The sequence below is a fragment of the Panthera uncia genome, chromosome B4 (genome assembly GCF_023721935.1).
Source record: "Panthera uncia isolate 11264 chromosome B4, Puncia_PCG_1.0, whole genome shotgun sequence".
Lineage (NCBI taxonomy): Eukaryota > Metazoa > Chordata > Mammalia > Carnivora > Felidae > Panthera > Panthera uncia.
In genome coordinates this window covers 26346159-26418247 of record NC_064809.1, presented here as the reverse complement: position 1 = coordinate 26418247, position 72089 = coordinate 26346159, and the positions used below count along the sequence as shown (strand labels likewise).

Genomic DNA, 72089 nt, shown 5'->3' with positions numbered 1-72089 from the left:
CCCGGGGAATCCCACAGCAGGGACAAGACAGCAGTTTACGCCCATGTTAGCTTTGGGGCATGGGGAATAGATAGGAACTATCTGTCTAGACTGATCAAGTTTCCTTTCTCCTGATACCAAGAGGCTGGATCCTGTCTCTAGTTGATGTCATGAGATGTGATCTACGTGGATGAGAATAGGTTCTGGGATAAAGGAGGCAGGGGAGAAAAGATTCCACGTCTAGAGACAGATTCAGGGTGATGGTAAAGGAGAAGCATTGACGGTATTTGGTACAGAAATTAAAGCCATGGGCTGCTCAATAACGAATGTCGATAACAAAGCGTGTTGCTAAGTGCCAGCTGTGAGCTCAAGATCTGGGGATGTAGCTGTGGTTATAGTCATATTCCAATGAACTAACTCTATGGGAATCAAACTCCTTCCCTGTAAACCATACCGTAATTTTGGCATTTAACCAAACCTAGTCACCAATTCCGATGTAGAAGGTGGTTTCCCCACAACACCAACAATTCTCAGATACCCTCTGGGCACCCTATAACTCAACTCAGTTCTGACACATCCTTCCTGGAGACAGTGTCAGATCCTACAGGGTAAGGGTTCAGTCCGACTAAACTGTCCCCCCACACACACACACACAGTTATAAGACGCCAGTTATAAGATGCCAGTTATAAGACCAGGTGGTTACCCAGCCTGCTGACTTACTGGCTATAAATCAGAGGTCCCCATGACCCACTCCGTGGGTTCGATTAACACAGCGGCTCAAAAAACTCAGAGAAACATTTTATTTGTTAAATTACCAGTGTATTACAAAGGATATTAAAGGTGATGAATCAACAGCCCGAGGAAGAGATACATAGGGTGAAATTCTGAACAAAGGAGCTTTTTTTTTTTGTCATCCTGGAGTTTAGGGCCTGGCATGGTGGTGCCTAAAAGCGTCTGACACAACTCGTGCCTGAGTGGCTCAGTCTGTGAAGCGTCTGACTCTTGATTTTGGCTCAGGTCATGGTCTCAAGTTTCGGAAGTTCGAACTCTGAGTCGGGCTCTGCGCTGATAGCACGAAGCCTGCTTGGGATTCTTTCTCTCTGTACTTCCTCCTCACAAAATTAAAAAAAATAAGCTTTAAAAGTGTTCTCGTACACCAAGCTGGAAGCTCTCAGTATCCTATCCTTTTTGGGTTTTATAGAGGTTTTATTACACAAGTTCAGTTGATTAAATCTTTGGCTATTGGTGATTGGTTCACCTTTGGCCCCTCTCCCCTCCTGGAGGTTAGGGAGGGAGGGACTGCAATTGACAACCCTCTAAACACACGGTTGAACCTCCCGGCATCTGGTTTCCATCCTTAGGTACTTTTCAAAAGTGACCTCATTAACATAAACTCAGGTGTGGTTGAAAAGGGTTTGTTGTGACTATCAAGACAACTTTATCACTCTCATAAATTCCAAGGGTTTTAGGATGGGAAATGGGGACAAAGACCAAATATATATTTCTTACTATAAATCCCAATACCGCAGCATTATTATTTCTGTTTAGAATCAGTAGAATCCCAGAATCAATAGTGAATTCAGCAAAGTGATGCCAAATGTCCTGGAAGCAAAGCTCCTCCAAACTCACTTTAAGCTTCGAGTTGGCAGGTATGTTGCGAGGGTGTTTCTTTTGTCAGGTGCCTGGGTGGCGGAGACTCAGAACGCAGAGCCCAGAGTGGATCGTGTTTGTTTCCTGGAAGCCGACCAGAGCCCTGGCCTGGGCAGGGGAAGGCTGTGCTCAGGATTTACAAAGTCTGTTCACTCCGAAGTGGCCCAAAAGTCACTGAACCACGGTTGTGTGAGGTTTCATATTGTCAAGTAAGGGAACAGCCTCACAAGAAATGTAGGCTGACATTTACTGAGTGCTGGCACTGTGAATGACATCTGGGTGATCACGTCTAGGCATGTTAGTAAATTAGGGAATTGAGACTGAGAGGTTGAGTGACCAATGTGAGGACATGCTGCTAGAACATGGCAGACCTGAGATCTGAACCCCGGTCCCTCGGGTTCCAAAGGCCATGCCCTTCTCACTAACCCCAACTGCTTCCCCATATGTCACTGGAGGGATGAGAAGCAAGAAATTCATCTACGAAACCTCATTACGGTGAGAATCCAAATCCTGTGACTCCTACATTATGGCTACCTCTAGAAATAAAGTCACTTGAATTATTATAATATTTGTTACTGGGGCACATCCGCTTCTCCAGCATGAGTAGAACTGTAGAGAATGTGGTCTTAGCTCATAAAAAACTTTACTCCGTATATTTGAGAACTTACCTGCGTGGCACGGAGTACTGCACGAGCCCACAGCGAATATAAAGTTAAAGTAACAAGAGCTGTAATGAGAGCAGGAAGGAGTCTGTATCAGCTAGGGTCTTTCTTGGGGACCAGGCTCCCTAGGAAACAGAGCATGAGGCAGAGTCTACGTGCCGATGTTTTATGGGACACACAATCCTAGAGCCGTGAGAGTGAGGGAAGAGGGAAGAGAAGGAAGAGGGCAGTAAAACAGGAAAGGCCGGGAAGCGATAAACTGTAGTATCACTGAACCGGCCACAACTTTAGGAAAAGACACAGCTGGTTGCTCACTCTCCTGGAGTATCTTCAGAGGGGCCCTCCTGAATGCCACCTCCCAGAACAGCCCTCTGAAGGGATGATGGGAAAGAGACTCATTCTCTCTCCCTCCTATCTCCCGTCTCATTGGCCAAGGTTGCTGCATGGGAGTCAGCTTCCCTGCATGTCTGGGTTGTGGCTCCAGACACCTTTGGGCAGTTGCCGGGAAGCCGGTTTCCCTGGGCTGCAATTGATCATTTCATCTAAACCCATAAGGGAGGGGAGGGACCGGAGCCTCTTGGGTCCTGTCCGGCGTGGACATCGGAGCTGCTTGTGGCTCCCACCGGAACAGGAGCAAGAGAGGCCATGTGGGAATTTGGTGGAGACTTGGAGAAGGTCAGGGCGGTGGTAGGGGGGAGTCTCCACGAGGAAGAAACCAAGGGCACTGGAGACAAGCAGGGTCAAGTGAATCTGAGGAGGTGTGTAAATTGTTATCTGATACTGAGTTCAAAGACAAAAGAGAGGGGATATTCTAAAGTATCCTATTCAAGAGATAAGGTAATCTCAGAAAAATTTATTCACAGTGACACTCTTCCAGAGATAGCAATGTAGGGGAACCACGGGGGATATTCCTTCACTCTGTTATCAACTCCAGGCTGGAAGGAATTAGGGGAGAGAGCAATGACTAAGCTCAGAAATATAGACATGTAGCAGAGGTCACCTTGAAGGGATCAGTGATCTTTGGTCAAAAGTCATGGCCAACCCCAGGGCGATATCACAAAGGAGTCAGAAAATATCAACTCCAATCAGAAGCCAGAGAATGAGAGTCTATGGAGGTAGTCCAAGCAGGTCACCCCTCACCCCTGCTCTGCCCTGGGGCTAAAAGCTGGGTGGAGAAGTGAGGACTTTGGGTCTGGAGGGACATTTGGCAAATCTATAGCATAGGGTTTCAGAGAGCACTGTCTAGGACTTTCTCACTCTTGCCTTTTTTTTTTTTTTTTTTTTTGTAATTAGATGAGAGATGATGTAGCTTGCTTGAGGTTCTAGCACTGGGAGAGACCTTTGCAGGGTGATGTGGCTGCGCGCAGGGAAGCTAGCCACAGGCAAGGCAAGCAGAGGAAACAAATGCCCAGGGGCAGGGATGGGCAAGGCAAGTTTGTGGAGCACCAATGGGGTCATCCTGACCCAACAGAAGTCGAAGGATTGTGAGAAATACTGGTAAATGGGTGGGATCATCCTTTGAAGGGCACCGAAAGCGGGCAGGGCTGTTTCCCCTTGGTGTGGCAGGAAAGAGGTTGCTATTGAAGGTTCTGAGATGAAAGCAGGACTCAGTAAGATCAGCCGAGGCAGAACAATGAATCCATTTTACAAGAAAGGGGAATTGGATCCAGGGTGTCTGGCTGGGAAACTGTTACATAAATACAGAATGGAGTGATGTGGATTCAAATATGGCGGGGGATATAATCATAAGACGTGCGTCAAAGGGAAAATTGGTAGGTGCTGCATATCGCTGGAGGAACGAACAGGTAAAACATAAATGGTTAAGTCTGGGTGACGGGAAAGGCATTGTGCTTCACCGAGAGAGGAAGGTGACGTGGATGGTCCTCTAGGGCAAGCATGGGGACAGAAGTGATGATGGCTGGGACATGTTGACTTTGGGATAACCCACTACTTTTTTTTTTTTTTTAATTTTTTTTTTTAACGTTTTATTTATTTTTGAGACAGAGAGAGACAGAGCATGAACAGGGGAGGGGCAGAGAGAGAGGGAGACACAGAATCGGAAGCAGGCTCCAGGCTCTGAGCCATCAGCCCAGAGCCTGACGCGAGGCTTGAACTCACGGACCGTGAGATCGTGACCTGAGCTGAAGTCGGACGCTCAACTGACTGAGCCACCCAGGCGCCCCAGGGATAACCCACTACTTAATCGCCTCTTCTTCTTGACTTGTGTGACCAAGGTCATCACCCATGAAAGAACAGAGCAATGGTGCACCAAAGCTGGGCCAGCGGTGGAGGGGGGGGCGGGGGGCTGGGGGGCTCCAGAGCACAGGGGACAATGGGGTGCATCTATAGACAACTGACAATCATGAAATCAACTAAAAGTCTATGTGCGTTTGATTACGATTATGCTCTGGTCAGTGATAAAATGCTCCTTCGTTGGTCTAAATTCTAAACAACTGCTGTGATTACTATTGACTCTTAGCAACACATATGAGCTTAATGTTAGCACATTTTAATCACCTATCCTTTTTTATTTTTTTAAAAATAATTAGTTATTTTTAGGGGTTCCTGGGTGGCTCAGTCCGTTAAGTGTCTGACTTCGGCTCGGGTCATGATCTCGCAGTTTGTGAGTTCGAGCCCTCCATTGGTCTCTGTGCTGACAGCTCAAAGTTTGGAGCCTGGTTCAGATTCCGTGTCTCCCTCTCTCTCTCTCTGCCCTTCCCCCGCTCATGCTCAGTCTTTCTGTTTCCAAGCAAGTGTTCAGCACAGAGCCCAACATGGGTCTTGAACTCACAAACCTTGAGATCATGACCTGAGCTGAAGTCGGTCACTCAACCGACTGAGCCACACAGGCACCCCTCACACAGCTCTGTGCTTAAACAGGAGAATCAAAATGAACAATGATTGACAGCCCAGCTGTTTTAGAGAAAAAGAAAGAGGACTTGAGACACTTTAATTCTGTCGTTCTTTGTGACCATTTGGAATTCTTATTTCTGTTTAAAATTTTTAAAGTAGTAAAATAGAGGGCCCACTGTGAGCTGAAATAGTTTTGTTTGGTAAGTGTAAACTTTGGCTCATACATGAAATATTTTAAATTTGAATAACATCTTTAAAATTGAAATCAGGGGCGCCTGGGTGGCTCAGTCGGTTGAGCGTCCGACTTCGGCTCAGGTCATGATCTCACGGTCTGTGAGCTCGAGCCCCGCGTCGGGCTCTGTGCTAACCGCTCAGAGCCTGGAGCCTGTTTCAGATTCTGTGTCTCCTCTCTCTGACCCTCCCCCATTCATGCTCTGTCTCTGTCTGTCTCAAAAATAAAATAAACGTTAAAAAAAAATTTTTTTTAATTGAAATCATTTTCTAGTTCCTAATTGTTAGTTTTATTTTTTTTTATGGAAGCACAATGGACACACAGTGTTACATTAGTAATTGTTGGTTTTAAAACTAAAAAAATAGATGGGGCACCTGGGTGGCTCAGTGGGTTAAGCATCCAACTATTGGTTTCTGCTCAAGTCATGATCTCACAGTCGGCAAGATGGAGTCGTGAGCTGAGCTCTACACTTGGGGTTCTCTCTCCTCTCTCTCTCTCCCCCTCCTCAGCTCATGTGTGCACGCACGTGTGTGTGCATGCCCATACTCTCTCACTCTCTTTCAAAATAAATAAATAAACTTAAAAAAAGAATAAAACTTGGGGCGCCTGGGTGGCTTAGTCGGTTGAACATCCGACTTCAGCTCAGGTCATGATCTCACGGTTTGTGGGTTCGAGCCCCGCGTCGGGCTCTGTGCTGACAGCTTGGAGCCTGCTTCGAGTTCTATTTCTCCCTCTCTCTCTGCCCCTCCCTCTCTCACACTCTGCCTCTCTCTCTCTGTCAGAAATAAAATAAAACATTAAAAAAATGTTTTTAAAAAAGAAAGAAAAACTTGTGAAAAATTTTATATCATCAGTTGAACCAAATTGTGTTTTTAGCCCAACCAAACTTTTTTTTCTCGTGGTTTAGAAGCAGATAGGTCATCCTGAATCAAAAGAAATTTGTTGGCTCCGGTGGGTATTTCCAGACTCAAACTGCAATCTGGTTTTGAAAGAACATTTTGTAAAAAGTAAGCACACTATTCTTTCAGAAGAGAGCTTTATTTCACGCACATTTCTGAAATATTCGAAATCAATTCACTTACCTTCTGGGAAATGACATCAAGTTGAAAATAGTGGCCAAGGTTAAGAAAAAAAGCAGAATATCCTGGCATTCTGATCCTTTTCACTTATTCAATATCTGAAGTGATCAGATGTGTCCTTATTGGAGATGGAAAATTACTTTACAGTAAAGTAACCAGTTTTTTTTTAATTTTTTAAAAATTTATTTATTTATTTATTTTTAACATTTATTTATTTTTGAGACAGAGAGAGACAGAGCATGAATGGGGGAGGGTCAGAGAGAGAGAGGGAGACACAGAATCTGAAACAGGCTCCAGGCTCTGAGCTGCCAGCACAGAGCCCGACATGGGGCTCGAACTCACATACTGCGACATCGTGACCTGAGCCCAAGTCGGACGCTCAACCGACTGAGCCACCCAGGCGCCCCTAAGGTAACCAGTTTTGAGCATCAGTTGTATTTCAGGGAAGATTGCTACTGAACACATCAAAGAAATCTTGGAACAATGGATCTGGGTGGACACACCCAATGTGGCATCGGTGTTCAGCAAAGACCTCAGAGACTGATCGGGTTCTTATTTGGGTCCTTCTGCACATCATCCTCTGCACCTTTGTAGTTTACACTTTGGGACATGTTTTTTTCACATGTGATCCTTTTTGGAATTATGGGAAATTTCATTCATTCTTAGTAATCTCACCCATCGATTAAAAACTTTGCAGACAGTAGGTAACAAATCCCCAAAGCCCTTCCCAGATAAATAAAGTGCTCGGTATGAAGCTGTGCATATCACAAAGACTAATTTTGAAAAATTAATCCCAACTTTGACGCTGGGAGGATCAGTTTAGATTGTATGAAGAAGGCCTTTAACCCTGCAGCAACAAAATATGACCAAGTCTTGTTGCCCTAACAAACAGAATTAGGGGCGCCTGGGTGGCTCAGTCGGTTAAGCGTCAAGACTCTTGATTTCGGCTCAGATCATGATCTCACGGTTCCGTGAGTCTGAGCCCTGCATCAGGCTCTGTGCTCACAGTGCAGAGCTTGCTTGGGATTCTCTCTCCCTCTCTCTCCGCCCCTCCACATCTTGCGCCCACATGCACAGGTGCCCTCTCTCTCTCTCTCAAAATAAATACATAAACTTAAAAAAAAGAAAATAGAATTAAATTTTGAAGAAGATGTGGAGAAATGACAAAAGATGCTGGCCTTCCATTGCCAGAAGAAACCCAAAGAGCAGTGTCTGAATGTCCCAACTGTTTGCCCCAAGAACTAGACACTTGTTCTAAAGGAGTAGATCAGATCATGTCAATGTTCACGCTCTGATTTTTGTAGAAGAAGGAAAACTTTGAAAGTTTTTGGCACATGTAGAAAAAATCTATGATGAATTTTCGGGAGAAGATATTTGCAAGAGAATGGAAATTTTTTTAATGCGAAGACTTTTGAAAGTCACGGGGACCAACTCCCAAGGGAAAAAAAAAAATGGACAGTATTCTAATTTCTGAAATTTATCGTGAAATGCCATTTATATGAATCTCTGTTAAACTATATTTTTGTAACTGGGTGTATATCTGTTATCTCATGCAAAGAAACTTTCCAGAGTTAAATTAATAAGTTTTGTTCTTCAATGAACTATGAGTGAAGAAAGATGTATAAATCTGACCATAACATAGAATATATTGCATATAAATATGCAAAGAAGATCGATCAAAGGTCGATCTGTCATTGGATGATTTGCATGAGTTACAGCTGGAAAACAGAGACTGTAATTTATTATTCTTTACTGAAACAGAAAAGAATATAGTTTTTTCTTCTTTCAAAGATACATTCATATAATTAAAGACATTTATGTTTTACATTTTTCTTTCTTAAATGTAATATTTATTTTTATTGATTTTTACTGGCATGGTTACATAGTTGAAGTTTAATAAGAAACTCTTTTCATTGTCTAGGCTTCTTTTCTGGTCACAACTACAGTTTACTTCATTTTATGATCATGACTGAAGATGATTCTGTCCTAGAGAGGAAGTAAGTGTTAAAAAGTGATCTGCTCTGGGGGTGATGTTAGGTCTGCCATTGTGATAGACTCCTCTTTGCAAGTTGTACTAAGAGGTCCTTTTCTGCCAAGGTATTCATGGAATAACATAGAATAGCTTCTTAACTCTTTAAAGTATTTTTTTAAATGTTTATTTGTTTTTGAGGGAGAGAGAGAGAGAGAGAGAGAGACAGAGCACGAGCAGGGGAGGGGCAGAGAGAGAGGGAAACACAGAATCCAGAAGCAGGCTCCAGGTGCCGAGCTGTCAGCACAGAGCCCGATGTGGGGCTTGAACCCGCTCACGAACTGTGAGACCATGACCTGAGCTGAAATCGGACACTTAACCGACTGAGCCACCCAGGAGCCCCATCTCTTGATCAGATTTTAAGACTAAGGCTGGGACTTGAATCTTGTTTTGCTTTAGCTAGATTATGGTAGAGGAGAGGGTGTATCACAAAGCTCACGCATAGTAGGTGCTTTAATAAACATTTCTTGAACAAATGAGTGAACGAATAAGTGAATGAGGGACTCTTCTATCTGGCAATCCCCCTCTGCACAAAGGAGCATGTGGAATCTTAATAGGACTTCGAAGGGTTTTAAAAATATACTAATAATCTACCAAGGATGAGATAGTCTATCAGCGTAAGGTTTCCAGAAGATTTATAAACGTTGGTGTGGCTTTTAATATCTTGGTTGTACACAGCCTACTTAGCAAAAAATTATGAACTATAAAAACAGCCTGTTTCCTTAATTTGAGAGGAAGCTAAGTGGTCAAGAAAGAGAGGCAAATAGCAAAAAAAGTTTGCAATGAGTAGGAAACAACATGGCAAAGAGGGATACCTTACCTAAAGAGTTATAGCCAACACGTGTTTTGGGCTCTTTGACACCCAAACTGGAGAAATGAGGTTTAGTAATTTATGACGCTAGTGTAAAGCTTCATAAAACTTTTAGTTCAAAGCTTCAATTGTGGATCCATCACATCTGACCTAAAACAGCTGAACTACTCAAGAAGGGTGGTATTTGCTTCCTTCCCCTTCTACACTCACTGATGGTAATTAAGAACGAAGCTGGGATAACTAAAAAAAGGTCCAAAAAAAAAAAAAAAAAAAAAAGAGGAAGTGTGTGAAAATGGTTAGTGTGAATTTTCAGTACATTTTTGGACAGTGTCTATGCTGGCAACTTATATCACTGTGCTTTCTCCCCACTAGGACTCCCAGCTCACTTCAGAAACACATGCAATCTGGCCCATGGGGCTTTCTTTTTGATGTGAAATGCACCGTCTCTCCTGTGATAGGGAGTGCTCCGTTGGAAGTTTGGTAGTGGACGTGGGTAGGTAGGCATCGATGGTCATGAGCCAGGTGGGACGGCCTATCTAGCTGCTATTCCTAATAGGCCCTGCTAAATTTGTAGACCAGGGCAGGGCTCGAATTGGACGCATAACATATGAACTGAAATTGGAAAAAAGAAAAGATAGATAGGGCTGATTACATAGAAGAGGTTATTCGGTTAGGCATCCAAAAAGAGTTTTAGTTTACGTAGGAGAGAGGCAAAGAGAAATATGTTCACTGCAACGTAATTGTAAAATGTTAATAACAGCAGGGAAACGATTAAGTAAATATGGGATGTTTACTTATGAGTCTTGTATTATCAGTAGAAATATGTATTAGGAAGAGTTAGTAATTATACAAAAGAGTTGATCTATGCTCCATTACTGTAGCTAGCGATGTCTGATCAGAAAGGCTGATTATGCTCAAAAGGAAGTTTTCATTGATCTTAGGATAAAATTCAAACTCAGTAACCTAGTTTATATGGTCTGTTATCTCTAGAATCAACCTTCAAACCTTCTGTCCCGCTTCCCTTCTGTCTTGCATGCATGCTATTCTCTTTGCCTAGAAGGGTCTTTCCTATTGCCCAGGCAACTCCTGCTAATTCTTCAGATCCTGGCTTGGGCCTCACTTCACTCAGAAAGCCTTCCCCGACCACCTTCTCTGAGACTAGACCGGGGCCATGGCACTTGCTTTCTGCACAGTGTCATAACTGTCCCCTTACTTCTGACAGGAGACAGTAGGCTGGTGAGGGTCAGGAGACTTGTATCCCTAGAACCTGCACAATCCCTCACAGATAAAAAATGCTTAATGAATATTTGATGAGTCAGTTTTCATCCTGAGTAAAAATAGAAGGACCCACACTGTATGCGTGATATAAAGTATTTTTTTTAAACTATACCTTTTAAACAACAGGAAAGACATACCTTACAACAAAGCGCTAATATTTTAATTACTAAATTTCTATTGCAACCATGTATTATTTTTACAAAGACAAAGAATCACTTTGTTATTTTTAAAATGTAACATAAAAGAGGAAACTCTTTGAATTCAACCATGCAGTTGAGAGTTAGTGTTTCAAGCATAGCGCCAGTAACTGTGACTTGAATTAAGAAGAAAAAAAGCTGGGGTAACCTTTGGGTGGAGGGAAGTGACATTTATATAAACTACCCGTGTGCAAGCCACAGGAGAGGTAGGCACGGAGTGAGATGGGAAATGAAAGCCAGAGCCTGATAGCACCTGCCTACAGGGCAGGCAGGAGACCACTTGGTGAGAGGGCAAAGCCTGCAAGAGAGGTTTTCGGCAGAAATGGGGATATACCAGTGGATGCTGACGAAATGTGAAGGGATGCTAGGGGTAATGTGGAGAAGTCACAGGAGCAGCCTGGAGCCGATCATCCCCACGGGGACAAGGATGGCCTTGCTTGGTTTAGATCCACAGAGAGAAGGAGGGAGGCGGGATGAAGGGGAATCTGAAGAAATTGAGGTTGTCGTCTTGGTGGTGGTGGTGATGTGTGGTGGGGAGTGTGTGGGTGTGTGGATCACAACACAGGCAATGAGGCCCTCCAAAAAGAGCCCCAGGGAAATTCAAAGAAAGGTACACGCAAGTTGACAAAAGGGACCATCCAGTTTTATCAAAAAAAAAAAAAAAAAAAAAAAAAAGAGCAAGGTGCCAGAAGAAAAGGTGTCAAAGGTGAAGAAAACTTGGGACTTCATCAAAGATGAATAAATCACCATGAGGTGACACTCAGTTGACTAGCCCAGCATGTGAGGGGCACAGTCCCGCCCAAGGAGGCAGGAACTGGAGAAGCCGGCAAGGGCGTGGAAGTGAGAAGTTGTTTGTTGTGCTGGAAGAAACTGGGTGGAGGTGAGTGTCAGGGACAACTTCTGGCTTGTTTGGTGCTAGGCTGGGGCAATCCTGTAATGACAGCTTGTAAGGACCTTCCTAAAATAACAACCTCGCAGCAGCTGACGATAACAAACGAAATAAAACACCAGCACCAAAGGAAGCTGGTGGGAGTTCTACTGACAGCAAGCTTCGTGCTGGGCTGGAGAAAGCACCCCCTAGGCGGTGGGGCGTGAGACGTGGGGCTGCTGGAAGGGGTCCCCCAGCTGAGGTGGCTGGCTCCCCAGGGGTCCAGAACACTCAGCGTCCAAGGAGCCTCGGGGCCCTCTCAGTCTGGCAAATCCGCCTTCCTGGAAACCGCCCCTGTGCTTCTCCTCCAGCTCTGGCTGGTGTGTTTAGTTATGTAAAGTCAGAGCCAAGCTCTGCCTGGATCTTTGGGCTGGAGACCCACCGCCATGAAGTTAGTTCCCTCGGGGTCAAAAGCATTAAGGTGTGCCGGACACTCAGCAAGCACGTCAGCTAAACAAAATAAGTTCTAAGAATCTGAGAAGGAGCTGAAATCACCAGGGTACCAGTGTAGAAAACCTATTTCTCGCAGAAGCCTTAAGTAACCAAGGCAGGAAATGTCTTGGAGAGATCTCTCCCCTGTATCCAAGCAGAGATCTCACCAATACTCTTAAGAGGGGATATGCCTACACCTCCTGTGTCCTCCTAGCCCTGTGTGACCTCAAGGGCTCCAACTTGCCATGCCCCGACTTCATGCGGAATTGATGGAAATATACCTGTGGCTGTCTGCACACGTGTGTGTGCATACACACACACACACACACACACACACACACACCACTAAGGAATAACACTTGAAAGCTCAGAAACCACATTTCCTGCCAAATGGTAATGCTTGCCATCATGGACACTGAAGCTGGTGTCCCCAAATAGGACAAGAGACACAGACAGAGTCCGGGTGCCACTCGAGATCTCTGGTTCTGGTCTTCCCTCAGGCTCCGCTGCATCCCTGACCTTCCTACTGTCAAAAATTTACTTAGGTCCTTGAATCAATGAATTCCCCTTTGGAGCTAAACTGGCTTGACTTGGGCGTCTATCCCCTACCCCTGAAACAGTACGCAGAGGCCGGTGGAGGCGGGTGGCACTTGCCAGAAAGGATCTAGCTGCCGAGGAAGAGGGACGGTCCGGGGATTCATGACCCACAAGTTCTTGCATGTGACTTTGGGAGTGTCCTGGTGTCCTGGTGGATGTTGCTGCAGGTGCCTGGAAAGTTGGGGGGAGGGTGGGTAAGGGAAGCAGCGAAGAAACCTGGGGAGGGGGAAGGGAGAGAAGGCGAGGAGGCACGTGCTGCTGTCGCTTAGCTGAGGAATTTGTCATTTAGACGGGGACAGTCTGAGACATGCAATCCATGTAACTCAAGAAACCATACCGTCAAGAACAGCGATCAAATCTGCAGGATTAGGACATAAATGCATCTCATAAAAGAAAATTACATGAAGTCTGCGTGAGCTGGTAGGTCGCATGTCTGCAAACACCGGGGTGACCATAAGACCCCATTTGGGACAGTCCTGGTTTACACCTAGTGTTTTGGCATGATGACTGACGGCACCCTCTTTCTGACTCAAAAGTATCCTGGTTTGAATGGTAGCTTCTGTGGTGGCCTTAGTGAATAGCTCACTTACCACCGTGTCACAGCTGAAGGGAGGGTTGGGTTTAAGGTCCCAACGTGGCCGTTGTTGGTAACTTCTGCAGAAAGGGAGCAGCGAGAGGCAGAGGAGGAGGAAAGTGGCAGCTTTGGGAAGAGAGGGGGGAAGAAATGAAGCTGCTGCCCACTGTTGGCAGGGAAAAGAAGAGGAAGCTGTAAAGAAAAAGCGAAATGATACGGGAAAAAGCCAGCAGCCAGCAGAACACTGTTGAGGACAGGACAGGTGGAGCTGCTGAGGAGGTCTGATGAGCTCAGAACCACAAGGACATGTGATCCTGGGCACCTCGAGGATGACCTTGGAGGACACTGAAGTGTCACAGATGGAGCCGAGTGAGTCATGGAGGTAGAACCAGACCGGGCAGAATCCGAGGCTGAGTAATTTGCTGCAAACAGTCGGATCAGCATGCATCGCTGCCAAGGACCAGAGCTGTGCAGAGCTGATGACAAACAAGTTCAGGACTCACCAAGGTCAAGGGGAGAAGACAGACACCCAAGGGGGCTGTTGCTCTGAGGTTCTCTGAAGGATTCATGCTTTGTACTCTGAGAAATCCAGGGGTGCCGGTCAACTCGGCTCGGGGATAGACATTGAATCCTGAAAAGATGACCATCTAGGAGCCACTCCTTAACTTGGGCAGACGGTGCGAAGGAGATCCGAGGGAGTTAAGCAGCTGGCCGTGTCCACGAGGGGTTGAGTTCAAGAGCTAGAACTGCAGTGGCCCGATTCTCAAGGCGGTGCTCAGGTGTATTTTAAAGAACACACTGCTCCAGGGGCGCCTGGGTGGCTCAGTCGGTTGGGCGTCTCACTTCGGCTCAGGTCGTGATCTCGCGGTTCATGGGTTCAAGCTCCGCGTTGGCCTCTCCACTCTCAGTGAGGACCCCATTTTGGATCCTCCGTCTCCCTCTCTCTGCCCCCTCTCCAGCTTCCTCTCTCTCAAAAATAGACATTAAAACAAAACAAAACAAAACACTGGCCCATGCAAGACTGCTGAGAAGCCCTCTATTTTGGAAATTAACCATGTACACTAGGATAGTAAAGGGCTTCACAGACCTTGAAGTGAAAAATGAATGTCACCCAGGACTTTCTGAACTTACTTGACTACGGTACCCGTTTTCTAGGCGACGCAGAACTTTTTGTGATGTACATCTAAGAAAATGCAATCTATCTAGTCCTTGGCTGCTTAGAACACACCCACTTTCTCTGGGGTTGAGGGTGCCTCTTTGCCTTTGCTTCTAGAAGCCTGTGCAATAGGGGTGTGAACATACGGCCATGCTCTTTTGGTTAATAAGAGTCTCTAGTAGGGAATCCCAGGGTGTGTGTGTGTGTGTGTGTTTGGGTCCTATGGTCCTTATACCATGCATTCTCCAGGTGCCGCTCCAGTGAGTGCCCTCTACTGAGAGGACCGACCTGTACAACCACATTAGCGTGTGTGGCCTCCCTTGTCACCCTCCTTCCTGGCTCCTAGTTGCATTTGGATGAAGAGGGCCAGTGGGAGACGAGGAAAAGAATAAGCTCAGGCTCTTAGTTCCTTGGTTCTGCTCGTACTAAGATCCCAGGTGCTGCCATATGGCCCTTTTCTCCTAGCTTGCTCTCTCTCCAGGCTCTGGTGACCACTTCCTCCGCGTCCCTTGGGCCTTCAGACGGTAATGGAGCACCCACTTCTCCTCCCCCGACAGACTGCACTACACCGTTTGGTTTCTCTACCCTCTTTCCACGTCTTGAAAAGCGGTGACTTCGTTAAACTTCCCTTCATGTCAGTTTGTCATTGTTTCCAGCGGGGGCCTCGCGACTGCAGTCCTCTTTCGTGGAGACTTTGGGTTCATTATTCGTTCGTTTCTTTGGCATGGGGCAGTTGAGGCCTGCAGTGTGCCAGGCGCTGTGCTAGGCGCAGGGATACACTGGTGAGCAAGACAGAGCGGATCCCTGCCCGCATGAAGCGAAATGAGGGAGAGAAAACCGAGAAGTCAGTCAGTGACTAAACCGCATATCGTCCTGAGTACGAGGAAGGAAACAGGCAGGGGGCTGGCACCGAGAATAACAGCTACCCCTATCTTGTCAGGAAGGGCGGGGAAGTCCTCTCTGCAAAGACCAGAAGAATGAAGTAGGTGGCCAAGCCGGAGAATTTTCCAGGCGGACGGAATAGCGATCAGCGGGGCCTCGGGTGGGACAGAGCTTGGTGTGTTTGACATGTTGTTTTGTTTTGTTTTCGCTAAGCAGATGCTTGCATGGTGGATCTGTCCAGCGTGTGAGGCCCAGAGGGAAGGGGAGCGAGTGTCCACACGTGTCACGTGGCCGTCAGGAACAGGTTGCGAGTGACGGAGCCTTCGCGTGGCTTCCGTGCTTTACCGGGTACCAGGAGGCTCCAGGCCACCTCCTCCCCGGCCTCCTCCGCACGCTCTCCCTCCTCCGCGGGGAGTCCTGTCCTACTGGGAGTCGGCCACCAGAGGCCCGTGCGGCTCTTGGACTCGGGAAGTCCATGTGGTCCACGCCCCTGCCCACGTGCCAGTGCTCCAGATGCACGGGAACGGCTCCTGGATGCCCGCGCTATTGCTCATGAAGGTGGGGGACATTTTTAGCCCCCAGGGGCAGGATGTCACAGACAGTTGTTTTCATTTTACTGGGGACTCACTCAGCAAAATAGCTGCTGTTCCCGTTTTGGACGTTAAGCATCTGCTCATCTACCTCCCTCACGGCCATGTGGCCCCTGCCACAAAGGCCACGGTCAGGCGGCAGCCAGGGGGCCGGGGTCATAGGCGGCCATCACGCTCCTGGTGGCAAACATGTGCTGGGTGAGTTGGGGCGCGTCAGGGCCTGGTACTGTTGGCCACCCTGGGCTGGTGAGAAGTGGCAGCGGCTCCTGGGGCGGTCCTGCTCGGGGGAGTTAGGGTGGGTGGGGGCCATGTCACAGAGGGCCGCCAGCTCTGGGGAGAAGAGCCCTTGGTTTACCTTCTCTGCACCCACCTGCCACCACCCCATCTCGGAGACCTAACTGGGTCCCTGCAGCCCAGACTCCCTTCCAAGCTCTGTTCACCCCCACCCGGATCATCGTGTGTGAGTCACGGATGGATCAGAAGGGAACTTTTCTTCTTTTCTCCTTGGCCACAACTCCTCCCACAAATGCCGTATCTCCTGTGTCTGACTTGTGTCACCCACCCCTGCACTGCCGCCTTTGAACCTGTATCAGACTCCCCTCTGCTTCCCTCCTCCCGCCTGGGGACTCCTGGCAGGCCTTGCCGGCCATGGTCCTTCTCAGCGAGCCTCTCTGTACTTAAGCATGACGGCTCTCCATCCTTTCCACATAAAATTAAAATTCCTTAACCCTGCACGTAGTGCACAATGACCTTGCCTTGGCACTTCTCCAGGCTTGTTTCCTAACACCCTCCCCCTCGTGCCCTTCCCATTCCAGCGAGACTCATGGCAACCAGCTCTGTGCATGCTTTCTCTTGTGTCCTGCCTTGACCAAGACTCATTTCTCTGCGCTGAATGTCCTTCCCACCAGCCAGCCCCTCCTCTGCCTGGTTAACCGCCACGCATTTGGGTTCTTAGGAAACCGCTCAAGCGTCAACTTCTCTAGGAAGGGTCCCTGCCACCGTCTGTCTCTCCTCTGTGGCTTGTGTTCTTTGTGCTGTGTGACAAAGAGTGGTCCACCCATCCGTTACCCTGAACTGTGAGTCCCTTAGAGGAAAGCTGCGCCTTTCATTTCTGTTTCCCCTGAATGTACTACTGTGTGTTCTGGGAATTCATTAAGAAATGAATGTCTCTGTACTAAGGGAGAAAAGCAAGGGTAAGGAGTAGAAACACAGGAAGTGGCATGAAAGCGGGGAAAAGAGAGAACAGAAAAATCAAGCAAGGGCCTAAAAAAAATTAACTGCCAAGAAATGGTGAAAGAGGAAAGAGGGCTGTAAATGCACTGTGAAGGCTAGAGGCACAGGCTGCAGGGATGAAGATGTGAGACGGGAAAGACTGAGCATGGTCACGTATTCGGTCACGGGAATTGGAATGAATCAGTTGGAGAAGACCTTCGCGGGGTTAGTGAAGATGGGATCTCCATTCCACACGCATGAAAGGAAACAAGAAAGATCTGTTTCCTTTAAATGTACCAACTACTATGGAAAGCCGAGGAGCTAGGATCACATTGAGTTATGTAATCAGCCTTGTATGGTGAGAGCGCTTATAAATGGAAGGGCAATAGAGATATCTGCAGGAATAAATAATGTAGAGAGGAGCGAGCTTCATCGCAGTGCCTTCCCCGTGACTCGAGAATGTTTTGACCTCCTTGTTTTGCTGGCTTTCACTCCCACCTCCAGTGAAACTGGAAGCTGGAAGCAGCCAAGCCTACGTTGAACAGGTGTGAGTTCCTGATTTTCATGGCGACGGTTCCTTCCCAAAGATCAATTTCTTATGAGCCTTATTTGGAATTTCTGGTCATTTCCGACATGAAAGCTACACTCAGAAGGAATCTAACTCTGTGAGAAGGAATTAATACAGCAGAGACACTGAAGCACCAAAGAAAGAAGGAAGGAACATGTAGTCACTGAACGCCCGTGAAGCCACAGGTACCACGCGAGATGCTCCTCTGTTTTTCTACTTGGTGTCTTTCCTTTGCCAGATTGTTTCCAAATCGAGGCCATCTTTGGGAGATGCCTTAATGATTCAAGAAAACACACCCACGATCTCAGGCTTTCCTTCGCAGTGGGAGTAAAGTGTGCGGCATAGGGATGGGGCTGGTTCCGGACAAATCTGTGATGTGGGCAGAAGGCTTGCTCCTAGTGAGACACTGCCTGCCCCTTCTATCTGATCTGTGTCCCCACAGCCTTCCCTGCTTTTTGGTACCACGTGGTAGACTTATTCATAGTAAAGTACCAGGGAGTGAGTGTGATCTATCTTCCAAGAGTATTTATAATTCGAATGAAAATTGGAGAGAGGGCAATGCTTGACGAAGGAGAACAAATGACAGGTAGCAAAATTGCAGGCATTGTAAGGAAGACTGTCCTGCAGGAAGGACAGAGGAGTAATTATCCTTCTCAAGCCCTTCGCAGCACACTAGGTTGGCAACCGTATCCCCACGCATCTGCAAGTTCGGTCCACGCTGAAGGAGGTGTTGGGGGGGGGGGGTCTCAGATCTCCACCGGGCACCTATAGGATTCTAGGCAACTCTAGGCTTCCATCGGGGTCCAGGACTCTGCTGGGTCCGTGCCGCTGCCCAGAGTTCTGTGGATTTCCCCTGTCTTCGTCTTCCTCACTGGTCTGTCTTCAAGTTTCCCTAAAATGTTAAATATTGAGCTTGGGTGTACCTTGGAAATAGTTTGTTTGATTAGCCAAGCACATAAAAAGGTCCCTGAAGCAGCTGAACTCTGAGTGGCTCTGCTACGCCAAGACTTGCAAGCACATCGATGCCCTGTTGCTCTGGACGACTGATCTGTTTGCATTTTTATGAAGTTGCAGGTTTGTAAGTACACGAGCTTCTGGATTTGTACCAAATTTCGTTCAAAGCCTTACTGCTCGCAAAGCTGAAATTCCATTTCAAAAGGAGAGTAGGGGAGAAAGAGTGAGAGCCGCTCCCCCTGCCACTTGATGGGAACCAGTTGGTCAGTCAAGGCCCACAGCCGGGTCTCAGTGGAGGGCACCGGGGACACTTCTGGAAGAGGTGTCTAGGGGAATCACTCTAGCGTGCTGTCCTGTTTGCAGGGCCCGAGAGAGAAATTCCCCTGGACTTCACTGACCACTGTTTACCTTGTTGAGTATACTACCGGTAACTTGCCCTCACCACTTCCTTCCCACGCCTTTTCTTTCTTTCCCTGCCCATCTAGAAACCTGATAGCATTGGCATCTAAGTCTTTGGAGAAATGAGTTTTCCTAGTCTGAAAAACAGTGTTGATTCTAAACTGCTGCATTTAGAATTAGCTAGTCAGGACTAATATCGGGATTCAGAACTAAAGAGAACGCTTTAGCACCATTTTGAAAAAAGTCTAAGGCTATAAAACCCTTGAAAAGCAAATAAGGGGGAAAAGATCACTGACTTTCAAAGCAAAAAAGAGACCTTAGGAAGGATTTAGTAGAATTCTGTTAATTCAGAGCTGCTGGGACAATCTTCCAAGATGGTCTAAAAGACCATCAGCTTCCAGGAGTCAAAACCAGAATGAAGGCTTAGGTTTTTCTGACTGGTTCTGTCCTATTTGTACAGCAACATGGTCCAAAAGACACTGAAGAGAAGCCTCTTATGTCATAGTTTACAATGGGAGGATGAGGCCGGATGGATTCAAATTATAGATATTTTTGAAAGTGAGATATAAGAAATGTAATTGGATCAGTGATAGGAAAACCACAAAGCCTTCAGCCTGGTGAGTTTTTCTTAAAAAATTTAATAGAATCTTCAAGGGAAGCCCATTTGGCTGGAGAGATTCTTAGGGGACAAACCCTGTCATCCAAGGGTGTTGCGTGCAGCATCCACCATCAGAACTTGGACTTGTGAGCTCTGGAAGAGAAGTAGGCGTTTGCTTCTCAGCCTTTTGGCTAAGATCAAGTAAGGTGTGGTGTCCCCACCTCAGACACTCCGATGTCCAAATACAGACTTTTTGAAAGACAGTACTCTGGTTGAATCTGAATAAAATGATGCAATCGGAAGACAATGTTGTATACAGCAAAGGATTGTGAACTTTGGAATCGGACAAACACGGATCCGTAACTTACACCAGTGTGAACCCGAATGGTCTGACTCCCCAGGTCCTTACCTGAAAAGGTGATGTTAAGAGTATTTACCCCATGCATGTGAAGATCAGGCAAGATGATGCATACAAAGTAACTGAGACACAGTACATGTCAAGGTGAGATCATTCGCCACCCTTTTAACATCTTAAGGCGTAGAAGCCATCAAGGGAGAGACTGAATGAAGGAGACAATTGAAAACACCTTCTTTCTGGAATGCAAGCCAATACTGAGTGCTGAAAGGAGTTGAAATAAGACAAGCACGAACAGAGTCCGGGGAGATAACACAATTTTTAGGGTAGTTTCCCTTAATTTGTTATTGCCTTTGATAGAGACCAGTCTTGGCTATGTTCTAATTGAGACCACGTTAGATTTGATTCGATACGGTGGGTGCGACCAGGCTTGCTTTCAAGATGGGAAAAAAAAGTTGGCCTTTCTACTCTTTATTGGTAGAAGCTATAATTCTGCTCGTAATGATAAGAGAATGCTAATGATGAGAAGTTTGACAAAGCTTTCAAAGCCAGGTGTCCAATAGTGATCCTTATGCACGTGAAATCCATTGAGTGAGTTCATGAAAGTGCTCCCAACAGATATTGTAGCTTAAGGAAGTGTTGAGATCTTAAAGGATCTGTTCATCAAAGGAAGCAAAGGAGGAGGAGGGAGTAAAGAAAGGAAAGGAAGAAGGAAAAGAAATAAGCAAACAAGGAAAGAAGGAAGATCTGTGTAATTTGCGCATATAGAGAGTTAACGAAGGGGTCAAATGGGAACCAAATGGAAGAAAAGACCCAGAGGGAGAGAAAAGGGACATGGGAGTGCAGAATAGGAAGGCTTTCTTCTGGAACAACTGCAGCCTGGACTTATCAAGGAGTCTTTGAAGCTAGAAATGGACTGCTAAGGGAGTCTGCGTGTTTCTGATACATCGCCCTAAGTACTGCGTAATGTCGTGTTTTTCATACTGCGGGGTTGTCTTAGTCGGCCAGGGCAACTGTAGCAAAATACCATAGACGGGCTGGTTTAAACAGCAGAAATTTATTTTCTCACTGTTTTGGAGGTTGGAGGTGAGGTCAGGGTGCCGGCAGGGGTTGGTAGCTGGTGAGAGTTTTCTTCCTGACTTGCAGAAGTGTGCCTTCTCACCTTCTAGCTGTATGGTCACATGGCCTTTCCTATGTGTGTGTCTGTTGGGTGAGAGGTGGGGGAGAGATCTCTTCTTCTTGTAAGGCCACCAGTCCTATTGAATTCAGGCCCCACTCTGATGACCTCATTTAACCTTAATTACCACCCAAGTACCCTATGTCTGAATACAGTCGCATTGGGGGTTAGGGCTTCGACATCTGAATTCTGGTGGTGGTGGTGGGGGACACAATTCAGTTCATTGCGTGAGTTATGAAGTCCATTTAGTGGTTTGCGATTCGTATTTGCAAAAATTTAAATTAAAAAAAGACAATAAGGTGCACTGTAGATAAGGCAGCTAGGTACGGTTTTGTAGGTCGTGCACTGCACATTTTAAGAATGTCATTTGCATTTTAGTTCATGTGGATGACACCCCCTGTGTTTTTTGTGTATCACCCAAAGGTCATAAGGTGGTGGTCTGATGAAGAATGATAAATGTCATATGAAACTTTCATTTATATGCATGGGTATGAGTGTGTGTGTGAGTGCTGATGTGTGCTATAAATGTGTTTCTTCTTAGGAATCATGGTCAGAAAACTTTGAAACATGTTATGGTGATCACGTCATTTTTTGGTCGCCCAACGTTGGAAAACCCTTTCTGGTGTTGAGGAACAATTAGAATCCAAAACTACAAAATCCAAAATGGAAGAGAATATTCTATAGCCTCTCTTCCTGGAGTCCAGGGTATGATCTCATTAGCAAGGTTAGCACAAGTGGGTGTTCTTACCTGAAACTTGAGATCTTGAGGGGTTGAAGCGGAGACTCAGGGCAGTTGGAGATTACTAGAGTGGCAGGATGCGGTTGAGTGGTAGGAGGATGGCCAGTCAAAGGTGGAAAGTGACCAGGATCTGGTAGCAAAGGCCAATGGCAGAATTCTAAGCAGCCTGACCCTGTGGTTTGCTCAGCTGCCTGGCCTCCTTTGGCTGCTAGCTGTTTTCTGATGCCGAGAGCCATTCGCTATGTTTCCAATAAGTTTTGCATAAATTTACCGGAATCACTTTTCATCGTTTGCCACCAAGAACTGTGATCAAAACACACAGTTCTTTCCAGGGAGCTGAACTTTGGATGTGATTCACCCATTCCCTCAGCCTACATTTTCAAGCCATGGAAATAATGAAATGCAAATGAAGAAGCCAAGAAATCGATGAGAAGAGAACAATATATATTGCTTTCTTTTTTTTCCCCAAAGCGTTATTTAACAAGCATTGTTTTGGGAAGGAAAAAGAAAAGAAGGAAGCATTTCCTTTGAATTGCAGCACACGACCATAGAAATTGTGGCCAATGTGGTCAAAACCACTGTTCTCTGATTTTTCTGATACCCTATTTTTACTTCTACGAGTTAGCATACGAGTTAGTATGAAGCAGCCTTCCCCTGAGGCATTTACTCTTCATTTACGATCCACAACAATCAAGACAATATGCAGAATATATCCCTACAGTCCTTCCAGAGAGCAGAAGTTTGTGCGCACTGAGCTGTGCTGATTTTTTTTTTTTCCTAAAGGAAAATATTATCATACCTTCCAATCAGGTTTTTTGATGTTGTTTTATTAAGACAGTGTGTAGAAAAAACAGCAGTTGATCAGACTTTTTCAACAAAGAGCTTATTATTTTCACACTTTTCAAGTAGGTATTCCAATGGGGCATAATATTATTCGGTTACCCTTTCAAGAGGGCTTGTGTTTATGTTTTTACCTGAGTAGAAAAACATGTCATTTCTCAGCCTTAGGAAGTGGTGTCAGCAGTTGGAAAGACCTCAGTCACCGAGTGTGATAAGGCACACGGGGGGCAGAACCGGAGGCTCTGACAATACTTACGCCAGGCCACCCACTGGTGGGAGGAACTCTCCAGAAATGACACACGTCAGTGGCAAGGGTAAAGCAATGTGAGAATTTGCATCACTCTGACCAAATGAATGACAAAGAGCCAAAGAACTCACACACAAATTAGTTTCTGTGCATCAAACCGTTTCTTATAAACCCGTTGGCTACCACAGTTTTTCACCTATGAAGTTGGGTGTCGAAACGCTCAGAAGTTGAGTGAGTTTCTAGTTGGTCACAACCTCTTTTTTTTTTCTCTCTCTCTCGTTCTTTGCATTTTTCTGCATCATTTGAACCTTCTTCTTGTGCCCCAGCCTTTGTGACCAGTATGACGCTTTTGGGACACACACCTGGTGGGGGACTCTGTCCTCCCGCCATTTTTTTTTTTTCAATGTTTGTCTACTCCTGAGGCTGTTCTCTCTCCGTGGCTGAACTCCAGCCCCGAGAGTTCCATCTGGATGTCTGAATTGTGTGTGTGGTGGACCCAGAGGATCTTCCCATGCTTCCAGCGAACCCTCCAATGGTTCCCTTCTTCCCGGCCAGTTGTTCTTTCTCTGTCTCCTTTGGCAGCTCCTCCAGCACTCAACCTTTCTATCACGGCACAACACAGGGCTCCACTCAGGGTTTCACTCCCAGCTTTCTTCCTTAAGCATTTCCCCTCTCCCACGGATTTTAATCACCACCACTCTGTAGGTCGATGACCTTCAAATCTGCATGTGTAGATTTGCAGATCTTTCCTTAAGCCCATGACCTGTGATTCCAATTGCTTACTTGACCTCTTGACTTAGATTCAGATACCTTCAACCCATCGTAACTAAAACTGAATTTATCTTTGGTCCCACATCTGCTGCTCCTCAGCATAGGCCTCGTGTGCTTTACCAGTAATTCACCGCCAATCCCCCCAGGGCCTCAAGGAAGACGACCGGCCATCATTTGGGACAGCCCCCTCTTCCTCACCCTCCCGGAATGTCCCTCCAACACATTCTCAGCACCCTTGACAGTGATGTTTTTTTTTTTAATGTTTAGGTTTTTTTTTTTTTTTTTTTTTTTTTGAGAGAGAGAGAGCGAGTAGGGGAGAGGCAGAGAGAGGGAGACACAGAGTCTGAGGCAGGCTCCAGGCTCTTAGCTATCAGCACAGAGCCAGACTTAGTAGGCTTAAACCCACTAACCATGAGATCATGACCTGAGCCGAAGTCGGACGCTTAACCAAGAACCCACCCAGGCGCCCCCCTCATTGGTGATCTTAAACAGTAATGTGAGACAGCCTCCCACAGAAATCTTTTCAAAAGTCTTCCCGTGGCTCCTAAGATAAGGTCCTGTGATAATGTGGCTGACAAGGCCCTGTGTGTCCCCACCTGTGTGTCCAGGGTCATCGTGTGCTGTTCTCCTCACTGCTCACCACACTCCAGCCACGCCGACCTATTGTTCGCTCTATTTCGGACACAGCATAAGCTGTTGGTTCTAGATCCCAGGCCTCTCTCACCCACCTCGTCATGGCTGATCCTTCCCTCTCTTTCACGGTCTGCTTAGGGCCTTCCTCTTACTTCACACTGAGCTTCTCTGCAATGCATTCTTTTGTTTTGCAATGTATTATTTCTTTAATATTTATTTATTTATTTTTTTGAAGAGAGAGAGAGAGAGAGAGAGAGAGAGAGAGAGAGAGAATCCCAAGAATCCCAGGCTGTGAGCCCCAAGTTAGTGGGGTTAACACAGGGCTCAATCTCATGAGCTATGAGATCATGATCTGAGCCAAAATCAAGAGCCGGATGGTCAACTGACTGAGCCACCCAGGTGCCCCAGCAATGCATTTTTTTCATGAAAGTTATAGTTGGGCAGAGTTTAAGAGTTAAATTGTTCTTTATGCTTTTTACTGCAAAAAAAAAAAACAAAAAAAAAAACCCAGTCTCCTAAACTGCCCCCTTTCATTATCCGTTTTCCAGGGGCAACTACCTCCAACAATTCTGATTCTTTTGGTACCGTTCACCTCATTTCATTGTGTAACATACTTGTTGCTTCTTCATTTTCCTGTTGTAGGCATTAGCTATTGATTTCTTAATATTCAAGCTGAAGGTTTAGTTCTCTTTCACAACTAATCCCTACCGCATTTTTGGAAATTTCCTGTCGCTCTGTTTTTCCAACGTAAGTTGTAACTTCAGGTAGATTACTGTGTGGTGCTTACATTCTTATTCTGTTCTGAGCTGTGTCATGCAGCCAACTAGGCTTTTACTCAGTGGAGGTAACTACTGCTTTTTGTTGGGTGGGAAAGAGGCTCATCGTCGATGTACTTATCATTGATTATTCCCAGATCTCTGTTTGTATTAACGTTGTTCACTGAAATCAAATATATTGGGTATTCTAATACTTTGATCTCTTTTTTTGAGAGAGAGAGAGAGAGTGAGCGTGAGAGAGAGTGAGCCGGGTGGGGGAGAGAGGGAGAGAGAGAATCCTAAGCAGGCTCCATACCCAGTGCAGAGTCCAACTCGGGCCTCCAACTCAGGACCCTGAGATCATGACCTGAGCCTAAATCAAGAGTCTGGTGCTTAACTAACAGAGTCGCCCCGGCGCCCCAATTGTGTCTTCTTTAAGGCTCTTTTCCAGGAGTTTCTAACCTGTGTTCTGGATTTGGGTTGGTTTGGGTCCTCCAGGAAGTAGACATGAAAATGATATCTGAAGGGTGAGAGAATTTGGGGGGGAAAGGCCTGTGGAAAGATAGAGGGTGAAGGCAGGAGAGGCAGGGAGAGCCTTCAGACCAGGATGCGGGCTGATACGGGAAGGGGGAAGAGAGAGCCTCAACTGCAGTACAGCTCTGAGGAATTCTCCGCATGGCTGGCTGAGAGCCTCACCGGAGGAATCGCATGTTGGACAGAAGTGCTGGGGTGTTGGCCAGGAACAGCCTGGTGACAGCATGGCCAGGCACGGTAGCTGGAGGCTGTCCCTGACAGCTCCCTTTTCCAACAGGTGCTCTGCTGAAGGAATTGCTAAGGGGCTCGCCCTTGTCATCCCAGACTGTTGATCTCGAGGTCCTCTGCTCAACTTGGAACCTTCTGCTCCACGGAGCCATGACATGAGGCTGGAGATCTTGGGAGTTCCTTTCACCATCAAGAGGCTTCCATGCCGCTTGCTGACCCACTGACTTTTTCATTTCATTAGAGTACTTTCATCATTGCTTCTTGAGAGACAGTGCACGGGAAGCAAAGTTACAAGAACCTGTATTTTGGAAAATGTCTTTATTCCATTCTTGTGCTTCATTGATAGTTGGCTGAGTACACAAGCCTAGATAAGAGGTAATTTCCATTCAACGTGTTGCAAGTATTTTGTTCTATTTTATTCTACCTTCTGGTGTGCTTCTTGACAATGTTAAAGTCATTCAGATTCCTGATCCTTGACTGCAGTATTCTGAAACTTCAGGGCAATGACACTTAGCACATTATTCTGGAGTTCTAGACTCTTAATTTGGAAACTAATGTTCAGATTTAGGAAATTTATACACATAATTTCTTTAATGTTATTCTCGTATTCATTTTTTTCAGTTAGCTTTTTCTGGACTCTTAATTAGATCTTATAATTTGTGTGTGTGTGTGTGTGTGTGTGTGTGTGTGTGTATTTCCTTCTATTTTTCCTTTTTCATTTCTGGGATATTTCCTCAATTTTAACTTCAAAAATTTCCAGAGATTAAATTTTTTTCTCTGATTATCTTTTAATTTTACTTAATTTTATTTTTCAATGTTTATTTATTTTGAGAGAGAGACAAACAGAGAGAGAGTGTAAGCAGGGGAGGAGCAGAGAGAGAGAGAGAGACAGAGACAGAGACAGAGACAGAGAGAATCCCAAGCAGGCTCCATGCTGTCAGCTCAGAGCCTGATGGGGGTCTTGATCTCATGAACCATGAGATCATCACCTAAGCCGAAATCCAGAGTCGGATACTTAATTGGCTAAGCCACCCAGGCATCCCGATATTTTAACTTTAAAGCACATTGTTGTTCTCAGGAAAACCTCTTTGAAAACATTGTTCTTATTTCATGGAAAGAATATCTTGTCTTATTTTATTCTCAAGAAATTGATGATCGTTTCTTTTTAAAGTTTTCTTCTCTTTTTTTCTTACTTTTTTCCCCCCCAACATTTTTATTGTTGATTAATTTTGCTTTGACTTTTCTTCTTCCTATGCAAAGGTTTCTCCAAATGTCTGTTGCTCCTTGGCTATCCATTCATAGTTAACAATCCAGAGCTCAGAGCTGATTAATGGTGGTGGACATAGGGGCCTGATTTCTACCCGTGGGGTGCACTTTAGCATGATCTGGACATGCTGTTTCATCGGGAAAAAGTCACTATTAGTATCAGTATTTGTGTCTCTAGATCTTTCCTTTTGAAGTGGATTCTGCATTGTCTGGTCTGCTGGTGGGTGATTTAAGTCTGGCTGTCAGCCTCTGGGAGCCGAGTGTGGAGGGTGCTCAGGGTCTCAATTTTCAGTATGTCTTCACTTAATCCTTCTTTTCTTGAAACCTAAGCATCACCTTAAATTATGCTTGGTCTCCCCCAGCCCAGATGCCCTCTGTTCTACTCTGTCCAGAGAATAAACCTTGCACCAGGGAAAAGAGGGACAGTCTCAAGAGTAAGGGAGGAGATATGGAGACTTTACTGCTACTGAAACAGACTTTTTTTTTTTTTTAATTTTTTTTTCAATGTTTTTTATTTATTTTTGGGACAGAGAGAGACAGAGCATGAACGGGGGAGGGGCAGAGAGAAAGGGAGACACAGAATCGGAAACAGGCTCCAGGCTCCGAGCCATCAGCCCAGAGCCTGACGCGGGGCTCGAACTCACGGACCGCGAGATTGTGACCTGGCTGAAGTCGGACGCTTAACCGACTGCGCCACCCAGGCGCCCCTGAAACAGACTTTTAACCAAGTCTCTGGTTAGTTTTTCTGGAAGTATCCGATGATGCCATTTCTTCAGCATTTTGGAGGTCTGCAATTTATGTTGGGTTCTTTCTTAACTTTCCCCCAATACTGGGTTAGTGTTCAATTGCTTGGTTCTACAAAGTCTGTTACATATAATTTTCCAGTCCCCCTACTTTTTGTTGTTGTTGTTGTTCTCTATGGCTTATGCCTTTAAAAAACCCTTTGCTGTTACAATAGTGGTACTTCAGGAGAGCATGGGGACGACGACATGTGCTCAACTCACCATCTTTAACTGGAAGTCATCAAGGCCCTCCTCCAGCACAGTTAATCTCTCCATTGTAATAACATTAAAACTCTATTTATAACTTCTCGTAAGTCCCCCCCAATCTTTCTACATTAAATATATATATATATATATATATATATATATATACATATATATATATATGTATATATATATATATACATAAATGTTTATTTATTTTTTGAGAGAGACAGAGACAGAATGCAAGTGGGTTAGGGGCAGAGAGAGAGGGAGACACAGAATCCAAAGCATGTTCCAGGCTCCTATCTGTCAGCACAGAGCCCGACAGTGGGGCTCGACCTCATGAGCTATGAGATCATGACCGGAGCCGAAGTCGGGCGCTCAACCGACTGAGCCACCCAGACGCCCCTCTACATTAAATTTTTTTTTTTTTTTAATGCGTGTAGGTTTTATTTTCTATCAGGTTCACTTCTTAACAGTAAAGGAGGCATTTGGTGGAAGGTGGAGAACTACTGAATTATAGTAAGTAGAACGTGCTATATTTACTATCTGTGCTCTGCCACTGAATGATTACTCCTCATGATAAGCGTTGCTGAACACACAGGTAATTCAGCAGATAATTCTTCATGACAGTTTAATCCGCAGCCTGGAATCCTTCTTAATGGCTGTGAAAAAGCAAAAGTTCCATATTCCTTCTTCATCGTATGCTGTCTGTTCTTGTTTTTATTTGTAAGTGTATATGGGACAAATGTCAGTATCAGATTCTATGTGCATGATGTTAAGTTACCCAAATGCATAAAGTACACAAACTCAGTGTAAGTGTGTAGCCATCTACATTTTGGTTAAGAGCCAGGTTTTATAAAGGGATAGATGTGGCTTCAGAAATTGACTGAACTCTCTGAGCCAACTTGGATCATCAGACTCTTACATGGAAAGAAAATGAAGATACCAGGTCATCCACTCATTCCCTTGTTTGGAGATTTAAGGAGATGTGGTTGGAAAATTCATTCTGGTTCCTTTGGAACAGAGAAGCGCATCTGGTATATGTATTTTTGTTTAGTCACTAGAGCTCTGTTCTTCAAAACAAACAAGATCTAGATTATTACTGAAGAGTGCATTTAAAAAATAAATTTGTGGTCAGCAGCATTTAAACTTCAGGATACCTTTCACAAAGATGACGCCGAAGGCAAAGAAGGAAGCCCCTACCCCTCCCAAAGCCGAAGCCAAAGCAAAGGCTTTGAAGGCCAAGAAAGTGGTGCTGAAAGGCATCCACAGTCACAAAAAAGGAAGAGCAGCCTATCACCTACATTCTGATGGCCATTCTGATGGCCATTCTGATGGCGTCTCCAAAGGCAGCCCAAATATCCTTAAAAGAGCGCCTCCAGAGAAACAAGTTGCCCTGTGCCATCGTCGAGTTCTCTGTGACCACCGAGTCAGCCCTGAAGAAAATAGAAGACAACAACACACTTGTATCCATTGCCAATGCCAAGGCCAGCAAACACCTGATCAGACAGGCTGTGCAGAAGCTCTATGACATTGACGTGGCCAAGGTCAACACCCGGGTTGGGCCCAACGGAGAGAAGAAGGCATACGTTCTGCTGAGTCCCGACTATGACACTTTGGATTCCGCCAACAAAATTGGCTTCATTGAGATGGAGTCCAGCTGGCTAAATCTAAATATACATTTTTTTTCCACCATAAAAAAAAAAATCAACTTCAGGATAGAGCCTAAACTCCAAATACTCATTAAATGTTTATTGGTCCTTCATGTATCCGTGAGGCAAGAGGTCCCCAGATGGTTCCACAGCTCAGGAATGAGCAAGTTTGCTAAGCTCAGGTGAGGGGGAAAAAACGTCTGATTAGAACCTATGGGATAACAGTAACCACAAAACTGAATTGAGGCTGTTAGTTTTTGGGGGGCAGGAATGAGGTTGGGATGGTTTGGTCATTTCATTTTAAGAAACCAGCAGGAAATGACCACTAAGGACTGGAAGCAAAAATCAATGATGCAAACAAGGTCATGCCACTCATAAACAAGATTCATTATCAGTGTAGACTTTCCGGCAATGTCTTTTGCTTTGATCACCCCGTCCACCTCATGGTCTCTTCCTGGAAGATACATATCATAACTTAGACCCTTCTCGTAGGAGACACGATGTCCTATCTGCCTCATTGGAATTGGTAATTTTACTGTCACCTTAAAACTATCTTCATGTAAGCAGATTTTTCTGGCTTGTATCTGGGGGAAAATTAGGTCAAAATAAAAAAAAAAAATTAAAAATCACAGCCAAAGATACTTACCAAGTGGACTGACTATTTAGCTCTTATTTGAAAAAATAACTAAGACTTTTCAAAGGGCTCTTTTTGCTTAAATCTGCAAGATAGGAATTCATTCACTAGAACATACTAAACCCTAAATTGCTTGAAAATGTGCGCATGGTTGACATTTGACCGTTTGGAAATATATTTTAAGTATTCCATGCAAAAATAATTCAAGGCAACACGTCTCAAGTACATCAGTGAAGCAAACATTTTTTTCCTTTGGGTCCACTGAACAACTAATGCACGCATTGTTTTTTGGTGTGCAGAAAGAGCACTCTGTTGAAAGAGTAGCTTGAATGTTTGGGTCAAGAGGCCTCATGGTAGAAGATTCTGATGGGTGGTTTTGTGAGCTCGCAGGAGTGGAGGAGGCAGGAAACACCGGCAGGCTTCTCCTCGTATTCCCTGCCCGCAAGCAGAATAGTGGATGAGGTTTCACAGAATGACGACAGTGCATGTTTCCCTGAAACTACAGGAAATGCCATTTCAGTGCTCGTATTTTTTTTTTTTTTCCTGTGGCCTCTTGAGTTTCCTTTATCTAATGCATTTTTTTCTTCCCTCTTGAGGCTGCTTCTCAGACAGGATTTGTCCGTGTGGCTTGGTGTAATGTCTAACTTCCCAATCAACCCATTCCTCCCAGGGGAGGGACCAGGCCGTGGGGCTTGGGGTGGGGGGCAGAGCCACGCTGGAGATGAGTGGTTTTCAGTAATGCAGAATTTCCTGTGGGGGCTCTCATTTTCGCTAGAGCACATCTCGTCTTTTCAGACTTCAGCGTGTTACCACAGTCTGAATTGCTGGTGTAGTCAGCCACAAGATGAGGCCTTCAGATAGATATTCACAAATAATTTGTAGTGAGATCAGGAGTTGATACTCTGTTTGCCCTCCTTTGGGAAACACTGCTCGCTGTTCACGTATTCTGTTCAGTAGATCGCTCGCTGTTCACGTATTCTGTTCAGTAGATCGTTGTTGGTAGCGAAGGAGGCACGTCACTTACATTTGTACAATGCTTTTTGCTTTTCCAGGCTTTACTTTTGCTGACAGCAACACATGACCTATATATTGGAAGGGGAGTTGCCCTTGAAGTCAGAGTTTGAGACCGCTTACCAGCAAAACTTAGAGAGCTTGAGCTGGCTGTTCAGAACTTTATTACCTCATAAGATACACACTGTAATAGTTCTCAGGGGCCATCTGGAAGTTTGAAGGGCTTTTAACGGGGGCGCCGGGATGGCTTAGTCGGTTAAGCGTCCAGCTTTGGCTCAGGTCATGATCTCATGGGTCATGAGTTCGAGCCCCGGATTGGATTCTGTGCTGATGGCTAGGAGCCTGGAGCCTGCTTCAGATCCTGTGTCTCCCTCTCTCTCTGCCCCTCCCCCACTCATGCATCCGCTCTGTCTCTCTGTCTCTCTCTCTCTCAAAAATAAACATTAAAAAAATAAATGGCTTTGTACATTGCAAAACACTATTTATGTATAAGTGTTTATTGTGAACATAGTAGGTGCTTAGAAATATTGGTTGACTGTATTATGCAAGCTAGCAGCTACTCTCCACATTCACTATTTGTTTTTTTAAATGTTTTATTTATTTTTGAGAGAGAGAGAGAGCGGGGCAGGGGCAGAGAGAGAGGGAGACACAGAATCCGAAGGAGGTTCAGGGCTCCGAGCTGTCGGCACAGAGCTCCACGCGGGGCTTGAACTCATGAACTGCGAGATCATGACACGAGCCGTCGTCAGAAGCTCGACCGACTGAGCCACCCAGGCGCCCCTCAGTATTTTTTATTAAAGAGTCGCTTGTAATTAGATGAGGGCTCTGAGTTTAAATAATTTATCTGCTGGTCTGAGCTGGAGCTTCCCGGGTTTAACCTCTGGCTCTGTCACTTACTATCCCTGTGACCTGGGACAGGTTGCAGCCAGGTCTGTAAGAGGGTGTGGTAACAGATGGGGGATAAGTTTTGGTAGAGCTTTTTCAACCTGCGAAGCACAAGTATAAAAACCCCACTGAATTTACTGATAAAATGATATATGCTGGATTTACTTCGAAAGAACCCAGAGGATGGGGTGGGCAGCAGGTGGGGGAAGAGATAAAGCCAGACCGTCCATGGACTCAAAACGGCCAAAGCTGAGGGATCAGTATAGGCAGTTTGTGTTCTTATTCCTTCTGATTCCATAGCACTTAAAACTGTCCCGTAACAAGATGTTAATACCAAGAAACCAAAGATTCCCTCAAAGTAATGTGGAATGGAGCAAATTGGAAATTAGCTTCTGAAATCCCAGTTGGGGTGTTGGCAACTTTTCTTGTTTTGTTTTGTTTTAAAGGAAAAAGCCCCTCGGTTCCTTGAGATAAGTGGGTGAATTATCAGCATGAAGGTTCTCAAGAGTAGCTGTGGTCTGACTCACCCCACACCCCCCACCCCCCCGTGCCGCAGTGACTTTTCTTTCTAGTGGACAGGGTATTCCCCTGCCCCACACTGGCCTATGGTGACTCATATACCAAATCAGAGTTTCACATCGAACTGTTATGGGCATTGATTATCAAAGCTGGAACCCAGAGGCCCCGGTTGAAATGAGGATCGGCTATCGAATACCCCTGGTTAAAGGTCAGAAGTTTCCTCCAGAAAAGATTCCTCTTCATCTGGAAGCCTCGGCATGACATCACCTTAGATAGGAACTCTCTAAAAAGGGGCCGTTTCCTAAAAGTACACTCAGCTTTTTTGTGACACTCATTTTGGGGATGAAATCAGCCTACACCATAAATTGACTTGTTTACTTAGATTCGAGAAATGCCGGGGGAACAGGGAATTCATCATAACCTTTATCACTCGGACTGTCTGGCCAGCCGACTAGTGGTTTCGCTTTGCGTCTGACTCCACAGCAATTTAGAAGGAGGGCAGACTTGCTGTCCTTCTTGCTCAAGGCCCGTTGATTAGATGTGAATTGGCCGCGACTTTCTCTTTCACAGAAGCTAAAGGCAGATTCAGAAGCCTTCCTCGCTCAGACCAGAGAGCCACCGCCTACCGATGGCAAGTGAGACGTGATCGCTTTATCTACCCCTGAGTGGGATGAAATCGATTTATCTACCCCTGGTTCAGTTTTCCTCCTGCTTTTCAAGGAAGGAGACCGAGGCTCAGGGAGGTCAAATAAACTCTCCTCCGGTGCTATACGTCATGGCTGGGTGGGCTTTGAGGCCACCTTCTCTCTGAGGTCAGGGAAACAATGTCTGTTCTGCATAGAATTGAAAGATAAAATTCAGCTAATGATAGAAATCAAGCTGCTGACAGAAATGTGTCTTGAGAATAGGAGCCAACCTTTCCTTACGTTTTTCATCCCTCGAGATAACTCTTTGGTAACTATGATGTCTCCATTTTGCACAGGAGAACGGGGGAGCGTCCAAGAGTTGGTGAATGGTGGGAAGGTAATTCAAACCACCTTTCTCTGTGCTCAAAGTTGTGCTTTTTCTGTTTCACTGGAGAAAATGAGTACACCCTGGGGGTTGTAGAAGTTATTCTAAGGGGTGAAGGTGGAAGGAATAGCAAATAGATGGAAACGTGGACCATGTCCCTCATTTCCCAGCATTCTCTGCAGGTTATCCTCATATGCTCATACCTCGGAGAGAACTTTCTTCTCTCCCTCTACTCCTTAGAAATGTACTCAAAGCTTACCTCAAATGCCGCCAGTTTCTCCTGATCTTCCCAGTTATAATTAGTTACTTTTTTTCCCTGATGCAATTTTCTTCTATATTTTGTATTAGGGTTTGTTTTTATAAGTCTGACTTCTCTTCCGAGACTGTGAGCAGCTTGAGGCAAAGGATTGTGTCTAATAAGTCTTATTTTTTATTTCAAAATTATGAACTAATATATATGTAGAAAAAATCTAATACACATGTTATTAATGAGGTTGATATTATTATTTAAATATTTTTTTTAACATTTAATTATTTTTGAGAGACAGAGAGAGGCAGAGTATGAGCGGGGGCGGGACAGAGAGAAGGGGAGACACAGAATTCCAAGCAGGCTGCAGGCTCTGAGCCGTCAGCACAGAGCCGGATGCGGGACTCGAACTCACAAACCGCGAGATCATGACCCGAACCGAAGTCAGATGCTCAACCTATTGAGCCACCCAGGTGCCCCTAATGAGGTTGATATTATTAATGAGGCTCCTCTCTGACCCCATGTCCTTCCCTCTACCAGCGCTATCTTCCTGAATTTCCTTGCTTCCTTCTAGATTTTATCATGTTTACATCAAACTGTAAGCATTGTTTCTTTTGCTTGATTTTGAACTTTATAAAAACAAGGTCATACTGTATGTATTCTTCAGCGATTTGCTTTTAAAGCTTTGAGGATTCATTCATACTGACATATCTGCACTTCGTTCATTTTCTTTTTTTTTTTTTTTTAATGTTTATTTATTTTTTTTGAGACAGAGAGAGACAGAGCATGAACGGGGGAGGGGCAGAGAGAGAGGGAGACACAGAATTGGAAGCAGGCTCCGGGCTCTGAGCCATCAGCCCAGAGCCCGACGCGGGGCTCGAATTCATGGACCGCGAGATTGTGACCTGGGCCGAAGTCGGACACCTAACCGACTGAGCCACCCAGGCGCCCCCGTTCATTTTCCTTATTGGTCTTGGTAATGGGTAAGCAGTTCATTATAAGAAAATACTGTCTTTAAAAAAAAAAGAAAAAGAAAAGACTGTCATTTCATTATCTATTCCCCCATTCAGGGACAGTTGGGTTGCCTCTGGTCTTTTTGCTTTTATGTCTTTTCATGTTTCTCGGTGCACCTGTGGAAGAGTTCTTGAGGGTGCAGGGTCAAGGTGGATCAGTGTAAGACTGGAAAAGGGAGTGTTTGCCAATATGAAGACACTCTCCTGTTATATAGGAGTGAAAACACTGCTGAGGGCCCAAAAGCAAAGACTTGCCTGGATGACTTTGCTCAGGAAAAGTGTTGGGTCATGATAACTGAAATAGAGACTATGAAGGAAGGGGACCAAAAGGCCTGGAGAGATGGGCCCTCCTGCTGAGATTTGCTAAGACAGGGAAACCACCAGCTGATGCTGTTTCTTGAGGGGCCCTGTAGGAGACCCTGTTTACCAAGATAATAAGGAATGTGCTGGTTAGGGGAGCACAGACATGGCTGAGAAGCTCAGTGGAGGTTATCTTCTTGGGCCAGGGCTGATGGGAGGAGATGTTGTTCTAGAATAGGGGTCCCTAGGAGCCAAAGTGATGCCAGCTGACAACATTTAACTCTCCAAAGCCAGGTGAATGTAATGACCAGAAGGGAGCAGAGTTGGAATGGCCTTCATCCACAGAGGTCTATAAAGATGTTTAATAGAGGATGTTGGTCCTAGGACAAGAGAGATAGATGTTATTCAATATATAAAATCAAAGGACCTCAACAATAAGTGAAAAGAAGGCTGAGGTCAGTCGCCACAATGGAAAGTCAGAGCCCCTTTCTCTGTTTCTGGACTTGAAATGCCCTTAGACTTAAAAAAATATCAGCTGACAGGGAGGCCACGTTTCCTTAAAGGATCCCGAAACATCATGGTATCTGAATAAAGTAATGATTTGCCTAGTCCTTCCCTTAAAGCATTTGCTTGGGTAATCGTATGCTGAGGAAAGTGGCACACTCACCTCTTTGGGAGACTATTGGAGACAAGACCGAGTTGAGTTGTTTCCTGCCTTCCTGGACCTGTGTTAGAGTAGGGGCACATTGAGATTAGGTGATAAATGGAGTCCCAGTTTAGGTCCATCTCACAGTGGGTCCACAAAGTGCACAGACTCACCTAGCGGTTACTTCCTGGATTCCTGAATGTATGATAGGAACGAAGCACCTGCTAGTATTTGGAACTCACACTTGTCTCTTGAATTTTAGAGGAAGAGTTATTGTAGCCGAAAAAGCTAATTAGTATCCCCTAAAATCATGAGGGGAATGACGATCCCTGCCATCCTCAGATACAGAGAATGCAGGAATAGTGATCCTCATCATATCCTCTCCTTTGCCACTCTAGTCCCTACAAAAATAGTTGGGTTAGCACGGATGACAGTGACCTAATGCAAACGTCACCAAGTTTAAATCCCAGCTGCAGTTGTTGGGCCAGATGTGGAATCTATTAAACCAGATGGACAGATTCTGGTATACCAGCTATTGATCTGGCAAATGCATCCTTCCTGATATTTGTTGGAAAATAGGATCAGAAATACTTTGGATCCACTTAACAATGGACAACAGGATACATTCATTCATGGTCTTGCCTTAGGGCTACATCAATTTCTCTGCTTTCTGTCCCAAGGAAACCGGACCATTTGGACATTGCACAGAAAACCTCACTGGTTCATTGCTTCGATGACATCATGCTAATCAGATGAGCAAGGAGTGGTAGATAATCAGGGTGCTTTGGTAAGGCATATGGGCTCCAGAGGGTGGAAGAAAAATCCTACAAAAAATTCAAGGACCGGCCACATTGGTGCAGTTTTCAGTGGTTCTGTGGTCCAGAACATGACAGGACAGGCTATTGTGCCTTGTGCTTCCTACCACTGAGACGAAGCACGGTGCTTGGTAGTTCTCTTCAATTTTAGAGTCAGCATCTTCCACGTTTGAGAAAACTGTTCTGACCCACATGATGTGGGATGTTGCTGGTTTTGAATAGAGTCCAGATTCAAAAAGCAATCCGTAGCGGGTCTAGGATGCATTAGAAGCAGCCCTGAAATTTAGGACATATGACTCAGAAGATCTTCAGTATGCCAGAAGTCTTTGTCACTGATAAAGATATCTTTTGGAGCCTTTAACAAGTCTTAGAAGGAGGTTAGAGATTCCTAAGATTCTGCAGCAAGCACGCGCTATCTAGAGCAGAGGACATTTCTACTTATTTGAAAAGGGGCTCCCTGATGTGCTTCTGGGTCCTGGTAAAGACAGAGTCCAACAATGTGACCCCAAATGATCGTGAAGCCAAAACTTTCCATCCCGAGTTGGGCATAGTTAGACCCACCAAGTCTTAACGTCAGATAGGCCAGCAGGAATCCTTTGTATTGAGGTGGAGAAAGTCCAGAGGCACATGTAAGTTTCATGTCATCTACCACTCAAAAATTTTTTTATAGGAAACATGTTTATTATTAATCATTGCAATTGAAAGATACTCATTCTTTCTAAGGGCTGGTCCAAACACTGTCTTCTCAGCTCACACCTGGGGCATTCACTGGGAGTGGTCCACAGGGTGGACGTTCCCTGTGCTCAACTTATAGTAAAAGGCTTAGGTTCAGTTCATAGATGGATTGGCACAGTAGGATGGGGCACTCGGAGAGTGGGCCGCTGCTGTTCTGGAGTAGCACTCAGGAGTGGAGCTGAAGAATGGTGAGGAAAAATCCTCTGAATAGACAGAGCTTCAAGCAGTCCACCCGGGCATCTATTCTGTGAGGAGAGCAAAACGAAGAGGAAACGATGTACATGAACTGAAGCGCTTTGCCGATTGGTCAGGGGCTTTGGAGAAGCATGGTTACAAGACTGAAGATGTGCAGGTCTGGAGAGGAGGAATGTGGATGAATGTGTGGTCAGGGGCACTAAATGTGAGAATCTTTGCATCATTTGTTAATGGTCTCAAAAGAGCATTCACCATAGAAGAGGCACTAAATTACCAAGTGAACAGAATTGCCTGGCCAGTAAATGCCAACTAGTTCCTGTCCTCAATATAATGATGTGGTGAAATAGGCTCAGAGTACAGCTTGTAGACAGATGCAGGCTACACGTTAGTACAGCATCCTAGACTCCCTGTCACCAAGGATGACCCAGCCACTACCACTGGTGAGTGTCTGATCTGCCATTCACAGAGACAGAGACCAGTGCTGAGCCTCTCATATACTAACAGCCTTTGGAGAGACCACCAATCCCTGGCGGCAAGTTGATTAATCAACCCCCTTTAATCCCAGAAAGGACAATAATTCTCCCTGACTGAGAGCGTCATGTTTCAGTGGCATCGGGTTGCCTTCCTTGTCTATAGAACTTTGAACAGAACCATTATCCAATATTTCACAGAATGTCTTGTCTATAGATATGGGATTCTTTTTGATATTGTCTTGGACTAAGGGATTCATTTGACAGCAAAGTAGGTGTGATGACGGGCACAGATCATGGGCACATGACTTTAGGTCCTACTGTATTCTGTACCATTCAGAAGTGGCTAGCCCAAAAGGGTGATGGAATGGCCTCTTTTTTTTAATTAAAAAAATTTTTTTTTCCTTAATGTTTTTATTTATTTTTGAGACAGAGAGAGACAGCATGAGTAGGGGAGGGGCAGAGAGAGAGGGAGACACAGAATCGGAAGCAGGCTCCAGGCTCTGAGCCATCAGCACAGACCCCAATGTGGGGCTCGAACTCACAGACTGTGAGATCATGACCTGAGCTGAAGTCGGATGCTCAACCGACTGAGCCACCCAGGCACCCTATCCTCTTGAAGCTGTAGCTAAGGTTCCAACTCGGAGTGGGCCTCTGTGAGGCTAGATTACTACGCTGCAGGATGCGTGATATACCTTCAACCAATGACTCTTATGTCCTCAACAGGTAGAATTACTTTTGGCCTAAGAAAAACTGCCTTGCCAGAGATGTAATAAACTCTCACTCCCACCTCCCCCTGCTGGAGCAGCCTATAGCTAAAGATCGAGTAAAACAGGGGCACAAAAATCTGACTCCCTGGGCTGCCTAAAGGTGGGACCAACTGCAGTGCAATTGATGCTGCAGAACTTCTTACGGGATCAGACTGAAGCCAGAGTCTAGGTAAATCACATCTTTTCTACCTTCTTTCCTTGCTTCCCTCACTCCTTTTATCCTGAGAACACTCTCAGTAAATACATGTACCTGAACCCCTGTCTCAAGCCTTTTAAGGGAACTTGACCTAAAAGATACAGTATCTTGGGGAACCTGGGTGGCTCAGTTGGTTCAGCATCCGACTCTTGACTTCAGCTCAGGTCATGATCTCATGGTTTGTGAGATTGAGCCCTGCGTCAGGCTCTGTGCTAACAGCGTGGAGCCTGCTTGGGATTCTCTCTCTCTCCCTCTCTCTCTGCCCCTCCTCCATGCTCTCTTTCTCTCTCTCAAAATAAATACACTTAAAAAAAGATACAATATCTCAACTGATTTTTCTTTATTATGCCCTCGCCATTACAAGTCATTAAATTTTTCTCAAATTACCCCATTTGAGTGTGCAGGGATCCTAATATATTTGCTAAGACTTTTTTTTTTAATGCATTGCTGGTGAATTTTATCAAACGTTTTTATAAGATCAAAGGCTTTTTATGAGATAAACATACAATTTTTTCCTTTAATGTATTTAGTAGTGAAATATATGAATGTTTTTTTAAAAATTAAGCCATCTTGCTGCATTCCTGGAATAAACTCAGTGGTCATGGTATGTTTTAAAAATATATTATGGGCACCTGCATGGCTCAGTCAGTTAAGTGTCTGACTCTTGATTTGGGCTCAGTTCATGATCCCGTGGCTGTGGAATTGAGCCCCTCATTGGGCTCCCCACTGGGTGTGGAATCTACTTACTATTCTCTCTTCCTCTGCCTCTCCCCTCTCCCTTCTCTCTCTCCCTCTCTCTCTCTCAAAAAAAAAAAAAATATGCTCTTGTATTCATTTTGCACATATTTTGCATACAAATTTGCATCTGTGTTCAGGAGTCATATTTTCTTTCTTATGTGTGATTTGGTAATGATGAAGTTATACTAAACTCATAGAATATGTTAGGGAGTTTTCCTGATTTTATATTCTCTGAAACAATTGGTATATTCAACCTTTTGAATCCTTGAATAATTGAATAATTGGTAAAACGTGCCTGTAAAATTTGGGGGCCTGAATTTTCATTGTGGTTAAGATACCTAATTATAGATTATTTTTCTTCAAGGGCTGTATAACTATGCAATATATCTACTTTCAATATTAACATTTTGTTTTTACTTAAGAAATAATTGGTACACGGATGAATGACCCACTTGGGCATATGTTTAAGTCACCATGCTTAAAAAAAAAAAGGAAGTAAACGTATCAATGAACAAACCAAAAAGGAAGTTAAGAAAACAGTTTCATTTACAACAGCATCAAAAAAGATAAAATACTTAGGAATTAACTTAACCAAGGAGGCGAAATGCTTGTACACTAAAAACTACAAAATATTGCTGAAAGAAATGAAAGATACCAGTATATGGAAAGACATGCTATATTCATGAATCAGAAGACAAAATATTGTTAAGAGTTCAATAGTACCCAAAGAGACCTACTTATTCAATGCAATCTCTATCAAAACTCTAACGACATTTTTGCAGAAAAAGAAAAAAAACTATCCTAAACTTCATATGGAATCTCAAGAGAGATTTTGGCTAATCCCTGAATAGCCAAAACAGGCTTGGGAAAAGAAAAGAAACAAAACAGAGTTTGAGGCCTGCACTTCCTGATTTGAAAACTTACTATAAAAATACAGGAATCAGAACGTTTAAAGTTTGGCATTGGCTTACAGAAAGTTATATAGATCAATGGAATAGAATAGAGATCCTAGAAATAAACCCTTACATACGGTCAAATTACTTTTGACAAGGATGCCAAGACCATTCAAGGGGTGAAAGGACAGTCTTTTCAACAAATGATGTTGGGAAAACTGGATATCAACATTCAAAAGAATAAAATTGGATCTTTATGCCATATACAAAAAATAAAAACCTAAATTTAAGACCTGAATGTAAGAATTAAAACTATAAAACTCCTAGAAGAAAATAGTGGAAAATCTTCACAGCATTAGATTCGGCAATAATTTTGACAAGTTAACCACATAACTAAGAACTTCTGTGCATCAAAGAACACAACACAATGAAAAGGCAACCCACAAAATGGGAGGCAATATTTGGGAATCATTTATTTGATAAGGGACTAATATCCAGAATATATAAAGAACTCTTACCATTCAACAACAACAAAAAGCCCCACGCCTGATTTAAAAATGCACAAAGGACGTGAATAGACATTTCTCCAAAGAAAATATACAAATGTCCAAGAAACAAATAAAAAAATGCTCAAAATCACTAATCACTGGATATGGGAAAACTAAAGCCACGGTGAGATATTACCTCACACTCATTATATGGCAACTATAAAAACACCACCACCAACAAACAAAGAGTTAACAGGTGTTGGTGAGCATGGGGAGAAATTGGAACCTTTGTGCACCCTTGGTTGGAATGTAAAATGGTGTAGCTACAATGGGAAACAAAATGGGGATTCCTCCAAAAATTAAAAATGGAAGTACTCTCTGATCCAGCAGTTCCACTTCTGGGTATATACCCCCAAGAAATAGAATTAGGGATTTGAAGAAATATTTGTACATCCTCATTCAGAGCAGCATAGTAGCCAAAAGGTAGAAGCAACCTAAATGTCCACTGACAGGTGAATAGAATGAAATGTGGGCCTAAAAAATGAAGTAAATGCCAACACACTTTCCAACGTAGATGAATCTGGAAGACATTATGCTAAGTGAAGTGAGCCAGTCACAAAAAGACAAAAAACTCACACAAACGTATGATCCCGCTTATGGGACGTGCCTTGCTAGTGTAATCCAGTTGGTGAAGACAGAAAGTGGAATGGTGGTCTCCAGGGACCGGAGGGCTGGACGAATGAGGAATTCGTGTATGATGGGTAGAGAGTTTCCGTTTTTCAAGTTGGAAGGACTCCTGGAGATGGTTGGTGGTGATGGCCACACAACAGTGTAAGTGTGCTTAATACGCTGAACCGCACACTTAAAAATGGTGAACGGTGGTAATTTTGTGTGTATTTTACCACAGTAAAGAAGGACATAAATGTGTTGAGTTATTGAACTTCTTAATTTCTTAAGAGCTGTGATACGGTACGTTATTGACCTCAAGTTTTCACTTCCATCTTTATTAATAACTTTTGTCATCTGACTTTACAGTTCCTCCCAAGCAACAGGGCGTATTTCTCTGTCCCTTGTCAAACCCAAGGGATTAGCTGAGCCCCTAGAATCTGCAGATGCATGAGAGCAATTATAAATGATTCGTGTTTAAAACCATTGAGTTTTGGTGTGGTGTGGCTTTCAGCAGTTGGCAAGCTCATTGAAGTGGGAACACATTTTGAATTTTAGAACCAGATCTAGAATGCCTATGTACAGTTTAAATAATACTAAGAATACATAAAACAAAGAACATGCATGTATTACCCCAAGAAATAAACATTACTAAATATCTTTCCACATTCCTTTCCCAGAGCTAACTATAATCCTAATTTTTATTAACCACTTCTTTGCCTCTCTTTGTAATTTTCCCAATTTTCATGTATCCCTAAACAAGAAATGTATTACTTTATTTTTTTAACTTTATATAAATCCGCTTCTTCTGTATGAGCTTGGTTTGGTGCAGAATTATGTTTTTGAGACTCGTCCGTGTGGAGTAGGGCATTTTTTCATTCATTTCTCCCCTCCATTGGTAAGTTATCTTTGCTTTTATTGGTCGCCTTTGATGATTTAACATGAATACTTAACAGAACCCAAAGTTAGTTAACCAACTTTGTTCTCCTCCCAAATCAAAGAACCTTAGCATGCTTTAACATCAATCTATTTACTCCTAGTTCACATGCTAAAGCTATTCAGTCATTTTGGACTTCGCATATTAAATATCGTATTGGTTCATATAGTCTATGCTTGTGTAACATTTCCCCACTTAATTTCCCTACACTTTATTTACTCACAAAAATTTTGTATATCAGACCTTCTCTCTGTAATCATACCTTTTTTCCTAAAGTCTATTTAAGAGCTGGTTTTGAGGATCTGTTCATGGTAATCATTCTCAGGTGTGTTTTTTTTTGTTTTGTTTTTTTCTGAAAATGTCTCCATTTGACTTTTTTTTTTTTTTTTTTTTTTTACTCTTTTTCTTGAAAGATCGTTTCACTGGGCAGGCAATTCTCAGTTGATATTCACTTTTTTCAGCATTAATACTGAGGATATTAATGTACAGTTTTCTGGCTTCTACTTTTGCTGTTGAGAAACAGCTATTCATTTTATTTTCATTCCCTTGTACATTATCTGTCTTTTCTCTCTGGCTTCTTCTAAGGCCTTTTCGTTTTCGCTTTGTTTAGCATAAAATCTCTACAGGCATGCATTTAAAAATTATTCTGCTTGGGATTTGCTGGATTTATTGAATATGTGATATCAATTTTTGAAATCCTCAGACTTAACTTTTCCAAGATTGCCTCACTCCTACTTTCTTTATTTTTGCTTTTTTTTCTTTTTCTTTTTCTTTTTCTTTTTCTTTCTCTTTTTCTTTTCTTTTCTTTTCTTTTCTCTTTTCTCTTTTCTCTTTTCTTTCTTTTCTTCATTTTGCTTTCTAAATCCTGATTCTACAGACTGCCCTTTCGCTCTGCTATGTCACTTAGTCTTTTTTTAATATTTTTCATTTTTCATTTTTTGTCCCTCTAAGGTATATGGTGGGTATTTTATTTAGAACTATCTTCCAGTTTATTTGTGTCTAGTCTGGTGTTTGCTGTTCAATTTTTCATTATGGCAATTAGTATTTTTAGTTAACTGCAATGTTAAAGTGCTTTTGGAGATGTTCTGTTCTTCTTTCTGCTCATTCTTACTCATGGTGTCTTGTTTCCTCGTGTATGTCATCATTTTTGAGTGTGAGCCCATGATATTTGTCATTGCACTATGGGAGTTACTTAATGCCTAATTAATTTGAATAAGTTCATTATCAGAAAGGATTTGTGTTTGTATCTTCCTGGCACTGAAGACTTTTTCAAATTATGTCCACTTAAAATCAGTAGTCTTGGGGCCCCTGGGTAGCTCAGTCAGTTGAGCATCCAACTTGGGCTCAGGTCATGATCTCAAGGTTCACGAGTTCAAGCCCCACATCGGGCTCTGTGCTGACAGCTCAGAATCTGGAGCCTGCTTCGGATTCTGTGTCTCCTCTCTCTCTCTGCCCCTCCCCAGCTTGCACTCTGTCTCTCTCTCTCTCAAAAATAAATAAACAGTATAAAATAAAATAAATCAGAAGTCTCTCACCATTTTTGACAACATGGATGGGCCTAGAGGTTATGCTAAGCGAAATACATCAATCAAAGACAGACACCATATCATTTCACTTATATGCGAAATCTAAAAAACAAAACAAAGAATCTTAAATACAGAGAATTGATTGTTGCCAGAGAGTGGGGGGGGGGGGGATGGGCGACATAGGTGAAGGGGCTTAAGGGGTACAAACTTCCAGTGATAAAATAAATAAGTCACAGAGATGAAAAGCATAGGGAATATGGTCAACAATATTGTAATCATGTTGTATGGTGACAGATGGTGACTACACTTACCATGACGAGCATTGAGTAATGAATGGAGTTGCCCAATCGCTATGCTGTGCACCTGAAACTAATACAAGATTGCATGCCAACTGTCCTTCAATTAAAAAAAGTCTCCATCTGTGGCTTTTCCAGGCTGTGCAAACCCTTCTGACCTGAAGGCTTATCAGTGGCTATGAGTACCCAGGGAGAATTTTAAAACCTTACCCTAGAACCAGTGCAGAGATCGACCTAGTCTTTGCTTTGTGCTTCTGGGAGGTAGATTTCCTTTTTTCTCACTTCACCCTTTCCTGAGGATCCGGCCTTTCCCTGGGTGTGGGCTGTGTGTGTGTGTGTGCGTGCATGCGTGTGTTCGCGTTTGGGCGGGGGGTGTTCATCGATTTGACTCCTTTTCAGTGGTGCACAAGGCTTGTCTCCTGCGTCCCGAAACGAGACTGTTTAGAGGTTAGGCTGGATCAGCCAGCGGCATTGTCTTGCCTCCTTGAACTTGTGCTTCTCCTATCTTGTTCTTGTGTGAACTCCCTTAGTTTTCTTACGAGCTTATCCACTCATTTAAAATTTTAGACTTTATATTTTATCTAAAATTTTTAGGTTTTGTAGCACAAGGGTTTCAGGACTTCTAGTCCACCTAGAAGCAGGACTCTTACTCAATTTCATAACCTGCTCTCGAGCCTTGCATGTATATTTTGCATGGCATGCACTTACACGTACGTTGAGTAAAGGCGTGATTGCTTTTTCCACTGTGTCGCCTATGAATTCCATCTCTCCTTTTGTCCCTGTTTCACATTCCTTTATGTCTGCCCTAGCACCTAGCTTCGCGCTATGCACTTGTTAGGGGCTTGTTGAATGAATAGACAAGCGGCTTGCCTTGTCTGTCTCGTGAGGGGTGTTTTGTAATTTTCTTGGAAACCTGTTCCATGTATTAGTCATCTTTACGTTAAAAAAGCACCTGCTCAATCTACTCAAGGTCTCTTTTCAAAATTGTTAACCTATTTCCTTCTGTTTTGCCCCCCAGTGAATATGGAGAACAATTGATGGGCATGTTCTCATTTGGAAAATGATTAAGTTTGTAGACACTAAATGGCATTAGCACGGGGCCTTACTATCTGTCTTCCAGAGCAGGCGACCTCATCCCCCCAGCGGTAAGGAAATCTAGTTCTGTATGAAGTTGGGGGTGGCACAATTAAGGCTTTGTTCTGACAGTTCTAGGTAACTGAACGTTATTCCAATAGAAATGGATTAGTCTGACAGGTGGCTGGCCCCCCCAGACACGCTTGCTGAAACTCCTCCGTGCGTCACTGCCCTCTGGGCACAACATTTCAGGTAACCTGGGCAAAGAGCACAAGCCCCTACGGCTCTGTGGTCAGCCCTTGACGAGAGCTGCGTCCATGTTCTGTGAAATCTGTGACTCCTGTGGCTCACCGCTGTAACTTCCTCCCTTCCTGCCCCTGGCTGCTCTTCTTGGAGGCCTCACGTGGCTGGGCGTGCCTGGCCCCCCAACTCCTCCCCCCAGGGCGAATAGGAACTTGGCCACACAGAGGCGGAGGGAAGAGCCAGCAATTCTTGTTCCTTCTGGAGGGGGCCCCCCCCCCCCCCCCCCCCCCCCCCCCCCCGCAACTTATTTCCTGGTCATTCATCAGTGAGCATCTGCACGACAATCACAGCACTGTGTGGGGCCCTCTGCACCCATCGGATGTGCAAGGGGTGCCCATAAAGACCCAGTGCGTGAGACTTCCCTGGGTGAAAAGATGGCTGACTTTTGCCTGTTTGATCAGAGGGCCAACTGAGCCACCAGCGAGGACGAACCTGGTTCCCTCCCCGGTGCTCGGCCAAGCACTCAGCTCGAAGGGGAATAGGAACAAAGATACGGGCCTTGCCTTCTGGAAGAACACCTCCCCATAGAGCGATTCCTGAGCAGCCATTCATTCATTTCTTCCACAAGTATTTTTTTGAGCACCAACTATGTGCCAGGCACTGCTGTGGGCACTGGGGATACAGCAGTGACTAAAAGAGGCTAAGATCCCAGTCATGAGAAACGTTCCTTCTAGATGGGCACAAACGTGTTTCTTAACCAGACCCCGTTCCTAAATGCCCCAAGGGAGGCTGTTGCTTGAGGAAGCCTGACTGAATTCTTTTGTAAGACAACAGCTCTTTCCTGGCCTGGTGCAATGGCCCTGTTTAAAGGCCCATCTGGCTCTGTGTTGCTTTTGGAAACTTGAGCAACTCAAGGAGGCGGGGTGAGGTGCAAAATGAAAATGCGGGGCCTCTTGGCCTAAGAGCAGGGAGGGGAGGGGCGCCTGGGTGGCTCAGTCGGTTAAGCATCCAACTTCAACTCAGCTCATGATCTCATGGTTCGTGAGTTCGAGCCCCGCATTGGGCTCTGTGCTGACAGCTCAGAGCCCGGAGCCTGCTTGGGATTCTGTGTCTCCCTCTCTTTCTGCCTCTAACCGCCCGCCTCTCAAAAATAAATAAACATTACAAAATGAATGTGGGGGGGGGGGACGGTTTCCTTCCTTCTGTAGTCTTTCTCTCAACCTGTCATGGTGCTTTTTATTTTCTCTTTAATATCTCATTCCCTCAGGCACTGGATACTTGCAGGGTGAACACAGGCCCTCCCAGATGCCCAGGGCCCCGCTGTGTGACTAGGCACATAAATCATGTATATCTTACGCCTATGCCCCTGCCAGGCCTCCACCGTGGGGGGGGGGGGGGGCGGGCGGGGGGGGGGGGGGGGGGGGGGGGGGGGGGGGGGGGGGGGGGGGTGGGGGGGGGCTGGGACAGCAGGGAGAAGTGGCAGCCAAGGACCTGGAGGCAAGGAGCCAGCAGGGGGCAGGCCTGTGGGGGAGACTCCAACCGGAGCACAGGTTTCACCATCTTGCCAGACTTCCCTCGCAACACGCAAATTCAAAGAGCAAATTGGCAACCATTTCAGTTACTAAGGCACTCCATTACTCAAGTCTACTTTCTCACATAGGAATCATGATGCTCACATAGGCTTCATGTGATGCACACGCATGTGGAAGGGGCCCCACATCCCAACAGCAAATATTCCATTTCCCAGCTCTCTGGGATACAGCTTATCTAAGGTACTATAATGGTCTTTATAAAGGGCCACATGATTGGGCCCCTTGGAGGCCACAGAGCAGACAGACTATAGAAAAAGTCCAAGATCAGCCCTGCGCATTAGCCCTTATTAACCTCACTTGCTGTGTTGCTGGAAAATTCCATGAAGAATTTAAAAAAATTCTTGGCAGTTTATTGGTCTGTGGGGGGGGGAGGGGCGGTCATTAAACCTGGATTTGAACCCAGACCCTCTATGTCCTGGCTGTGTGAGTCTGGGAAAGTTATGTAAATAAGCCTCTCTTCACTTACCATAAAATGGGTGTGATATTACCTTCTTCAAAGGCTTCTTATAGGATGAAGCGCGCGTTCAGAGGACTTAACACATCACCCGGCATGCAGTAAGGTGTTCAGGAAATGTTAGCTGTTACTATTTTTCGCGTGAAGGGCATTTGGGCTCAGGCAAGAGACTTGGAGAGTTATAGATAGTTTTGGCCGCGCACTTATTTGGCGAGTGTCATTCTTAGCACCCAAAGTAAATGAAAGAGGCCAAGTTTCGTTGGCCGCCAGGGACCCATGTGTTTAGGCTTGACTCATGCCCTTGTAACTGGCCGTTCAGAAAAGGTCTTTGGGGGGGCGCCTGGGTGGCGCAGTCGGTTAAGCGTCCGACTTCAGCCAGGTCACGATCTCGCGGTCCGTGAGTTCAAGCCCCGCGTCAGGCTCTGGGCTGATGGCTCGGAGCCTGGAGCCTGTTTCCGATTCTGTGTCTCCCTTTCTCTCTGCCCCTCCCCGGTTCATGCTCTGTCTCTCTCTGTCCCAAAAATAAATAAAAAAAAAAAAAAAGAAAAAAAAGAAAAAAAAAAAAAAAAGAAAAGGTCTTTGGGGAGGAGGAGGAGAAAACACAAGAGAAGCAATAACCCGTGCATCACATTGTGATCCAGTTAAAACCTGACTTTCTTCTATCGTCAGAAAGGCATAGACTCAACCTTGGAAATTTCACAAATTCTGAACACAGAACAGTGTTACTCTGAACTGAATTGTGCTGCTTCTTTTACTTGTATACATCCTTCTGCTCTTGGCCTTTGAAGTCTGAAGTATGAAACTGGGTTATTTATACATTTGATAACCAGGGTTTACGGAGAGCTGCTCCTCAGCCAGGTCACATACCTGGAGATCTTATTTCCACACTGGGCTCTCACGGCCTGCTCCTGCATCCGCTTCAGGCTTAGATGGTGCCGATGATAGAATTACCCTTTAAAAAAGTCACGATGGGATAGCAACGAGTTAAAAAAATACTGCGCCAAAAAGTTCAATGGCATTTTGCTAGAGAGGAGTTACATAGAAAAACCAGGTCCTCGACAAATATTTGGTGCCATCTAGTGCTGAGTGTTCAAAATTCAGGCTCACTGTCAGACTTTCCAGGTCTTTCTCTCCAACACAATCCTGGAAAGGCTAGGAATATAAGGAGCCACCCTGGCCAGGCAGAACTTGTGCTACAGAACCTCATAGAACCAGAAGCTTCTGAAGAAGCCATGCGGCGCACTCCCCTCTATCTCATGGCCTGAGCGCGTCGTAACCAACCCACGAACAGAGCATCCGTGATAGTTTTACTTGGAAGTCTTAATTTGTTTTGTGTTCCACTTGGCACCTTAACAAGTCGATCGATATACTGTTTTGAGATGGGTGAATGTTGTGATTATTAGCCTTGAGTATCCTAATTCTCCCCCCAAAACTCTTTTGGGGAAGTGGGCGAATGGGAAGGTAATGGAGAGTGGAAGACCAACATCGAGTTTTATTTCTTCATTTTTACTGTACCAGATGAAACAAAAAAGAATTTGCCCCCAAAGCCCAGTTTTGATCCACGTAGAGGTGAAATTTGCCTTCTCTTTGACTTATTTGTTTATTTGTGAGAGCGAGAGAGAGAAAGGCAGAGCACAAGCAGGGGAGGGGCAGAGAGAGAGGGAGAGAGAGAATCCCAAGCAGACTCCGCACTGTCCGCACAGAGCCCGATGTCTTACTGATTTGGATGCCTTCTGTTTCTTTTTGTTGTCTGATTGTTGTGTCCCGGACTTCCAATACTATGTTGAATAAGAGTGGTGAGAGTGGTCATTCCTGTCATGGTCCTGACCTGAGGGAGAAAGTTCTCAGCTTTTCCCCATTGAGGATGATGCTGGCTGTGGGTTTTTTATAGAAGGCTTCCACTATCTTCAGGAGTGCTCCCTCTAGACCTACTTTGCAGAGGGTTTTTTTTTTTTTTTTTATCATGAATGAATGTTGTACCTTGTCAGATGCTTTTTCTGCATCTATTGGAATGATCTTATGTTCTTGTCCTTTCTCTTATTGATGTGACATGTCATGTTGATTGTTTTGCGAATATCAAACCCTGCCAGTGTGAATTGTTTGTTCTTGGATCCCTTGGTAAAAATCACTGATTTGGAGCATTTCTGGGGAAGAGAGTTGATGTGGAGGTGACTGGATTTAATAATCTGTATTGTTTAACAAGCTCTTGGAAATCCCAATCTCCAAAACCCTTGGCTTTCTTATATTCTCTGTGAAATCTGCTTGCATTTGCTCTATTTTTGTTTGGTGCCTATTTCTTGAAACAAACTCTCATGCCTTCTCTCTTGTTGACCCTTGACCTATTTAATTTTCCCTTTCCCCAATAAAGCTTATTCCTTATCAGACACCCTACGCCATTGTGAATTCATCCTGGCGGGTGGCGACGTATCTTGCATGGCAACAGCAAACGAGGCAAACAAATTGTAGAGCATACGAATCAAGGGTATGAAAAACTCTGTCACCTGTGCCCTCCGTGAATTATTAGGAAAGAGAAGTAAACGGTGACCGAGGGGACGGGGCTCCTTCGGGTCAGGGCCCGGGTCTGTGCAGCTGTGTGGTACCGGGGTCTGCTTACAAAGTAGGTATTCCATGCAGGTTGCGGAATGAGGGTTAATGGAAAGACCACCTGGTCTAACCAAAGGGCATCAGGCTGCAGAAGTGGGGTGGCACTGCTTCAGCTGTTTCTGGTTGGGCGACCTTTTGCAGGTAATTAATCTTTCTGCACCTCAATTGCCTTTTCTGTGACATGAAGGTAATAATCTTAGGGCAGCGCTGCAGAGATTAGAACTAATAACATAGCACCTGGAACATATGAGCTACTCCACTAGCTATTGGTTAGACCATGACATTTGCAGATTTACGATACCTTTTTATTTTTATGAGCTGACAGAAGATTCACATCATGTAGTAAACTAAGTCCAAGGCTCAGGTTTTACACAGGTGGGGCTGTGACCACAGGTCTATGTGCTTTGATCCCACAGCCAGCGTGAGAAGTAGGGGCTGTTATTTTATGGTGGGATGTGGGACCTGAGGTCCTGAGACTCTGAGTGGCGTGCCCACAGTCCCTCCGGCAGAGGTATGAGCAGGAATTGAACGCGGGGAGCGTGGCTGCAGGTTCACGGTGCATTCAGTAGCTCTATGAGTTGAAAAAGGATGTGTTTCTTTGTGAAAAATCTCCACTGAACGTGGCAAGACTTACTTCAAGTTAAATTACAGTTAACAAGTGGTTTGGGGATCTGCAAAGAAAACGTGACCCTCAAAGAAACGTGATGCATGAAAAAGCTCATCGTCTGCTCCAGTGTCGTTTGTGTTGTTAACGGTTTGAGGATTTGTGGGTCTTATATTACTCATGAATGGCAAGGGTGTCCTGGAGTATTTTTATGAAAGATTCAATTGAAGTTACTGAGGTCTTCCAAGGGCTTCTTTGCATTAGCAGGTAATGGTTTAAACTCTTCTCGTGATGTGTTTCGAAAAGCAGATCAACAAATTTGATTGTTTAGGACCTGCTATATAAATGTGAGGCTCATATGCGGGACTATTAGAAAACGTACTGTAAAGATAATCAGTTTCTTTTCCCACACACACAAAAAGAACACAGGAAATTTTTGGAGTTCAACCCTTCCGTTCCGGCAGCTGCCTCTTCTCAGAAAGTTCTAAATACCCGAGTCATCGAGACTCTTCTGTTACCAAAAGTGACCTCTGCATTTCCTGATTCATTTTGAATTTCAGGTTTGGGGAATGATTCTGCTTTACTCCTGGACTTGCCCTTCTAATAATACAAATTAGTAGTGTTATTTGTATTATTATTTAGTGTTGTCTGAGTAGCAAGCAAGCCAACATTTTACTGTGTGAGGCTGGTTTTCCCCTACTTCGCAGACAAGGAAACTAAAGCAGAGAGAAGTTACGGATGTGTTCAGGATTATCAACTAGGAAATGGTGGACTTGGGATTTGACCCTGGGCGGCGTGACTGCAGAATCCACATTCTTTTTTTTTTTTTTTTTTCAGAATCTACATTCTTAACACCCAACTTTGCTTCCTGTTCTAAGTGGACACTGAGCTCTGATTCAGGGCACAAACTGTCATCAGCAAACATGAGCTGATGACTCACAATGTGACTGACACTGTGGAGAACAAATGAGTTGTAATCCTCGCCAGTCAACACAACAACACCTTACTGAACGCCCACTGTGTGCCAGGCTCTGTGCCAAGCTCTTTATCTAAAGGTGGAAGTGTTTATTCCCATTTTTGCAGAACAGAAATAGAAACTCAGAGAGTTCAGGTAACTTGCTCATGGTTACACAACTGATTAACGGTGAATTGGGGTTGCAAATCCAGCTGTTAATGATCCCTCACTTTAGCTTCTTTCCATGATAATGTATTGCTAATTTCCAGGAGATAACAAAGATAGATAAGTCTTGACTTTCATGAGAAGTGTCTCCTTAAACTTTCAAGGATTGTTAGAGTACCTGTTGTCTTTGTTCTAAGAGGTAACGTGAAATTCATAATATTTCTGTCTTGAATACAAAGACTTTTGTCCAGTGTTGTCACCTTCCATTCCCCTGGTCTTGGTGAGGTCTGTCTGCATTTTTGAGATGGTTTAAGAAAAGTATCCAGGACAAATTGGTTTGAAACAATTCTCAGCTTACTTTGAGTAGCAGGCTTGCTCCAATGGATTTGTTGTGTTAGGGTTCTTCATATTAAACATTTATGATATCTCCTTTGCTTATTGCTAAGCTAGGTAGAAGATGTGAAACAGGTTGCTGGGTCAAGATGCACAGAAAGAACAGCTTCAGTTTGGGAAGCCCATGGCCAGATAGTCTATGCAATGGGGTCAATAAAGCAAACGCCAAATAAAAATGTTAAATTATTATCATATAAGTCAACAGAGTAGAATGCAATAAAGTGAAAGTGCTCTCTCCTTCTCGGTCCGGAGTTGTTCTTTCCAGAAGAAGTTGTTATTGACAGTTCCTTGGGTACGCTACCAGAAATGTAAGCAGATTTTAAAAGGTGAATGTTGGAGTGAACATCGTATTTTTTTGGTGTAGGAGAAAGTTTCTTTACGCAAAATTAAGAATGCCCATTTTGAAAAGGGCAGGGAATCATTTTATCCACATCCTTCCAAGCCCCTCTAGAATGAGTTTCTCATTTGGTGTTTACTTTGCAATCTCCCCTCCCCTTTTTAGTTCTTATTTTGATATCTCTATAGATTTGTTTCTGAATTTTGTTGTGGGCATGGAGAAGGTGTCCAAATATCTACCTTGAATTGGTTGGAAATGGGAAAAAAAAAACCCAGAAAACTCTTCAGAAGGATAATTATACCTGAATAAGTACAGGGGAAGAAGGACTTATGGCCTGTTCATAAGACTGGGGAAAAGAAAAAAATAAAAATGAAAATGATGCAGATTTGGGCTCAGAACTGGTCACTGTGTGTTAATGGAAGCAGTGGTTGTTAGAGACAATTCTCCACTTCCTCATGTGTTTCTCTATGTCTTATCTGCAGAGGTACTAACGGCTTCTGTTTTATATTATCTATTCAAGGATGTTTATATAGTGAACAGTGTCAGATGATTGAGGGTGTATCCAGTATAATAAAGATAATGTCTTCTTCTGGGACAAAAATCAGCCTGGTTTACTGCCCATTATAAAAGATTTGGGTTCCTTCAGCTCAGTGTTCCTCTCCTATATCTCAACTCAGTGTGTGTGCAGGCATCACCTGGCCCTTTTTCATTGCCTTGTGGGAATTTGGACATGGAGAAGTTGCCCAAATGGTGACACTAAGACTATTGCTATTACTGTGAGTAATAAAGTCATTTGTTTCTGATTCAGGAGTTTCATGTCTTCTGTCAGTATCCATGAAATTGGGTCATACGAAACTGTTAGTTTGCAAATAGGGTAAAATCTCAAAGTGTTCAAGTTCTTGAATATAGCATATAGAATAACAAGAAACATCAGGGACTCAGTGACATGGTGATTCAAATGACATATTTTTCAGATGGCCAAGAAGTTAAGTCAGAGGGAGGCACCAATGAAATGAAATGGATACATTCTCAAGTAATAAACTTACAACCTTACAACCTTCAAATGTTAGCATCATCTGTAAAACAGAAGTACAAGTACAGTTACTAGACCACCAGACCTTTGGTTTGTCATTCTGTTGGGGTGCCTTGGCTGAGCCTATCTGGCAGGAGACAGGGAGAATTCAGATTCCTGGAAGCCACTAGAAGCATGACAATAGGGTGGATATCAATAGTTAGAAATGGAGGCCAGGTAAACACCTTTTATGGTGTGTGAAATTCAAAGCAAAGTAAGTCAAATTGCTATTAATTAAACTAATTCTTAGTTTATAAACCATGTCACATATACATTTATGCTCTTAAAAATTTGTTGAGGATCACAGAAAGCTCTTGTGTATGGCCGTTGTGTCTATTGATACTCATGATATTAGAACTTAAAACTGAGAAATTAAAAAAAAATTATTAACTTATTTAAAATAATAAAACAATTGCATGTTAGCATAAGTAACTTTTTGGAAAATAACTATTTTCCAAAACAAAAAAACTACTGCATAAAATAGTATTGCTTTATGATTTTGCAGATCTCTTTAATATCTGGCTTCATTGAAGACACGTGGATTTTCATATCTGCTTCTCTATGCAATCTGTTGTGGTGTCTTAGGTCACATAACCTCTGCAAAAACCATCACGGAGAGAAAAGAACGAGAGTCAAAAAGGGTAAACAATGTACTTACATTTGTTTGAAAATAGCTTTGAGCTTGTGGACCCTCTAAGAGGATCTTGAGGACCCCCAAGGGTCCCTAGACCACACTTTGAAAACGACTGACGTAGAGCCCCCGCAGTCACAAGACAAAACAAGCATGGTAATAACAAAAACATATGAACCACTAGTTTAAGAAATAGTGTTGCATTGATTTTATGTATGAAGAACACAAACTTAATTTCTGAGATTCCTGGTAGAAGTTTCAGAAGGGGCCTGTTCATTCTATTTCTTCTTGTTAATTACGAAACCAAAGGACTTCCAGCAGAGGGGTCCATTGGCATGCCATCAGACGCTTGGGGAATCATTAGGTTCTACACTTGAGAGAATTTCATTTATGACTTTAGGAATGTAGGATTTTGGTAACATTTAAAAAGAATACCTTTTCTGCCTTAAGGGCCTAGAGACGAATGGCTCATTTAGTGTGATGGGGAGCATGCGATATTTGAGTAATAGCTGGGCAACTTTAGGCAGACTATTCTGCCTCTCTGAACCTCGGTTTCTTCATCTGTAATATGGGGGGAATGATGACACCTGCTCTGTGAGGGTTCAATTTATGTAACCAAAGGCCTTAGTCTGACATCTGGCATCCAGGAAGGCACGAGGCCGAATTCTGGATCCAGACTTCAGATGGGGTTGAATGGGGCCTTTGCAGTCATCGTAACATGCGTGCAACTTCTGCTACACACACCCACTGGCAGAAAAGCTCTATTCTCCAGGCAGCTCCTTCCACTTCAGAGAGATCTAATTATTAGAAAATTTAGGGAGCTAAAATCTCCCTGCCTCATTTCACAGTGGTCCCTGCTTCCTCCTCTGAGCACGGTCAAATTCTCTTTCTCGCGATGGCTCTTCAAACACTTGAGGACTTCTGTCTTTCTCAGTCTTCTTTTCTCCAGACTGAACATTGGTCTCATCCTTCTTGGCATTTCAAGCCCTGGCCTACCGCTCATTTTCCTTTGGACACAAAGAGAATCTAGTTCTGGGTGTCCTAGGACCAGTTCAGGTCCAAACTACACGCACAAAAATATACTGTTCCTCTCCATTCCCACCTTTTGGTGTGCCTGTGTGTGTTTACCAGGCCTCACTGTACACGACATCCTCATGTTCTGCCACAGTCATTTCATTGCTTTTTCGTTTGCTTGCTACCTGACCCACCCGTGACGTCGGTCATTGTATGTACCCATTGCCAGCTGAACAAACAGCCCCAGACAGAAGCGATGCTCTGTCGGCTCTCTGCAGTTCTGTGCTTCTCCATGTCTTGAGTATTACGTCAGATGCCACGGCATGGACTGCTAGGGTCAGCCTGGTGAGTAAGTTCGAACTGCATCAGCTTAGGAAGTGTCTGTGCTCATCTGAAAAGCTGGTGAGTCACTGACTTCTCTCTGGCAAGCCAACATGAATGTTCCCTTGGTGCAGTTTTGGAGCGAGCTGTGGCCTTTGCCCTAGACTGCAGTCAGCCTACGGACACTTTCCCTGTTGCTGCCTTTCCACAATTTTTAGACATTTTCGTGTCCCAGAGGTCAGGCCACAGAGAGTTATTAGTCACCCCTAGCACATTTCCATTTCTGACCCAGAGAGCTGCAGGAACTTCCCCTTTGAGTTCTCCAAGGCATTTTGAAATTGTGAACTAAGGAAAACACACAGATAGTTTCAGGTGAAACATCCGTGTCTCCAGTTCTAGAAAAAAATCCCAGGAGTTTCACGGGTGACTTCACTGCCTTTTGAGTCTTCCAACTGGAACTCAGAATGAAACTCTTTGTAGTCCTTCCCAGGGATGGCTCTCGTCTCCACTTCTGGGTGTCTCTCATGGACTGTTTGGGAAAACACGTCACCTCATAGAGCCCTAGTTGGGGGTTTTACGAAGCTTCACGAGTGTGGGCCCTTTCCTGAGTTTGTTGCCAGCTCTGCGTGGGCAGGAAGCAGCATGCCCCAGCTCCCAGAATGAGCACCGGAATTTAGTGACCCTCCTGGTGCAAGCCTGCTGTGACCAGCATGGACGTCTGGAAAACTCACCAGCCTCTTCTCTGTTCCTTCTGTGGAAAAGAATCTCAACTGCCACGTCCTACTCGTGGAAGTGGGACCACCTACAGAATACTCCTCCTTTATTCAGACGTGTGGCTCCAGAAACAGTAGGCCTCCAGGTGGTCAGGCTTCTGGGACAAGCAGGAGAGCTTGGTCCTCTGAAAAAGACCGGGAGCCTGGTGGAGAAGTCCACAGGCTTTTAATGATCGGGCGCTTGGGAGGGACAGCAGGGATGATGGCGGCTGAATGTCGTGCCTTGAGCAGCCCTGCCTGATATTCCCCCTGGACCGCAAATGGGACCAAGCGTCCATCATAAACAATGAGGCACTTTGTCACACGTGTCAGCCTGGAGACCCGGCCTGGTGATGTAGCAGTTCACATCATGCTAGGGGCCCAGGGTGGAGGCTGGGATACCCAGTCTGGCGTAAGGCCTTACCTTCAAGAAAGTATTGAAGTGTCATTTCTGCCTTCAGGGTTTAAACATATATGCATTTATTAGGGCTCCTGAATGAGTTAGTTGGTTAAGCGTCCCACTCTCGATTTCAGCTCAGGTCATGATCTCACGGCCACTGGTACCAAGGTCACGATCTCACGGTGTTACATTTCGGCTCGGCGCTGGATGTGGAATCCGCTTGAGATTCTCTCTCTCCCTCTCCCTCTGCCCCTCCCCAACTTGAGTGCACACACGTGCGCGCTCGCTCTCTCTCTCAAAAAGCAAAAGTCAAAAAAATATGCGTTGTTCCTCTTACTACGAAAGCAATGTATATTTGCGCTCAAATTTATTTTGAAAAGTACTAGAAAGCAAACAGAAGACAAATGTTATCCCAGTTCAGACAGAATTACTACTACTAGTTTGATAGCTCTTTCTAGATACAATACACTATGTATATACTATATATATATATATATATTCACTATTCACTATATATATATATATATATATATATCTAGATATAGTCACTATCTAGATACAATACACTATGTATATACTATATATATATATATATATATATATATATTCACTATTTCATGTATCAAAAAATACTTGCAGAGTATAGAATAGTGAGGGAAGCATGGCCTCTGCCCTCAAGAAGCTAAGGGATTAATGGGGGAATCAGGTGATAAATAGATGAACAAATACATAATTACAAAATGTTGAGCTCTACGAAGAAACAAGGTGCTTTGGCAGAAAAGAACCACCTACCTTCTCAGGGCATCACTGGGAGGGACACGGCACAGGAGCAGGAACTGGAAGGATTAGGCCGGAAGGAGAAGCAGCATCCAGGAAGGGAGACCAAAGCATGGAGACATAGTGCATTCTGGGAACCGGAAGAAAGTCCGCGTGCCTCAAGGTTCTCAGGCAAGAGAGAAGAAAATGAGGAAAATGAAAGTGGAATGGTGGGGAGAAGGTGGACAACATGTGGCTTCATAGGACTAAAGTTCAGAGTTTCAAATGGTAACATATTTTTAGTCTTGTATTCTGTATATTCACTTAATCACACACACATATTTATATATTATGTTAATGGGATTACACCATATACAGTTTGCTCTTCAATTTTCTCAAAAGCAATTTGTGTGTGTGATTGCATAATATTCTTATGACAGGATAAGACAAAATAGTACAGGCCTTGAGTGGATGAGAGAAAGAATTTTTCCCCAAACTGCAGGCCCTAGATCTCTATTCTGTGGTGTGTGTGTGTGTGTGTGTGTGTGCGCATGCGTATAGCACTCAGCAGAGGGTCTCTTAAATGCACTGAGAGGCCCAGGCCACATCAGTTTTTTGAGACCCCTGTCATATTAAGAAATAAAACATGACTTTTAGCACCCAGATTGTGGTCTCTGAATATTCTTTCCCACTAAAAGGAATAACAGCTCCTTGGAGAAATGAGGGAACCCAAGTCTGGAACAGGAAATCCACACGATGAATCTGGGACATCTTGTTCTAACTGAGGGAAGGAGGCCGTGAAAACCGCTGGAACCAGACTGATTGTGGTGATCATTTTACAAAATCTCCAAATATCAAATCATTATATTGTACACCTGAAACCAACATGAGGTTATACACCAATTATTTCTTAATGAAACACACACACACACACACACACACACACACACACACAATGGGCATGTCACAGTGACCTTGGAAACAGCTCGAGGAGGTTCCCTGTGGTCAAATACCACACGATTTGAGCATCAGTGAGAATACCAATAGCAGGGCACCGAAACACAGCAACTATATTCCCATTTACAAGTTCATAGCGACACGAAACACTTTTTTGTCAATTACCTTTGGAGGAGGTTAGACGTCTGCCTGTGGTTAATCAGACATGGATGAAGGGAAGTTTCTCTTTGCAGAAGGCTGCCAGAAGGGATGACAGAATTAGAATCTCCTCATTGGGCAAATCCTTAGTGAATTAATATATCTAAGCAACGATCGTCGATGGCATTAACCTCACAAAAGAGAGATCACTGGACATTATGTTCCTAACAGAAGAACTTCTGAAGTAGTCTTGTTAAAAAAGTGAACTTGAATCTCTTCGAAGTCTCAACAACTAATTGAAGTACCTGTTTCTGGGAAACACGGGGCACGGAGGAGCACGTGAAACAACATCGCGGGCAAACGGTACGTGAAATCTCATTGGTTTCTCTGTATTGCCGAGCGTACTTCGTTGTGTGATGTCCTTCCATTTGTCCAATTGGAAGGAAATTTGGTTGCCTCCGGTTTCTCACTAGGATGGATAATTCTGTTTTAAGCATCCACGTCCGTGTTTCGATGTCAACGTAAATGTTCATTTCCCTTGGGGAAACAAGTCGGAGCAGGATTGCCGGGTCCAACGGTGTAGGTTTAATGTTATTAGAAACTGCCAAACGTCATAACAGGCATGCAGTAAAACGGGACTTTACTCGGGAGGGTTGTGAGGATTAAGTGAGTTAATATACACAAAGTGCTTAAAACAGTGCCTGGCACCGAAGACATGTTAGCAACGATCATTACTGTCGTTACCAACGTTACTCGGCTGCACCACAACCTCTTCACACACAAGGAAGGCAGCCCAGGAACCGTAACATCCACACACACCGGGCTGCTGGTGGTGGCGCCCAGGATAACATTGCTTAGGGCACTGGGCCGTGGCACCAGCCCCCGCCAGCAAAGATCCCGTGTGGCTGCGGCAGGACCCTTCAGCCGACATGGCCCTCTGAGCTGCTCAGATTTTGCCAGTGTTTCTTTCTAGGAGGAGAAGAGAAGGAAGGAAAAGATCATTTTGTGCTAACCCCACGGACACTAGGAGTCACTGAATTTGAATACTAAAAGAGATGTGACCTTAGTCCACACATTAGACTGCATATTAATTATGCGCCATTCTGCGTGTTTGTAATACATTTTTAGAATTTCTATTAAAAGATAGTTGTAACGTTTATTTATTTTTGAGGGGGGAGAGGGGCAGAGAGAGAAGGAGACACAGAATCCGAAGCAGGCTCCAGGCTCTGGGCTGTCGGCACAGAGCCCGATGCGGGGCTCGAACTCACGAACCGTGAGATCATGACCTGAGCCGAAGTCAGACGTTCAGTCGACTGAGCCACCCAGGCGCCTCAATACATTTTTAAAGATAGACTTTACTCCTTATTTTTTTAAGTTTATTTATTTATTTTGAGGGGCGTCTGGGTGGCTCAGGGAGTTAAGTGTCCGATTTCAGCTCAGGTCATGACCTCGTGGCTCATGAGTTCCAGCTCCGTGTCAGGCTCTGTGCTGACAGCTCAGAGTCTGGAGCTGCTTCGGATCCTGTGTCTCCCTCTCTCTCTGCCCCTCCTCCCTCGTGTTCTGTCTCTCTCTCTCTCTCTTTCAAAAATAAATAAACATAACAATATTTTAGTGTTTATTTATTTATTTTGAGAGAGAGAAATAGAATGGGAGTGGGGGAGGGGCAGAGAGAGAGGGAGAGAGAGAATCCCAAGCAGGCTCCCTAATGTCAGCCAGATGTGGGACTTGATTTCACAATCGCGAGATCATGACCTGAGCCAAAACCAAGAGTCTGACGCTTAACCAACGAGACACCTCTACACTTTATTCTTTAGAACAGTCTTAGATTTACAGAAAAATTGAGAGGGTAGTACCGAGAGTTCCCATACACCCTGTACAAAATCTTCCCTGTTGTGAGCATCCTACATTAATATGGTACATTTGTTATAATTAATGAATGAACATCGACACATTATTATTCACTAAAGGTTGTGCTTCATTCATATGTTCCTAGTTTTTACCCGATGTCTCTTCTGTTGCAAGGTCTCATCCAAGATCAGTGAAGGTACATATTTTTGCTTCTTTAAAAAAATTTTTTTAAAAGTATTTATTCATTTTGAGAGAGACAGAGACCACGTGAGCAGGGGAGGGACAGGGAGAGAGGTAGAGAGAGAGAATTCCAGGCGGGCTCCCACCGTCAGCGCAGAGCACAATGTGGGGCTTGAACCCATGAAACTGTGAGATCGTGACCTGAGTTGAAACCAAGAGTTGGACGCCTAACTGACAGATCCACCTAGGTGCCCCATTTTTGCTTCTTTTTTGATGGGGGAATGAGCACAATTCAAGTCAATTCAAGTGGCTCTCTGGTCTCAGGCTCACTACTGAACCATGGTGTGGCTATTACAGAGTTCCCCTTCTCTTCTAGATCTTTAGGGTCTGTCGGATATGAAAAAGCATGAAGAAAAGGTGTCGGGTATAATTTTGCCATCATGCAGAAATGGTAGTTTCACCCCTTCCGTGATCACTCCACAGGGTGACTCAGGATAGTCTAGAAGAGCATTGACTGGGAACATAGCCAAAGGAGGAGCTGTTATGATTTTCCTGAAGACCTGCATTGGAAACTACAGCTACATTCATTCACTCAACAATTTTGTACTTTATCTAGACACTAAGCTGTGCATTCCCTGTACGATGGTGAACATTGCATCCACCTACCTGGGACGACCTTATGATCTAAGTGTAGTTAATCGGTACTTTTAATAATACACCCACTTGGGGCACCTGGGTGGCTCAGTCAGTTAAGTGACCAGCTCTTGATTTCGGCTCAGGTCGTGATCTCACGGTTCCTGAGTTGGAGCCCTGAGTCAGGCTCTGCACGGACAGCATGGAACCCGCCTGGGATTCTCTCTCACGCGTGACCCCATGTGGGACCAACAGAAGACCTGCCTCGTTGAGCCCAGCCCAAACTGACAACCAGAGAATCTTGGACAATAACCGACTAAGTTCTGGGGTATTTTGTTGCATGACACTAGATACATGATACGACTAATGGGGCAACTTGCTGTTGAGAAGATCACAGTTGGTGCCCGTGTGGAAGAAATCAGCAGTAGAATCAGAACCAACCCCCCATCCACTCAGAACGTTCAAAGACTCAACAGAGCAGATGCTAATATCCTGTTTGAACACATGGATTTGTTTTTTTATAAAACTGGATGAGCTTGGACTTTAGTCCCTCCAGTGTGGTTTCCAACATTTCTTGTCCTTCCATTTTGTCCCTTCTCTTCTTTTTAGTTCCTCTTTCAGTGACTTCTACTTCTTAGATATTTTAACTCTGCACAATTTCTTCTCTTCACGTGGGGTAATACCAGAATGTTGAAATTTCCTTTGCTTTGTGGACACTCTTGTAGTTCCTCCATATGTATCTCTATGACTTCTTCTTTTTAATTTCTTAAAGATATCCCTTAATTAAGAAAGAAGAACCTTCTCTAGATTTCTTAATATTTATCCCGATTTCCTCCCAAGAATTAAATATATAATATTTATCATAATTGTCTGAAATTATAAATACCATTTATATAAATCTCTGCATCGATCCCTGTCTTCTGTATAACAAGAATTGGCAATATGAAAAAAAAAAAAAAACAGAAGTGTCTGATAGGAAAATTTGCTAGCTATAACTTGCTCATTGATTAGCCTTTTCTTTGATAGAGAGAGAGAGACAGAGAGAGAGCACAAGTAGGGGAGGGGTAGAGGGAGAGAGAGAGAGAATCCCAAGCAGCCTCCATGCTGTCAACATACAGCCTGACATGGGGCTCGATCCCATGAACCATGAAAGCGTGACCTGAGCTGAAATCAAGAGTCAGACACTTAACCTACTGAGGACCCAGGAACCCCTGATTAGCCTTTAAATGTCATCATAAGAATGGATCCCTCAGTGAAGATTCAACTTTTCTTTTTTTTTAAAAAATTAATCCTCTGCCATGTTTTAGGTTTTTGATGTCACATTTTACATCTTTTTATTTTATGTCTCTTTTAACAGATTATTGCAGTTTTAATTTTATTACTTTTGTCTTTTAATCTTTATACTAGCTTTATAAGTGATTCATCCATGAACTGTACCATATATTTACCTTTCCCAGTGAGATTTTTTTTTACTAATGCATATGTTCTCATCATTTTCTTAAGTTTATTTATTTATTTTGAGAGAGAGTGTGTGGGAGGGGCAGAATCCCAAGCAGGCTGTGCACTATCAGTGCAGAGTCCCATGTGGGGCTTGAACTCATGAACCTTGAGATTATGACCTGAGTGGAAACCAAGAGTCAGACGCTTAACTGACTGAGCCAACCAGGCGCCCCTGTTTTCTCATCATTAATTACAGCCATTTCTTTCCAGCTTAAAGGAGCCCCTTTAACATTTTTTTGTAAGGTCAGTGTTGTGATAAAGTCCGTTAGCTTTGGCTTATCCAAAAAAAATTTTTTTAATCTCTCCTATTTTGAGTGCTCATGTTGCTGGGGAGAATGTTCTTGGTTGGAAGTTTTTTTTTTTTTTTTTCTTTCAGCACTTTGAATGCACCATGCCACTCCCTCTGGCCTACAAAGTTTCTGCCAAAAAATCTGCTGATAGCCTTATGGGGCTTCCTTTGTACGTACCAGGTTGTTTTCTTGCTGCTTTTAAGATTCTGTCTGTAGCTTTTGACATTTTAATTATAATGTGTGTTGGTGAGAGTCCCTTTTGGTTCATCTTGTTTGGAGTGTTTTGGGATTCCTCGATCTGCTTGTCTGTTTCCTTGCCCAGATGAGGGAGGTGTTCAACCATTATTTCTTCAAATAAGTTTTCCGGCCTCTTCTTTCTCTCTTCTTCTGCAGCCCCCACAATGCGGATGGTATTCAGCTTGATGTTGTCCTACAAGTCCCTTAAGATAGCTGCACTTTAAAATCTTTCTTTTTTTTTTTAATTTTTTTATTTTTTCTGCTCTCCTTGGATGAGTTCCCTTGCTTTGTCTTCCAGCTTATTGGTCTGTTCTTCTGCTTCGTCCATTCTGCTGTTGAAAGCCTCTAGTGTATTTTTTAGTTCAGTGATTGTATTCTTCAGCTCTGTGACTTCTGTCGGGCACTTTCTTATGTTTTCTATCCTTTTCTTGGAGTTCTTACTGTGTTTTCCTCCACTCTTCTCCATAGCTCAGCATTATTACTTTGAACTCTCTATGAAGTAGATTACTTATCTCGATTCCCTTAAGGTCTTTTTCTGAGGTTTTTGTCTTAATCTTTAGTTAGGAACATATTCTACTGTGTCCTCATTTTGCCCGAGTCTCTGTGTTAAGTGAAACAGCTACCTCTCCCTGGATTGAAAGAGTGGCCTTGTATAGAAAATGACCCATGGGGCTCAGAGTCACAATCCCCTGGCCACCAGGCACTGCAAAGGTGCCCCCCGTGTGGGCTGGACATGCCTGCTGCCTGTGGTGGGTCCAGAGCTGTGGTGTGTGTGTGTAGGAACAGGCCGATTGCCGGGCTGTGGCGCGACTGTAGTGCATTGGAGGGGAGGCGCGTGCCTGGCTGGCTGTGGTGCAGCTGTGGCTGTGGCCACAGGCTGTGGGAGAAGGGAGGCACGCCCACCCGCACTAGCAGGTTAGAGGAAGATTTCCAAGTGACACCTACCATCCCCAACATTAGCAGGGTAGAGTGAGATCGCAAAAGGGGCTCTTAGTAACACTTCCTTCTCTGCAGGGAGTCCTAGCAGGTTCTTGCCTCTCTGGCAATCACCGTAATTAGTAAGTGAGCCTTCTTCACAAATGGTCTGCGTGCTTTCCAAACTTGGGTCCCAGGGCAGTGCTCTGAGTCTGTGCTCGAGCCCTTTCAGGACGGGTTCTCTGTTCCCTACGGTTCTACGGTTCCTCTGGACCTAATCCTCATTGGTTTTACATTTTGGGGGCCCATCTTGGTGGCTCAAGGCTAGGGTGCCTGATGTGGGGCACAAACTCCTTGCTCCTTAGGGAAAAGCTTCGTAGTTTCAGGATACCTCCAATTGTGGGTCACCGTACAGAGGAGACCATTTTTGCTCCTTTTAGTCATCTCAGTGTGACTCTTTATTCTTTGTTGTGGAGGCACTGTTCATCTAATTTTCAGGACTGCTTCAGAGGAAACTATTCCGTATGTGGCCGTAGATTTGTCTTGGGAGGAGGTAAGTTTAGGATCTCCCTACGCTGCCGTCTTGAAGTGTCTCCTTGATTCATCTTTTCTACCTGAAAGATCTTGAACCTGTTGGCCAAAACTTTAACACCACTGTGGCTCTTCTTCGACCCTTGTGAACTTAATCACTAAATACCCCATAAGGAAAAGCATGAGGACTGAAGAATAATATGAATTCAATATGCTAAGTATGAAAGTAGACACACATAGGCCATATAGGGATTCATAGGCCTGTGAGTGTGTTTGGAGGTGTGCAATAAAGAAAGGAGAAGATATTGGGGTTTGGTTGTCAGTTGCAGGTAGGTGTTCTCATGTAAATCACATGAGAAGCGTGTGGGATGTGGATGGGGAGTTGGAGGGGGGCACATGGGCTGAGACACAGCTCCCCGGGCAGCTGCACACAGGGAGCATGCAGTGTGAGGCAGAGAGGAGAAGAGGGGCGGCCAGAGTGCCTGGCCAGTGGCAGGTGGCCCTCGAGCCCCCCACCGAGGAGCCGACTTCGTCTTGTCATGCACAGTGAGCCAGCGGCAGATTTCATCAAGGGGATAATGCTGAAAATCTGATGGCGGATTTGAAAGCGTAAGACCAGTGGAGGATGTGCGTAGTAGAGAATGAGGGACTAAAATAGGGCATGCCAGTTTTCTGGTTTCGTTACTGGGCAAAGAACTTGGTTAACCTTTGTTTCAAACTTTATTCCCAGGTTTCTTCAGCTTACCTAGCTGCAAAGAATGGACTATCCATAAGTAAAAACTGAAGCGTTGTAATGTCCAAGGGGCAAGGACAAGAGGAAGAGACCACCTAAGAAAAGTTTAGAAGGCTAAGCTGGCAGGACTTACAATTAATTGGGTGTGGGAGGTAAAGGAGAAAGAGTTAAGGGTAACTTCTGGGCATCTGGTTTGGTGACAGAGTGGTTGGTGGAGCCTTGACGCTGGGGCTCAGGAAGAGACACAGGTAACCACCAGCAGTAGAAGGGACTTTCATTAGTAGAACCATTAGTCCTTGGCTAGGTTTGCTGGACAGATGACTGGTTAAACTTAAAAAAAAATTTTTTTTAATGTTTATTCATTTTTGAGAGACAGAGAGAAACTGAGTGTGGGTGGGGGAGGGACAGAGAGAGAGGGAGACACAGAACCCAAAACAGGAACCAGGCTCTGAGCTGTCAGCACAGAGCCCCGTGCAGGGCTCCAACTCACGGACCACGAGATCACGACCTGAGCCGAAGCTGGACGCTTAACTCACTGAGCCATCTAGGTGCCCCTATGACTGGTGAAATTAATCTCGTGAGAACTTGCCTTCTTTGCCCTATCCTCTTAACCCTTTGTGCCAGGTGAGGATTTGGGCTGGAGGATGAGGAAGAGAATCAAACCTTGCCGGGTACAGCAGCAATGTGACACGATCGTTTGCAAATGTGTGGATCGGGAACAAGCGATAGATACACAGCCCAGAGTAAATTTCCCAGAAGCTGTTATCACACTGTGGGGAGATCTAAGCCTCACTTCCTTATCATCGTAGCCAAGACAGGCTTTTCTATTTTTTTCAAGGTTAAGATATCTCTCATGCCCCCTGTTGACAGTGGTCATTGGCACCGTGAAAACTCATAGCTGGCTTAACGATGCCTCTTCATAGACTGCGGCCGCTTTTAATGTGGGCAATTCTTCATGTAAATACTAGTCAGGAAAGGGAATTTTTTTTTCAAGAGAACTTGTTTTAATTAAACAAAGGGCAGGAATTTCCTTCCTGAGTGGTTAAAACCCTGCTGATTATATAAGCAATGGGCTGATTACAAACTGCCCCTTGGCCAATCCTGCTACATTTACCAGAATTCTTGTTCAATCACATTTTCCCATAAATGACGTGAGAAAATCAAACAATGGAGCCACAATAGTTGATAGATAGGGAAAAACAAAATAAATATCAAACCATTTATGCTTCTTCCCTTTGAGATAAAGAGAAAAAGTATACGTCTTTCTCTATAAGCTATAACTTTTAGGTAAAAAGTCAGTTTCACTGACATTACACACATGATAACCTTTCATGCTCGATACAATCTTTTACAAAAGGTGAAATGTTTTAAATAGATGTTTATACTACAGATCACTTAACAATACAGATAAGCAAAAAGAGAATAAAGTACAAGGGTCTCACAATGATGCCATTCTGAGAGAACTCGTGTTAAAATAGCTTTTCCGTTTTCTCTCCTTACATCCAGGGTGAAGAGAACAGTATTGGCCAGAGTCTGTCATGAGCAGAGCACTCTCTGCATCTGGAAGGAATGTACGGATGTTTGGTCAGTGGAGACCCCAGAAGATAAACTCAGATAAAAAGTCCAGTCTGCTGAATGACCCTCGAAGGAGAGACATGTCGGTGGCTGTGAAGTCCTCTTGTGCTTTGAGTTGTGAGAAATGGGAAGGCAGTTTGAAGACCAGGGCTGGGGCCAAGCTGAACCCCCCTATATAAAAGAGGGGAGAGGGTTTTGAGTTTCATTTGGGGGAGAGGCGAGATGCCAAGCCGGGGATGGGGGAGGGGATCAAGAGAGGCGGACATGGCATGAGGGACAGGGGGGTGATAATAACTCTCGGGGCCGCAGGGTCTGGGAAGGACCTCTTACTCTGTTTAATGAGGGGGTATGTGATGGAGGTAAGCGTCTTCTGGCATGCTTCAGAAACTGTCAGGACATTTTTCAACACTCACTAATGTCAGGAGCGATAGATTCTCACCCGTTAGCCATAGAAGTCCTTGCTGCCAGACTACTCCTTATCTGATAGCCCCCACTTGCCCTCAGTTTTATTGAGGGAATTTATTTATTTGAGGAAGGAATTTATTGAAGGAACCAATTGAGGGAAGCCCAAGCCAACTGGCAGGAAAACATTCATGAATGCACCGACCACATGCAAACTCAGCCAGTGCTAAATCATCTCTATTTCCTCCTCTTAAATTATAGTATATTATGTATTGTGTTTTAAGTAGACTTTTTCTCTTTATCTAAAATGAAGGGGTGTCTTGGGGTATCTCAGTCGGTTGAGCGTCCGACTCCTGATTTCGGCTCAGGCCATGATCTCAAGGTCATGAGATCAAGCCACACTGATGTGGAGTCTGCTTAAGATTCTCTCTCTACCTCTGCCCCTCCCTCACTCTCACTCGCTTTCGTGGGTGGGGGGCGGGGGGGTGGGGGGGACACAAAGAAGCAGAATTGGTCTCCGGCCATTGTTTTCTCGGTCACCCTGTCTGTGTTGACTGACCTGTAGGCCTCTGAATAGCCACAGCCCAAACAAGACTGCATATTACTGAGCATTGAGTTTCAGATCTTGCAAAAGAGTTGGGATTTCATGCAAGTGTTGAAATAGGTGCTTGAGAACGGCTCAGAACATCTGCAGAGTCACGGACGGGTGAGGATCTGACAGGACTCAAGCAGTCCACGCGAGGAGAGAAACTCATCGAGAATGATGCCACACGCTCGATCAGGGTGTGATTTTGCCATCGAAGGACTGACTAGGGGAGGTCCCCGGGGAAACGGCAGAAGCAGTGTCATGGAGCAAAACACCACCCACTTTAATGGATTCATTGTGAAACTCAGTGCTGCAAAAGATGTCATTGCCCAGGATTCACTTTGTTCCTTCTAAGAATGGGCGCGTGGATACAGTTTTAACCTGCATCCTGTCAAACTTCGGACAAACTTGTCTTTGGCTTGCTTAGTGTGGTTTCGCAAGACAAAGCTTGAGTTGAATCTTATGTTTGGACTCTTGACTATAACGATTTTGGTTTATGATGGGAAATCCAAAACATACACAGAGGTAATTCTTTGATCAACGCCTCTGTATCTGTTACCAGGCTTGAACAATTTCTTAACTCATGGCCAATTTTTGGGGTCAGTTTTTGGCCAACTTTTTTTTTTTTAACTTTGGCCAAGCTTTTTTGAATAAACACAGAAACATATATAGGAGAGTGCATAAGTCATAAGACGTACGGCCTGTAAATTTTCTCAAATTAAAAAAATCAATTGGGGGCACTTGGGTGGCTCAGTCGGTTAAGTGTCCCACTCCTGTTTGCAGCTGAGGTCACGATCTCGAGGTTTGTGGATTTCGAGCCCCTCATTGGATTTTACACTGCCAGTGTGGAGCCTGCCTGGGATTCTCTCTCTCCCTCTCTCTCTGCTCCTCCCTGCTCTCTCTCTCTCTCTCTCTCTCTCAAAAAAATAAGCTAAAAAAATAAACTAAAATAAAATAAAACATTCAATTTAGTCAGCATAGGGGTCAAGAGATACCGTGTCACCAGCTCCTTTGCGGCCACTATTTTTCCCCAAAGTAGTGACCGTCCTGGCTTTTAACGTCACGTACTAGACGCACACAGCCTGTTTTCTCCATGCCCACCCTTCCCTCAATTCTATAGCCTATCATTGCATCTGAAAATATTTCAGAATGTAAGTCTACAAGATAGAGATGAAAAAAATAACAATAATGCCATAATCACACTTTAAAAATTAGCTATAGGGCCTGAGTGTAGCAAATATCTTGATGCATACCTTTCTCAGTTTTACAAGTTTAAAATTTTGCAGGTTGTTTGAATCATGATCTAAATAACAGGAATCCTTAAACTTCTTTTAATCTGTAGGTTCCCTCCTCTCTCCCTTTCTGTCTTTGCCTGTCCCCTGCCCTGCCCCCGGAAACCTCCTCGCCCTCCTCCTCCTCCTTTTACTCCTCCTCCTCCTCCCCTCTCTCCCTCACTGCAATCTTGCCGTGGATGAAGGAATCGGATTTGTCCTGCAGAACTCCTCAGAGTCTGATTTTCCTCCCTGCTTGCTGGGGACATGGTTATCACATCTTTTTGTCTCCCGTGTATTCTGTAAATTGACAGATCCAGAAGTCTGATCAGACTCAGGTTTGATATTTCGGCAAGAACACTTCATAGGTGGAGTGAGACCCTCGTGAGCACGTCTGCCCGGGTGACTCTCGTGAGACATGGATACTGAGTGCTTAGATCCATTAGAGTCATTATGGGTTTGCAATGTGACAGTGTGTTGTCATTGCTTATTCATACATAGACACAATACTTCTAGAAAGAGAAACTTCCCTCATCAACAGTTTGGTCACCTCGGGGGACAGTATAGATGACTACAAAATAAATACTCAATTATTTCCCTTTATTCATAGTTAAATAAAAGTGAGTTTGTTCCCTGGAAGCCTCAAGAAATGACTACTGAGGTTTTATTCCTTTTTAAGTGATTTAGTTTTCTTTTGTCGTGTTTTTCTCCTTTTTTTTTAGGATTTTTTTTTTTTTTTTTTTTTTTTTTAGAGGGAGAGAGAGAGACAGAGACAGAGTGCATGATCTGGGGGGAGGAGCAGGAGAGAGTGAGAGAATCTTAAGCAGGCTCCACGATCAGTGTAGAGCCCGATGTGGGGCTTGATCCCACAACCCTGCGATCATGACGTGAGCCGAAGTCAAGACTTGGATGCTCAACCGACTGAGCCACTGAGACATTTTGATCTCGTGTTAAAGGAGATTCACCTGGAGTGGACCTTTCTCCCCCAAATTATCAGATAATGCAGCCTCCTGTTCCTGTAACGGAGCATTCGAACGGGGAGACAGCAGTTCCGATTTCAGTGTGAGAACTCAGTGTAACTTTCTGTGAAGAGGACAGTAGCAAAACCCACGCGGGAGTCTTTTTGTTTAGGAAAGAGACATCAGAATGTCTTACCAATGCAAACGTGAGACCTAGAGTACCCCTTGCTTGAGAGGAGCCTTTTGAACTGGATTTGAGTAGTCTGCTGAAGGAGGTTGGGCACAGTGGCTTGTCACAATACTGCTTGGTACGTGCGAGGGAGCACAGAACAGAAGAAGTCCAATGTTGCCACCAGCTGTGTAAAATCGATGTCTCTGAGGTAGGAAATTATGTCAGTGTCTGTAGAACGCGTAATGGAAAGTAGACTCAAGTTAGCGAAACTCGATTTGAAGTAAGTGTGGGGAACGTGTAGCAGACCGCCAGGCCACAAGCGTGGGCCCCGAGTGTGACTCGGGAAGACCGAGCTCCAAACACAAGTCACACACGACATCTCGTGTGATCACCCACCAGCCAGAGCTCAGCATCCTTTCAGCTTCTGGTTGGCACGGACGTTTGATTTAGTAGGCTCTTTCCTTCACAGAAGTTTCCCCCGGGTGGAAGTGGCTTGCGAGCTTATGCAGCTGGAAGGCTGTGAACCGATGTTTCTGGAGTCCCCATCGATCTGAAGATTTGAATCCTAGAGGTGGCCTTCACCTGCCTTCCCTGGAAGAAGGAGAGAGAACGTGATGAGGGCATGCTTGGTCAATAGAGATTTCACTCGAAAGAAAGCTATGATTTACTAAGCACGGATCCATGTGTTTTTATTTAACCTACTTATGTTAAAAACACCATGGTGATGGGAACTCTGATCCCTTTTTGAGGATAAAGAAAATGAAGCTTAGAGAGGCCCCGTACTTGCCTAGATTATGTGCTTGTCAGAACACGAGCGGGGCCTCTTGTCCCAGTCTGGGGGACTGCTGCCTTAAACTGGGTCCTGATTCCCCTGCTCACGGCTTTCTGGAGCTCCACGAGACAGCCGGGGCTGCCTTGGAGGACCAGCTCCCCGACCCTCCAGGCCTCCTCCTGACC

At 44.4% G+C, this 72089-nt stretch overlaps 1 protein-coding gene across 1 annotated transcript; it reads left to right on the top strand.

The window, feature by feature from the left end:
• The first annotated feature begins 29344 nt into the window (after nt 1–29344).
• On the top strand, nt 29345–30033 carry LOC125919768 (60S ribosomal protein L23a-like). The gene has a single exon (XM_049626642.1). The coding sequence runs from the start codon at nt 29506–29508 to the stop codon at nt 30031–30033; it is 528 nt and encodes a 175-aa protein (XP_049482599.1). The 5' UTR covers nt 29345–29505.
• Nucleotides 30034–72089: the final 42056 nt, after the last annotated feature.

Bases quoted from the DNA above. Each gene is read 5' to 3' on its own strand.
- LOC125919768 (XM_049626642.1), top strand. From the start codon at position 29,506: ATGGCCATTCTGATGGCCATTCTGATGGCGTCTCCAAAGGCAGCCCAA.